We start from the raw sequence: 72,089 nt of genomic DNA on the forward strand, positions 1-72,089 counted from the left end.
GAGCTGAGTGTCTACCAAATGGATAATGCTTAAATAAAGAACCAGGAGAGTTACAGTAGAGGTCCTGTTGCCCTGAGACTGTCCTTCTCTCTTAGCAAATGCACTCATATTCCAAAATGTTCCCTGCGTTAGAAAGCTGTAGCAGCTAATATGGTGTCAGATGTTCATTGAAGCATTGCAGTTTCAAAGTTTTGCTGTCTCAGTTTTCCGTTGTTGCAACTTTGGATTTGTCCTGGTTTTAACTGAAACCATTACATTCTGCAAGCCTGCAGGTGTTTCATTTTGAGAAGAACTTACCCCTTTGCAGATTCAGATACCAAAATTCAAGTCTTCACAAACTTTCTATTGCTCACAGAAGTGAAGATATGCACAGTTACAGAGATACTTATTACCACAAAGTACTTTTTGTCCATCCAGTCACTATCATCTCTGTATGAACCTACTGCATTGTGGTGATAGAGGCATTCATTAAAAAAGGGATTGAAGCTGCCACACTTTGTAGCATTGCAATATTTATCTTTTCATGCCTGATGCTACAGGGCAATCCAAAGCCTTACCTGCAGGCTCACTGCAGTGTATGTGGAAGGCTAAACTCCTTGGGATGAGATTCTGCTCAGGGAACAGATGTAAAAATCCCTGGATTACTCCCATGTGAACCACGACAACAAAAGTATGTCTTAAATCCCATGCATCACATAGCTTCTTCATCTTCATCAGTGATCTCTGGCATCCCTCTACCCAAGGAGGATTCAGAACCTCATAACCTGGAGCAAGGTACTTAGCCTGCTCCTCCAAGCTGATAGTTTCAGGAACGCAGTGTCATATTCCCATGTGTACATAGGGCAGGGAGGGAAAGTCATGGGTCCCAGGCCTGTTTGAGGAGCAGTCCTCATTTCATGTTGAACAGTCACTGGATAAAATGCAGAAATTATTTTTGGCACCCGAGGAAGGCACAGCTCCCATCTGCCAGGGGACAGCAACAGTGTCTTCCTACACAAGAGAGTTGGTTCGCTTTCTTGCCCGATGTAACTTTAATATCTGTGCAGTAGCAGACTTTCAGCTAGAGTGGGGATTAAACTTTTCTCCCAGAATAGGTTGCAGTTTGTTTTAGTGAGACTTATTTATTTTTTAAATGAATAGCTTACCTGCTTATTCTGTTCACACTTCAGCAACGAGTTTGTCCTCCCCATCTAAAACTTCTGTCTTCCTTAATGTTGATAGCACTGTGAGAGCTCAGTATGGACTCAAACACCAGAACTCTAGGTTTCTTGTGACAATTCTGTAATTATAGATACACATTTTCAGTATCATTTTTTAAAATATGATTTGCATGACAGTACCTCTGGGGCTATCCCATGTGAGATGGTATGCTGGGGCCAGTAAAAAGAAAAGAATTAAAAAGAAACCACTGGTCTGATTTTGTTATTCACTTCCACATTTACTTCAATAAAACCTTAACAATTTGTAGCTCTTCTAGAGCTGCCATGTGATTGCCAGCTGAGTGACTGAAGAGTGTCAAGGAAAAAAATACCTTACTGTAGAACATACAGCAAGATTTCTGAGGGAATTGAGGGACCTTGGACAAAAGTGGGGGGACATCATATTTCAAGCTTACTGAAAAAATATAAACTGATACTTTAAAAACATGTTTATAGGAAGAAGCCATGTTATTAGATCATTGCAATTGTTTCCTCTTTTCATTTTAACTACTTTCTTGAGGGACAGAACAGTTGATTGTCATCATTGCTGGAAGCTCCAGTTCTCCCACTGGTTTGCTGTTTGGCTCTGCTGGCACATAATGACTTTGGGTGTTCTTTGCTGATAAATAATTGGGTTAGTTAACAGTCTCACTCAGTAGTGTTGTATTCTAACCAACTGTAAAACATCAAACAACCATATAAAAATCAGATCACTACATCAAAGAGATTACTGTAATAAATGTGTTTATCATGCACCCCAAACATTGTTTTACACTGAAGCAATATTTGAAGAAAGTTTTTTGAGGGAAAGGGCAGATTTTGTATGAGTATCAACTGAGCATTCAGATTTTTAAGATACCTCTGAGTGTTATGAATAGGAGTCTATGTATGCTTGTGGTTAAAATGAGTAATTACTCAGGAATAAACTGTTGATGAAGAGCTGTTGGAAGAGTGCTGACATGCCCTGAACTTGAAAAGACTCTTCAGTTCCAAGGGCTCTTGAAACTGCAGGGTGTCTGGGAGGTCTGTGGGAGCAAGTGATCAGTGAGCTGTAATGGCACTGTGAGCCAATGTGACCTTGTCACAAACCCTGGGAAATTACTAGGCTCTTAACTTCACCCCTAAGGGTGAATTTTACAAGAACAGATTATTGCTATCTGGATATGACTACACTTCTCTTCTGTATTTCTCCCCCACTTCCTTTAAAGTGAACCTCTGGCTCCACCAGCATGTACGCTGTTTTGTAAAGACTTTCTCCACCCTACCTTTGTGCAATTGTTGGCCTTTTTTTTGTTTGTGAGTTTCTCATGCTGTGCACACTGCTAATGCTGATATGTGAGTTTTATTGAGAGAGTTTCAAACCAAATTGAGTTAATTCTGTTGAGGGAAAAAAAAGGAAGACCCCCAAATCCTCCATGACAAAAATTCAACCTGTCAGAGGTGCCCAAACTGTCAGTTTCACTGTCTTGCTGCTATGTTTGAAATGGTAAAGTGTCTTCTGAAAGCTTTTTCTGAATAAACTTGTAAACATGAGAGTCTAAACTTACAGTGCTCAACATACTTTGCAGGAAGCACAAATGAAATGCCAGGTGCACAAATGTAGCACTGCATTGTGCTCTTGACACAGGTACATCTCACAGGTCCTGTCCTGTCTGTGCATGCTACCTTGACGGAAATAACTGGAAGCTCTGCTGTTGGTAGCACATAATTTCTCAGATATGGAGGTCAAAAATGTAATGATAGGACATGCCAATCCTATGGCTATGGCATGTCTAAGTAATCCTGTGGGTAAAGCTTGGAGTGGCAGACTTTCTGTTGCTTAAGAACACGTTTATTAACAAAATGGTAAGACTTTAACTAAGAAAGCTTAGTCTGCATCCTTCCTGTAAAATAACAGCTTTTGGGAATTGTTCTGTACAGGGGAGGGTACTATATCTTTCTGAGACTCTGGTACAAGCTAGCAGGATTGAAGTGATACGCTGTGAAGTTACCCATGCTGAGCAGGGCTCAGGGACTTGGCGTGAACCTGGCCTCTGCCAGAGGCTTGTCTCTGATTACTGAGTGACCCTGCAATACATCTCTGTCAAGGATGCTAACAAAGGAGGGGGGAGGAAAGAGTAGACAAAAAGAACATGAGTAACCATAGCTGTTCAAAGAGCCACGTGCAGCCATGCACTGCATGAGGCACCAAACGAGCTTGAGGCCCACTGTTAAATTCATGTCTGCCAAGGGTGTCTCACTGCTAATGAAGTAACTTGCAGGGTGCAGGCTTTAGGGACTGTTTGGGATTATTTGATGGTCCATTTGAAAGGTAAGTGGACTTGGTCCATTTTCCCAGTGACCTTGGTCAGAAGTGTAAGGGAGGCTTCTCCTTTACTGGAGATTTCTCTCCCAGTTGGCTTTGTTAGCTTGCTCTCTGTCCCAGAAGTCCTGTGGGAGAGCATGTCCTCAAAGTGTTAACCTGTCCCTCTTCTGTTTGTCTATTCATTCCTGAAGTCTCTTTGTCTTTATCATGTGGGAGGCAGGAAGCACAGCCAGGACTGTTTTGCTGGCTGGTGTTCAGCTCCCTACTGTGTTTCATCAATGAATGAAGCAGAATGATGGATTAGTGATGTGTTGCATCGATACCTTGCCAGCAGATCAATTGCTCTCACTCTGTGTTGCCATTTGGTAGAGAGCTAATTGCAAACTTTGACAAAGAGTGGCCTGGGGAATACAGCATCTGAAGTTACACAACAAGTGAGGACAGGTTCTGATTTAGCAAAATGATTAGCACTGAATAGATCCAGCTCTCCATTTAATAATTTGGGAACCAAACCTTCACCCCAGAACTGATTCTTACATTTGTATTTGAACACCTTAAATGTTGGGAAACTTTGGCTCTCAAATCCACACAACAGGGACTGTTTCTCTCTCATTTCCAGTCAGTTGCGATTTGGAAAATGCATGCAGGTTAGCCTGACAGTAATCCAAGTCATCATTTTGTGCTTATATTGGGATGAAATGTAGATCACAATTATTTATGAGGTTTATAGTTCCACATTTTGCTGTAAAATTCTAAGTGATTCATTTGTTGTGTAAGATCTCATGTGCAAGCAAAAATATCTTTTTCTGGCAAGACTTACAACCTAAACATGAGTTATCAACAGGACTTCTTCTACTGTAAGTGCTGAATGAGTTTTCTTTTCTTATTCTGCAGTGTGTTTTGTATAAGTGTACAATCAAACTTGAAGACCCATAGCTATTTAGTTCGTTTTGGTTGCGTCGGTCTTTCTGAGAAAAAAATGTTTTCCAATTACATAATTTGAACAATCAAAATAAGCATTTGGCACAACAGATATGTCATAGTAGATTTGTTACCTTCAAAGGCAGCCTGGCCTCCTTAAGATACATCCTCAAAGATGACCCAGAAAAGGGCTTAAATGTTTAATGATTGTTTCTTTCTGTCCTTGTTTCAGTCAGTCAATCAGTCACTGAGACACAACTTACATTCAACAGTACATGAAAGACAAATGATCTGAAAAGAAATGCATCTCTACCAAAGAAAAGGATGCAATCTCACATGTATCAGGTTGTCAGCAGCAATTCAAGGTCATTTTTGTGCTTACCGACACTGTCAGCTGAGTTATTTATTTATGTATTTATTTACAGATTTGCAGAATTTCTGACATCCACATGCATCCGTATTATTTCCCCTTTTTTTCAAGCTACAGGCCCAGGAGTTCTGGAGAAGAAATGATAGAATTTTCAGGTGTGCTGAAGAAACTGTAAATTCATAAGTCTCATATGAAAAAATTGTCCCTTACAGACAGAAAGTTGGGAAGGGAGAGGTTAGTTGCTTTCAATGTTTTGCAAACCATATATACCAAAAAGGCTTTCTAACTTGTTCTGATGACTTGAAAGAGTAGTGAATACCCAGGTCCCCTTGGGCCTCTATTCAATAACTAATCGCTTCCTTTGTGAGGAGATTGTGTCTTTTCCAGTCTTCAAATTATTTTTCTGGCTCTCTTTTGTACCTTTTCCAATATTTCAAAGTCCTATAAAATATAGCCAACAACACTGAAGTGCTTTAGTAATGTTTTACCAATGGTCTATGTAAGGTAAAATTGTGTAGATCCTGTTTTCAATTTAGCTTCTACTTAGGAGCTCCTGCTTTCTCTCTTAGCTCCTACTTTCTCACTTTTTTTGGTCAAATGGTAGTAGTAGCTAATTTGCCAATGTCTTTGGCCTTCAAGCTGAGGTTTTATTGCTCTTTCACCAGGTTCCCTACGTCCTTTTCATAAGTAACTTTCCAAGATGCAGCCACTCATTCTATGTATGTAGACTGCATTCATTGTTCTTAAGGACTGTAAGGAATTTTACTTTCAGCTATATATAATACATTTTAATGAATGAGCTTAATTAGCATTTGAGATTACACTAAGGGACTGTCTCAAATAAAGGGACAGTTGAAGAGGTTCTAAAATAAATCAAAATAATGAACACTAATTGCTTAAGGCAGATGGTATTCTCTCTAGAGTTCTAAAAGAACTCAGATATAAAATCACTGAACTGCTAACTGTGATATTTAAATAAGCCTTACAAGGCATACTCTGGTACCAGAGGGTTGAAAGATGGCTAACACGTCACCAATTTTAAAATCATTTTAGGAGTGATCCAAGGAACTACAGACTACATTGATAAAACTGATAAAATCACTCTAAAGAATGAAATTAATTAACACATTTATAACTCTGATATGGTGGGAAATAAACAACACTTGTTTTGTACAGAAAATCATATCTCATAATTCTATCAGAATTCTTTGAAGAAATCATTGATGATATGGATTGGTTGGCAAAAAAGGTAAGATTTATTTGGATTTTCAAAACACTTTTAGTATAGTTTCTCTCCAAAAGCCTTTAAGGAAACCATAGTGTTATGGAATGAGATCTTCTTTTGGGCCTATGATATTCATGCCAGGAATTAAATGATAGAAATAAACTGTGAGTTTTCAGAGTAGATGGAGCTTCTTAGTATAGTCCCTAAAAAGCTGTGATGAATCCTGTGCTGTTAAACACAGCCAAGAATAATTTGGGAACAGGGTGAACATGATGATGTGTGGTGATCCAAAGAGTTGCAGGGAAGTTCCATAATCAGTGACTGCACTATAAAATGGAAAATGAAATTAAATGCTGATAAATGAATGTAACGTGTTCAGGGAAACTGTCTTGGGAAGCTATACGTAACAAAAAATCTTTGCATTAACTAATATCACTTAGAAAAAAGTTATTTTGAGGCCACTGTGGATAGTTGAGAACTTCATCTACGTGTTGAATAACAAATAAAAGCAACCAAAACCCTGCATAGGATATTAATGTTCAGAAAAGAAATAATGAACAGCACAGAAAAAGTCCTGTAGAAATCCATCATACACACATTCCTTGAAAACTCCATATAGTTCCAGTTACCTCCCACTTCCCCAAAAATAGTAAAGAGAAATAAAAAGAACACAGAGAACAGTAGGAAAGGTAAATAAAGAATTACATATATATACTAACTGACTGTCAAGGAGAAGGCAAAGAGGAAATTGTCAGATGGCACTTTCAACACAAGAAAGGGAGATACTTGTCTAGATAGCACGTCATTAATCTGTGGAGTTTGGTGCTGCAGGATGCTGAGAATGTTGAAAGATTACATGCTTGTGGAAGCCACTTTTAGAGAAAACATAGAAAAAAGTCATAGAGTCATAGAATGGTTTGGGTTGGAAGGGACTTTAAAGACCATTTAGTTCCAACCCCTCTTCCATGGGCAGGGATGCCTTGCACAAGACCAGGTTGCTCAAAGCCCCATCCAACCTGGCCTCAAATCCTTGCAGGGACGGGGCATCCACAACCTCTCTGGACAACCTGTTCCAGTGTCTTACTGCCATCCTTACATCCTTACTTCTTCCTTACATGTAATCTAAATCTACCCTCCTTCAGTTTAAAGCCATTACCCCTTGTCCTATCACTACATGTCCTTGTAAAATGTCCCTCTCCAGCTTTCTTGCAGGCCCTATTTAGGTACTGGAGGGCTGCAATGAAGTCTACCTGGAGTATTCTCTTCTCCAGGTTAAACAACCCCAGCTCTCAGCCTGTTTCATAGGAGAGGTGCTCCAGCACTCTGATCATCTTTGTGGCCCTTCTCTGGGCCTGCTCAAACAGGTCCATGTCCTTCTTGTATTGGAGGCCCCAGAGCTGGATGCAGTACTCCAGGTGGGGTCTCACGAGAGTGGAGTGGAGGGGCAGAATCACCTCCATCGACCTGCTGGTCATAATTCTTTTGATGCGGCTCAGGATACGGTTGGCTCTCTGGGTTGTGAGAGCACATTGACAGCTCATTTTCAGTTTTTTGTCCACCAATACCCCTAAGTCCTTCTCCTCAGGCTGCTCTCAATTCATTCTCCACCCAGCCTGTATTTGTGCTTGGGATTGCCCAGACCCATGTGCAGGACCTTACACTTGGACTTGTTGAACTTCATCAGGTTCATGGGCCCACCTCTCAAGCCTGTCAAGGTCCCTCTGGATGGCATCCCTTCCCTCCAGCATGTTGACTGCACCACACAGCTTGGTGTCATCAGTAAACTTGCTGAGGTGCACTCAATCCCACTGTCCATTTCACTGACAAAGATGTTAAACAGCACCGGTCCCAATACCAGCCCCTGAGGAATGCCACTTTCACTGGTCTCCATTTGCACATTGAGTCGTTGACTGCAACTCTTTGAGTGCGACCATCTAGGCAATTCCTATCCACTGACTGGTCCATCCTTCGAATCCATGTCTTTCTAATTTAGAGACGAGGATGTTGTGTGGGACAGTGTCAAATGCTTTGCACAAGTCCAGGTAGATGACGTCAGCTGCTCTACCCTTATGCACCAATGCTATAATTCCATCGTAGAAGGCCACCAGATTTGTCAGGCACAATTTTCCCTTAGTGAAGCCATGTTGTCTGTCACTAATCACCTCCTTATTTTCCACGTGCCTTAGCGTAGTTTCCAGGAGGATCTGCTCCATGATCTTGCAGGGCACAGATGTAAGACTGACTGGCCTGTAGTTCCCCAGGTCTTCCTTTTTCTCCTTTTTAAAAATGGGGGTTATGTTTCTCCTTTTCCAATCAGTGGGAACTTCCCCAGACTGCCATGACTTCTCAAACATGATGGATAGTGGCTTAGCCACTCATCCACCAGTTCCCTCAGGACCTACAGGTGCATCTCATCAGGTCCCATGGACTTGTGCACCTTCGGGTTCCTTAGATGGTCTTGAACCTGATCTTCTCCTACAGTGGGCAGCGCTTCATTCTCCCAGTCCCTGCCTTTGTCTTCTGTGACCTGGGCAGTGTAGCTGGCACACTTGCCAGGGAAGACTGAGGCCAAAAAGTCATTGAGCACCTCAGCCTTCTCCATATCCTGGGTAACCATCAGGAGCTATTAATCATGAGGACAAACACCTCTGAATCAGCAGTTCCGTAAACTGGAATTGGGGAGTGCATTGCGTGAACCGTTACAGTACTTTTACCATGTTCTTATTGGATTTGGTAGGTATCCATTCTGGGTCACTGCATGAAACAGGATACAAGGCTAGACAGACTTTTGTCTCACGAAGGGCAGTTGTTCTTAAATTACATTTTTAATTAAAGTTGTCTGTATCATTCTGTATAGTGAACGCTCAGTTCAAATGCATATCTTTATCATAGTGCTTTTTGGGTGTTGCAGTTATGCATAGAGATCCCTCCCCAAGCAGTGTCTCTCTGGCATTATGAGGCATATGTGCATATATCAATGCTGTGTGCCCCAAGGAATTCAGTTGTCCCTGTTCTTCAGACAGCACTGGAAGAGCTGCTTCTCTGGTGCTTCACTCTGATGAGATGCAATGAACAGCTAGTGCACCTTGGTGAGCAGGAAGAGCTCTCCTTCTCTAATAGCCTGCTTTAACTGCTTCTTGCCTAGGGCAGTGGCATAGCTTATGTTATGATCAGAGGGCCAGCATAGGAGGGGAAAAAAGCCAGGATAATGATGTACCTATCAGAGAAGATAATTGGTAATGGCCCTCCAATATTACAGTTTGACTGACCCCTTTCATCAGCAGTAGGATCCCAGCTGTGGCATTTACACTGAAAAAACACAAGTCTTGATCTATCCTTTCAATTAAGTATTGCTAAATAATAACTGAAAGGAGTTGGATACATTTTAAGCTTATATGGGCACACAATTTATTTAGAAAACTACTGTGTTGCATTTGTAGCTTTTCCATACATTTTGATAGAGTTGGAAATAAACCCAGAGAAATTGGTCAGAAGTCTCTTAGAGTGCCTAGGGAATTTAATTATCTCTATTTCCATTTGTAAATTCTACTGCAGCTGTTTTCCAGACAGAAAATTAGCCATTGTCAGCTATGTGCATGGACAGTTTATTTTATATCTTCCATCTTTTCCAACTCCAAGAAAGCCTCAAGGAACAGAGCTTTTCTTTTACATTCACCTGCAAGGCATTATGGTGTTGCTTTTGAGACTGGAGTTGGATAAAACTGCAAAGCAAAGTTTGATAGTGCTTGTTGTTAAACTACTTCAGTTAAAAAAATAAATGTTGTAGACAGGTCTAGTGCTTAATTACAGCAATAAACCAGACCAGGGTGTGCAAGCCTAAGGCGTCTGTGTATGCTTTGGGTGTGTTGTGAGACAAAGGATTAATCTGGCCAAATTCTCTTTGTAATTCAGATTCTATGGGACAAGACTAACATTGCTCAATTAGTACTGAAATAGAAAGATAGATCCCTCCACTTACAAGGAGTTTCTTAGCATGGAATTTCTGCATTTGTATTTGAAGTTATCCCAAATGGGAGCCATATGAGTTGCTTCTAACATATTGGGTGTATTAGAAGCAAAGAAATGAAAAATCTCTTTAACAAACTTGCGGTACTGGTTTTGTGGGGGAATCTACAAATATCTTCATAAGTTAGCTCAGTGTGCTTCATAGTTAAGACCGCAGTGACTGAAATGAAGGTGAGGTAACTTTAAAAATGGAACTTCACACATGAAGAATCTCTAAACAGATCTCTCACTGATGTCTGAAAATATTTCCAGCCTGGTCAGGTGTTAGTTATCCTACACTGTACCTCTGCTTGTCAAGCCTGAGTATTGAAACTGAGATACTAAACAGATGGGTAGTTCCTGTCATTTTTTATTTGGGATAGTTCTGGCAGCAGTCTCCACATATTTTCTGCCAAGTCTTTCATCTACACCCTGAATTTCATGGATCTGATTGCAGATGCAAGTCTTATGGTCTGTGATTGTATTTCTATTAGATCCTATGACTCTGTTTGAAATGAACAGTGACCCCATTGTACAGACATTAATAAGAAGAAGTGACCAAAGCAAAAAACCAAAATTACATGCAAGGCCATAACCTCCATGTGAGATAAGGACACACCCACATTGTACAGTGCCAAACTCACATGTTAAGATCACATGCTGTGTTTTGTCTTAAATGAGTGGGATTTGTTCCTACAAGGAGTCCCTGTCTTCTGTTTTCTTCCTGAGCTCTGATAATGGGAACACTTCTAGGATTTTGGGCTATGGCATGGAGACAGAGAAACATGCTGGACTCCAGAAAAAAAGTGGAACAACTGTCTTTAATTGAGGAAATGGGGATGGAAGGATGTTTGGTTAGAAATTTAATTACTAGGCCTGTGTCAGGTATTCGAAGACACATAATCACCTGTCCATGCTCAGAACGATTTTCCTGTGGAACAGAAATGTATGCAGGGCTAGATGCTCATTTATGCAGGTTGAACCTGTAGGATTCTGTTTTCTGACTTTATTCCTTTGATGGCAATAGGATTTGCACTGTTATTATAGCTTCAAGATAGCATTCTAGCCTTTGGACACTTATTCTTCTATTCCAAGATATTTAATTGGGGGGTGGGGGTGTTAGGCTTCTCATCCTGTTTATTGCTTCCTTTAAAGCTTTCATGAAACTCTGATCTGTGGTGAGGAATGAGTGACATATTCAGTAGGAGAGAAATTGCAGAAATATTTACAGCAGGACACTGTATACAGGTCATACAATTCTGACTTAGATTCTCTGACTTAAGCATTTGTTCCCCTTCAAACCATATTAGGCCTTTTTGTAACAGTCATTGGGTAGTCTTGGGAAGCTCATGAATTCATCAAAGATGCAGATATGTTGAATGAGACCTTGAATAAGGTGTCATGCGTCATATATTAAGAACTACCTTGTGATCATACATGTGTAGTACAGTATCTGGCAAAAAAGAAGGGTCATTAAAATATGTTCATGAGAATTACACCATAATTTCACCTTTTGCTGATTTATAGCCTTCAGAATACAAGTTAATGCAATTCCCACCCTGAATACTTTTCAAGAATAAAGAACATGGGTAGCAAACATTGACTTTTTTTCTTCCTAATTATGATTCCATTTAATACATTCCTTGGAGAAATTCCTATCAGCTAATTTAGCTGCACATGCACACACAGTCCTGCTTGGGTAAGAAAGTGGCAAAACTAGAATCATTCCCCAAATATAATTTTGAGCTCTGCATAACTCAGTAACATCACCAGAACTTTTTCCAGAAACATTTTTCAAGACATTTTTCCTCATTGAGGAATATTTTTGTCTGCTAGAGTATTTCTTATTCTTAAAGTTCCTTGGCCAGTAATGAAAATGTATTATTGTATGGAAAGTGTTGGGTTTTTTTATTTCAGCTTTCTCAGATATAAAGCACATTTAGAGATAGTCTCTTTGCTGAAATCCTGAAGCAGAATGACAGCTCTGGGCAAAAACTAGCTCAGGGCAATTATGACCAGACAATTTCAGGAAGCAATGAGTAATTGGAGATAATTTTTTTTAATGGAAAAGCTGGCACAGCCTTTGGCTTGGTCTGCATTTAAATCTGATATCCTAACTGACACAGCAGAAATCCTCATACAGGCATAGATACCATCATTAAAGAAAATGTCCTTTTGCCATCAAAGATTTTCATTCAAGAAATGAGTAATTTATGCTAAGGACTGGAACGTCCTGCCAGTAGACTTAGGAGAGACCACCAGCATAATTGCATGTTGGGGCAAATTTGCATTAAAAAAGTTAGGAGAGGCTGATACAAGGAGCACATGTTTATAATACGCGATACCTAAAGCTGCTTCACGTGTTTCCTTTATTTTCCTATATGTAAAGTTTTGTCAGTGAGCAAAAAGAGGACTCTACAAAAATAGATGGTTCCTAAACCTACATATCTGAATGATATTTTCTTTAAAGTTTATCTGTTTGCATCTCTAGAAGGCATTGAGATCGGAGGCCACAGCATGTCATGTAGACAGCATGTTAAAACAGAAGGTACTTCAGGCTTCAAGGCAATTTACTGGCAGAAGAGGTAGTAAAACATGTCTCCTTTGACCTTTAGGTAACTGTGCTGATGCATTGAATGACAACGATTCTTAACAAAAAATATTTTTAAATAGAGACCTAAGCAGACATGTTTTGGCTTATCTGTGATCTGTTTTCAATTCTGCCTTAAAATGCCTATGCTGGAAAAGCAACAAAGCAAATAAACCCCAAACAAATCATCATAACAAGAAATCTCATGGAAATTTTGCTCTAGCTTTTTTTGTAATAATTAAAAGTATTGCCTTTGATTTCAGTGGGGAACAACATTTGCTCCTCTCTGACATAATCCATGGAGTGATATAGTAGACCTGGCAGAATGATGGAAGAAGAGTATTTGCCTCTGATCTCCTCTGTCCTTTTTCACTTTGTTCATGTCAAGCTGCTGGTTAAGCCACAAAACAGCCTGGTAGGATCTTGCTGTGGCTGTTTTAGACTAAACTATTAAGTGTAGCTTCCTTTTATCATGACATAATTTACGATAACTACTATCAAAACAACAGTGCTTCAGAACTGGTTGGGTGGGTCCTATTTTAACCTTCTCAAAACAAGGACATTTAGGAATAAGAGCACATTTGAACAGGAGGCATATGTTGGATATTGAGTCCTTTCCTTTTTTATCACCTAAGACATAGGTCTCTGTCTTGACACTAATGAAGGTTCTTGGACTGTGTCCTCTATTGGAAAATTGCTGCAAATTTTGTAGTAAGAAAATGGCTTGTTCTTCCCAGCAGGAACAAGGAATAAAAATCTTATTTATCAGGGAGATGAAAGTAGTGTCTCTGGAGTTATTATAGAATTTGAGGCATAGATAGGATTGCTAAGGAAATGTACTGATAGTTGTATGATGTTTGACAGCTTTTGGGTTTTCATTCTAAGTTCTGAATAATGCTACAGCTTAAAGGATGGAAGTCTGAGTCCCATTGGGTAGGCATCCTACAGAGTACAAGAACTTTCTGTCTCAGGAACTTAAAGTCTGTGTGAGGAGTTTACAGTGATGTCACTAACAGCTTTGGGAAAAAAAGATTAAATAGCAAATTCTGCTGCACTAAGCTGTATTTAATTTTTTATTTCCATTCCAATACTAGGGCAGATACACTCCAGGTTTACACCACTACTAAGTGAGCAGAATTTGGCCATCTGACTTGTTTTCTGTAATGAGATCTCACAGCTACCAAAATTTTCAACTGCCTATGTTGTCCAGTAAGCACGGAAGAATTATAAAGCCCAGCAGTGCTAACAAAACTAGAGAGTGCAGACAGCTCTACTTTGTTTCAGTTTCCTAAGTGAAGTCAAGTATTTTCTAACATTCGATGTTTCACCTCAACAAAGGTAATTTCTAGATATATTCATAGTCTTAATCCTCACATTTGAAAACTCACCTATTGGAGATCCCAGCACTTGTGTCAGCAAAGATGGGCACACATATTGGGACTATTTGCCAGGAAGTCCATAGGTCTGCATCTAGTTGTTGATGTGCAAAGTCAGGTATAGTGGGGCAGGGCTTTCTCTGTGGTGAACCCTCTACAAATCTAAATGTGAGACGTGGGACCAGAAGGTTGACAGAGCTTTTATGCTTTGTAAAAATAGATGACAATCAATACATGTTTGTGAAGGTCTTCTCAGACTGCAATTAGAAAACCAGCTAGATGGTTGCCACACAGAACATTTCCACTTTCTCTTAGAAATGTCAGCAATAAAAGAACTAATCACAGGTGTTTGCTTAGTCACAGACATAATGACATTTTTTGAAACATGCTCACTTAAAATCTGTTAATGGATTTCTTCATGCTTCATAAAAGGCATTTATGAATGCCATAAACTGAAAGCTTGTCACAGGCTGTATTTTCCACATTGTAAAAGTTCTTGAGTGCAGTGAACACACTGGCATATAGTAACTTTCATCTTTGGTGGGGCAGAGATTAGCTATTGCCTGGAATCAGCTCTCCAATCTGTGGCCAGATATCACAGTGACCATGCTGTCGAAGTACCCAAAGGGACAGTTGTCTAGCCTCAAAGCTGCAGGGCATAGCATGGCTCATATCCATAGGCCTAAAATCTCTTATGCTTCAAAATAAGGTTGCTACATTCAAACTGCCTTTTGAGAATGGTCCTTGGTCCTCCCATCTTTGGGAGACTGCTGTTTCGCATGAGCCAAAATCATGCCAGGAGCTGTGCTCCTAAAGTAATTATATGGGTATGCCTATGCAAGTACTTCCACTGTGGTCCTGTTTCACTAACAGGGACAAGGTCAGAAAGACAAAGACTGGGGAAAACAGTGAGGTGAGACTCACTGAAAAGCAGAAATATATGAGAGAGCAATGTACATCTGTGTTAGTCTTTGGGAGACTACAGTAAATGAAAAGAAACAGGCATTTCTAATGCATGATTCAGCTCTTCTTAAAGTATGTGTCTAAAATAGGTCAGATGAATCGTGCCCTTAAAATGCCAAAAGGCATCCTGCTTCATTGACTATAAAGGAAGTCTGCTAGCTTAGAGATAGGTATCTACATTGTTGACACCAAAAGTTAGGGAAGATGAGTACGCTGCCCGTGTTTGCAGATTCAGCACTAAAGCAGCATGTTTTGGACAAGCTCAGAGGTATGAAATATTCAAGGGCACTGTTAACATATGTTTCTCCTAAGGCCTGAGCTACACAAACACGTAACAAGACCAGAGTTCAATGTTTTTAATATACATAGTTATGCCAGTAAAGTCCATAGGATGACTACAGTTTTCCTTGTATAAAAATGCCTTATTTCAATATATGATTATTGGTTCCCTTCTTGGTCTAGAATAAAAGACATGAGCTCTTTATATTGAGATAATTGCATATATCCTGAACTGGTTATATTGCTTCAGCCATACTTGCCCAGCTGAAGGGTTATGATTCTTTAAAACAGAGAAGGGAACAGTGGTTTCCTCACACAGTTTGCACATTTCAGTATGTTGACGACATTTAAACACATTGTCAAAAACCATTTACAAATTAATAAGCTTCAGAAGCACTTAAAAACATCATACCAATGTGAAATAAAAAAGGTGATAGCACAACATTGTGCTTATACATGACTGTGTCATAATAATGGATGGGTGGGATTCAGCTCATCTTCAGAAATCTACAGTGTAGTCTTTGAGATCTCTGAGCTCTTATAGCAAATGAAGAAAAATAAATGCATGCAGAGAGTGATTCATCTCATTCTAAGAATGATGTCTAAAATAAGCAAGATTTATTGCATTTTACAAGTGCCTGTTTCTTTCCTCCCACTGCACAGGGAGTCCAGATGACTAGCTCTGATGTAGGTGGCTACAGTGTAGACATTTATAGTTGGGGAAATTAATCCTGTTCCACATTTCTCAAAGGCATAGCCAAAAATGGGTGACCAAATAAGGGATAGGATCCTGCCAGAGCTGTTCTTCACATAATCATGGAGTTCTTCCAAAGTAACATAAACCTTTTTCCTCTTGGCTTAGCAAACAAAAAAATGAGGTTTTGAAAAAAGGTCAGGCCAGGTTTGTCATATGTTAGTCCCCAGGGCTAAACAGAGGACAAAACTCAATGTATTTTAAATTAAACAGTTCATTAATGTTACATATGTATATTATGTTGGGGTGTGTGTGCTTATGTGTCAGAAGGAATGGTTAAGTAAAGAACTGGCTTTCCCACACTGATGTGTGAGAAGAGAATTGTGGAATGGCTTTTGTGCTCAGCTCTGTGGGCATTAAAGAGAAGAAAACTGTCTCCAGGAACCTTAGGGGAAAGGTTATGTCTAAAGCTGCCAGAACCGCTCTTTGCTGCTAAAACTTCAGCTGCTGGCAGAGGGTATTTACTGAGAATGGGTCTAGTGGCTCTCCTCTCTCTCTCTTCTTCACTATCCATGAGAAATTGTGTGTAACTCAGAGCAGGTTCCAAACTATTACAGCGGATACTCAGGGACCCCTGAATACCCCTTAACCCACAAGTGGCTAAGAGGGAGGCTTTTTAACAAGAGGGCAGACATGAAGACATTTTTAAAAAGATCTATTAATAATCATGCTTTCTTCACCAGCAACTTCAAGGAAGAGAAATGGCACTGCACGTCAACACTGACGTTATCGTTCACTTCTGTATCTGCTGGCACCCTTCTTAAATAATCACAATTTTCATCTAACTCCTACAGAACTTGATTTAGAAACAAAAATTCCCAAAGATGCACAGAAGAATGAAGCTGGTTAATAGCCACATGCTATAACACCCTGAACTGATGACATGTCTCTGTGTAGACATTTACTATTTGATATAATTCAAGGAGTTGGAATCAGCACAGTGCTAATATGGAAACGTTTGTGTTGGGGGAAGGTGGTACTTCAAGGTACTGCTGCCTCTCCCCCATTATATGATCCACACAGCACATCAGGCAGTACTGCAGTGCTGTACAACAGACCGGCCCTGACATAAATCCTCCAATTCAGGAAAATGTAACATACAAATAATGACTGGAGCAAATTCTTAAGCAGTATTTGATCACTCAAAATTTGTGTCAATACATAAACTCCTCCCCTCCCCTCCCCCTCCCCCTTCCCCCTCCCCCTTCCCCCTCCCCCTCCCCCTTCCCCCTCCCCCTTCCCCCTCCCCCTTCCCTTCCCTCCCCCTTCCCCCTCCCCCTTCCCTTCCCTTCCCTTCCCTTCCCTTCCCTTCCCTTCCCTTCCCTTCCCTTCCCTTCCCTTCCCTTCCCTTCCCTTCCCTTCCCTTCCCTTCCCTTCCCTTCCCTTCCCTTCCCTTCCCTTCCCTTCCCTTCCCTTCCCTTCCCTTCCCTTCCCTTCCCTTCCCTTCCCTTCCCTTCCCTTCCCTTCCCTTCCCTTCCCTTCCCTTCCCTTCCCTTCCCTTCCCTTCCCTTCCCTTCCCTTCCCTTCCCTTCCCTTCCCTTCCCTTCCCTTCCCTTCCCTTCCCTTCCCTTCCCTCTTCTCTCCTCTTTCCCTCTCTTTCTCTCCTAGTGCCTAGACTTAATTGCATCACCTTAAGGCTCCTTGAGCAGGCAAACTAATATTTGAGCTGGAGCTTGAGGCGTGTGCCATGCTTTCCATTTCTGACAAACATGTTTTTCTTTAGTAGAAGTGTCTCCTACCCTTGGTCTGGGTAATCTGACTGATAGTGTAGAAAGCTTTAGGATTCCATGCCAGTGGTCCTAGTTTTCTTTCATAGTATCGCTAACTTAGCATTTTGAGTTATCACCATTCTAAAGGGGAAGAAATATTTATTTATGTATTTATTTACTAAGTACTGTGCAGGCAGCTTATTACCAGAGTGATCTTAAAGCTGTTGCTTTGAGACACTTCTCTTCTTGGCCATATACTGCACTGCATACAGAGCTCATGTAATAATACAGAAGAGTCATGTCCTGGATGGCATACATGACTGAAAATTAATTTGTTAATTTATACAGCTATTTTACAACTCTTAATCCTTCAGAAATTTCTTTCACATTGACTGTGTGTGCTAAATCTTACAGATATCTGTTGAGCCTCAAAAGAATGATCCCCACCTTTTACATGCATTAGGTACCTCATATGGGAACCGAATTGTGATATTTTGTCTTCAGAAAAAGCTAAGTCAGCTGAGTGGTGAGCCTCAGATAAGTAACTGCAGCTTTTGGTAACTCAGTTTGCTAACCTGTAGAAAAAAGATTGTGATAGCTTGTAAAGAGATGACTTCTACAGCTGAAACGCCCCCTAAAAGGTCTGGTTTTCATGGTTAGGGCAAAGAGAGGGAACTTTGCTTCCGATTTCTAGTTGTCTGGTGTGTTAGGACTGCAGATGTGGACAGCCCCGTCAGATCCAAGAAGGGGAAGGGCTGCAGGGGCTATCAGGAACTCAGAAGCAGAGTCATCCGTGGGTCACCCACATCAGCAGGCTGTAGTGTGTCTGCCAGTGCATGTGTCCTAAGATCCAGGTCATCCCAGCTTGTCTAAGAAGTGATTTCCAAGGACACTGTAATGAATGAAGAAACTGAATGAGCTCTAAAGGGTTAAACTGCTGTCAGGTGGGAAAGCTCATTTCAATGTAGGAGATGATATATGCTATTAAATTTGAGTTATTTTAATGCCTTAAAAAACCTGCCTGCTGCCTGCTACATTTTATAGAACATAGGTTGCCCTTGCACAAGCACAGCCAGACAGGTTGATGGGATCTGAATCATGGCCCTGTCTCTTCCTTCTCCTCTTCTCCCCAATCTCCTTTCTTGCTCTAAAATACAGAGACCAGCTTTTGTGCTTAGCACTCTGGACAGTTGTGTAATGCACCAAGGATGCTCCAGATATACTCAGATAAGAGGCAGAGTCAGGGATCATGAAGACTACCCTTTTTGCTGAGTCACTAATGAAAACAGCATATGGGACTGGTGGCAACATAATAAAAACTTAAGCCACAGGAGAGAATCACAGATATTTGTTTTGGCCATAAAACTTCTCAATTTATTATTCTCACTAGATCTGCTTTCTCAAAACTTCATGGATAATTGAGGCCCCTGTATCATTCTAGTTCTCACCTTCCAAAAGAGCTTCCCTAAAATATATTAATAAAGTGGATGGATTGTTATAATGGTTTGAACCTTAGGTTCATAAGTTATTACTGGGAGACAATGTTACCTGGTTTTCCAGTCTAGTTAGATGTTAGAATTGGTTTTGGGTTTATCCTTATTTTTATCCTTCTGTCTCATTTTTTTTGTAGTGGATTCATTTTAAGATTTGGAAAACTGCAAAAACTATTTTGAAATTCAAATCAAAAGGATTCAGTTCAGTAGAGGAGAATTAAATTTTTGATTCTGGCATTGGCAAACACAAATTTCTGATTCAAGTGTTAAAATGTCACAGTGAAAACATCAATAGGCTGCGTTGTTCCAAAATACTATTCATATACCTCAGGAAAGGGTTTGAATGTAGATCAGGGCTTATTTCATGGAATTATGGACCAAACCTCTTGAGAAACACTGGTCTTACATTTGCTGCAAATTGCTTGTGATAAATTAGGAAGAGTGAGGTGTGTGTTGTTTCTGTCTGTGCCTCAAGTGGAGAGATGTAACAATACAATGTTACAATTGTAATTGTAATAGTTTACAATTTATTCCTTTGGAAATGCATATTTTTAATCTCTAAACTGTTCCTTATGTTCCATTTTCTCCATTTAACACATGTAGGTGAAACTGGCCACTTGTATGATGAAGATTTCTTATGGCTGGGCTTAAATTTCTGTTAATCTTTGTCCCTATGAGCAGTTCCAGGATATCGGTTTCTTCCACTGACAAACAAGTGTATTCTAAATATTCTTTCTTGGTTTATGTCCACAAGATTTCTTAGACATCCAGGTTTCCTCAACTTGCCACTGTGTGCAGATTTGCATATATTACTTGCCCCTGGCATGAAACTTAAAGAGAGGATTAGTATTGAACTTTTGTAGCAGGTCTTTAACTCTCTTCTTTGCATCTGTTCAGGATGAGAGGCTTAAATGCAACAGAGCAGAAGGATCAGGCCTCAGAAAAAGGATGTTAAGACTTGGTTTCTTTTTATGCCAACTAATACAGTTCAGGGACTAGAATAACAACTTTCTTTACTTTCCCATCGTCCCCACCCTCCCTCCCTTTTTATAGGAAATTAAACTATTCCTTGAAAAAGCAAAGGAAGTTGTGCAGATCCAGTTTATGTATAATCAGAAATAATAAGGATCTTGGAAATTCTGAAAGTCCTTGTCCTGTCAGTACTTTACACCACTTGTGTTACTTTTAACAACAGTTCTTGAAATAGATACAAGTAGTGATGAATTGAATCAAAACCTTTAACCATATATTTCCTTGCTGTTCATGCTCTCCCTACACGAGTCCTTTTAATAAGATTTTCTCAGTTGACATAATGCTGAAGAATCCCTCTCTCCCTCATTTTGGAAAAAAATGCAGCTTCTGACATCTCCTCTGTGAGGACTGGCTGAGACAGTTGGGGTTATTTAGCCTAGAGAAGAGAAGGCTCTGGAGAGACCCTATTGCAGCCTTCCAGTACCTAAATGGGACCTACAGGAAAGATGGGGAGGGACTCCTTATCAGGGAGTGTAGTCATAGGACGAGGGGTAATGGTTTTAAACTGAAAGAGGGTAGACTTACATTAGATATTAGGAAGAAACTATTTACAGTGAAGGTGGTGAGACACTGGAACAGGTTGTCCAGAGAGGTTGTGGATGCCCCATCTCTGGAGTGTTCAAGGCCAGGTTGGATGGGGCTTTGAGCAGCCTGGTCTAGTGTAAGGCATCCCTGCCCATGGCAGGGGGATTGGAACTAGATCACCTTCAAGTTGCCTTTCAGCCCAAACTATTCTATGATTCTATGATTCTATATGAAAACTTTTCAACCCCATTAGTACTTCAGAAAGCATTAGCTCGGCTCTAGGCTGGTTTTCAGTGTAATGCCTTTAGTTTAGCATAACCAGGTAATAATAGTGTAATTCATTCCTCCCGTGTTGGGCAACAGAGCGTGACTCCCTCTCACAACAACTGCTCCAGCCAATGAATGGGACCAGCTGTTGTCAGGTGATTGAGGTTTTTTTAGATATCTAAGATAATGTGGAAGCTAAAACAAAGCCTTGAAGGACCAGGAACACTAGAAGAAAAAAATATGTACAGCAGATAAAAAGGCTTTGGAATGTGATGAAAAAAGATTAAATTCAGCATGAATAAGGTTACACTACTAGGAGGTATCATTATTTTCCCACTCTCTTCTTTCTAACTGGCAGCCAGTTACAAGTGGTGTTCCTCAGAAGGCAATGTTGGAGCCAATGCTATTTAACATCCTCATCAGCAAGAGATAATGCGTCTGGATAATGGGACAGAGCAAACCCTCTGTGAGTTTGTACATGATACCAAAATTGGGGGAGCAATTGATAAATGTGAGTCCAGAGCTGCTATTTAGGGGAACATAGGCTGAAGAAATAGAGTGAAAGGAACTTCAGGAAGTTCAACAGAAAAAAATGCAAAGCCCTGCATCTGGGTGGAATATATGTACATGATTGTACTGGCCAGGGACTGACTCTCTGGGTAGCAGGTCTGTGGAAGAGAGGTGGGATCCTGGTACACAAGCTGAATGTGTATCAGCAATGAAGGCTAACAGTCACAGAATCATAGAATCATTTAGGTTGGAAAAGACCTTCAAGATTATCGAGTCTAACCATCAACCATGCCCACTAAAACATGTCCTGAAGTGCCTTGTCTACGCACTTTTTGAATATGTCCAGGGATGGTGACTCAATCACTTCCATGGGCAGCCTGTTCCAATACCTGAAAACCCTTTCAGTAAAGAAATTTTTCCTAATATCCAACCTAAACCTCCCCTGCCACAACTTGAGGCCATTTCCTCTCATCCTATCACTAGTTACTTGATAGAAGAGACCAGTACCCACCTCACTACAACCCCCTTTCAGGTAGTTGTGGAGAGCGATAAGGTCTCCCCTCAGCCTTCTCTTCTCTAAACTGAACGGCCCCAGCTCCCTCAGCCGCTCCTCATAAGACTTGTGTTCCAGGCCCCTCACCAGCTTGGCTGCCCTTCTCTGGACACGCTCCAGCACCTCAGTGTCTTTCCTGTAGTGAGGGGCCCAAAACTGAACACAGGACTTGAGGTGCGGCCTCACCAGTGCCCAGTACAGGGGAACAATCACCTCCCTGCTCCTGCTGGCCACACTATTTCTGATACAGGCTAGGATGCCGTTGGCCTTCTTGCCCACCTGGGCACACTGCTGGCTCATATTCAGCTGGCTGTTGACCAGCACCCCTAGGTCTTTCTCTGCCGGGCAGCTTTCCAGCCACTCTTCCCCAAGCCTGTAGTGCTGCATGGGGTTGTTGTGACAAAAGTGCAGGACCCGGCACTTGGTCTTGTTGAATCTCATGCAATTGGCCTTGACCCATCGATCCAGTCTGTCCAGATCCCTCTGTAGAGCCTTCCTACCCTCAAGAGATCAACCCTCCCTCCCAACTTGGTGTCGTCAGCAAACTTACTGAGGGTGCACTCGATCCCCTTGTCCAGGTCATTGATAAAGATGTTAAAGAGAACTGGCCCCAATACTGAGCCCTGGGGAAAACCACTTTTGACAGGCTGCCAACTGGATTTAATTTGATTCACCACAACCCTTTGGGATCAGCCATCCAGCCAGTTTTTCACCCAGCAAAGAGTACACCTGTCTAAGCCATGAGCCACAAGCTTCTCAAGGAGTATGCCATGAGAGACAGTGTCAAAGGCCTTACTAAAGTCCAGGTAGACAACATCCACAGCCTTTCCCTCATCAACTAGGCAGGTCCCCTGGTCATAGAATGAGATCAGGGTGGTCAAGCAGGACCTGTCTTTCATAAACCCATGCTACCATTGCTGACTGGTCCTGATCCCTTGGTTGTCCTGCACATGCCATGTGAGTGCACTCAACAAACTGTTCCATAATCTTCTTCAGTACCGAGGTCAAGTTGGCAAGCCTGTAGTTCCCCGGATCCTCCCTCCAACCCTTGTAAATAGTCACCCAGGACCTCCCCCATTGACCAGTATTGCTGATAAATGATGGAGAGTGGCTTGGCAAGATCCTTCACCAGCTCCCTCAGTACTCTTAGATAGATCCCATCTGGTCCCATAGATTTGTGAGTGTCCAGGTGATGTAGCAGGTCACTAACTATTTCCTCCTGGATTATGGGGTGTATATTCTGCTCTTCATCCTTGCCTTCCAGCTCAGGGGGCAGAGTACCCTGAGGATAACTGGTGTCTCTTTGAAAGACTGAGGCAAAGAAGGCATTAATTACCTCAGCCTTTTCTCATCTCTGGTGGCAATGTTCCCCTCTGTAGATATTCTCCTTGGTTCTCTTTGTTAACATATTTGTAACAACATTTTTTGTTGTCTCTTACAATAGTGGCCAGATTGAGATCTAGCTGAGCTTTTGCCTTTCTAATTTCCTCTCTGCATGACCTAACAAGATCCCTGTACTCCTCCTGATTTGCTTGCCCTTTCTTCCAGAGATGATGAACCCTCCTTTCTTTCTTGAGTCTTAGCAAAAGATCCCTGTTCAGCCAGGCTAGTCATATATATACTGGGCTGCATAAGCAAGAGTGCAGCGAGCAGGTTGGTGGAAAATATTATTTCCCTCTAATCTGCACATGTAAGTCTGTTTTTGAAAACGTGGACCCCTAGTACAGAACATGCAGACAAACTGAAGAGGTTCTGTCAGAGGACCAGCAGGATTGTTAGGAGGTTGTTATATATGACACAGGAGGAAGCTGGAGGAGCTGGGGTTGTTTAGCCTGGGGAAAAGAAAGGGCATCCATTGGCAATCTTCCACAACCTAAAAGCAGAGTAGAAGGAAGGCAGAGCCAGGCTCTTCTCAGACCCGCACAGCAAAAGAGCAGGAGGCTATAGTCATAACGTACATCAAGGGAAATTCCTGCTGGTTATAAAGGGAAAATAATTCTTCACAATGAGGGCAGTAAGACACTAGAGCATCATCTGACCCTGCAATTAGTCCTCCTTGGAGCAGGCATTTAGACTAGCTGATCTCCAGAGATCCCTGCCAGCCTAACTTTGTCAGTCAGTCTGTGATTTCTGTGGCTGCATGAAAGTACTACCCTCTTCCTCAGGCCACGAAGGAGTAGACTCAGCTTATTCTCCTGGAGTAGAAGTTAGCAGTGTTCCTTACAGAGCTCTGTCCCGGGGCATTGACTTCCCCTCACAACTTGGCTGCCTCCTTCGGTCCCCTCAGCCTTGTCCTCACTGAGTTTCCCCTTGCTGGTTGACCTCACTTCGCTCACGCATTGCATTCTACTTTTGCCCTGTTACCTCTCTTGTCTTTTGCCCCTTCCACATCTTTCTGGTTAGCTCAGCCATGGTCAGCTGAACCTTTTCACGTGCAAATACATAAAAGAGGAAAGGAGTCCACAGCAGTAGCATATCAGCTGCAAACTGGGATAGTTTGTGCTGTCTACTGATCCAGACCGTTCTACCTGCAGAGTCTTTACCTCGTATCATTTGTTGCTCTGATGGAGGCTGATATGTATAGGCTTGTACTACCTCAAGAAATACACTCAATCATGTCTGAGTAGGGTTCAGAAACAGAGAGCTCTTTGAAGAAAGGCTTCTCTGTGTGGCACTTTGTTAAATAGCCAGGAGTTATGCATACTCTGTCTCTGATTTATTCATGCTTTGTTTTCTTGCCTTTGTTTGCTTTTTTCTCCTTTCATTTCAATAGGATATTAACTATGTTCCTGTGTATTACATTTCCTTCCATAAAAAAAGATACTTTATATGGACAGATTCATTTTTAATAAGTTAATAATTAAAGAAACTCCTATAATAAGTCTTAAAGAACTAAAGGCCAAATTCCTTGTTGTCTTTAGTCTTTAGATTTCCATATTAAAATGCATGACTGAGATGTTCTATTATACTGACCTTTAAATGCTGGGTTTAAAAAAAAAAAATCTTTTCAGGCTTCTTACAACTGAACATAAGAATTTCAGGTTAGGGTGAAAGTGAACTGAAATACAGAAGAGCTCGCAACAACATGCAGCATTCAGAGCTGCGGAAGGACATCTGCACCCACATGCCTTAACTAATTGCTGCATGACTTAGAAATTATTCCTTCTAAGGCATGTTCAGACAAAAAATGGAAATATTTAGTCTGTGCCAGCTTTGTAAAATACTTGCTCCACAAAGGGACCCTACTGTGCTACGTTGTATAGTCCTTGTAAGGACTGAACTCCAGAGGATTCTTATACTGCGTTGCAAGAATTCTGTGCAGTAAGTATTTTTGGTGTTAATGTACAAGAAGCATCTCCAACACTGGGCCTTCTGTGGTAGACTTTCATGTCAGGCAAAATGTTGTTCAGTATATAGGGAAGGGACTGCCTTTAAAACTTGGCCATGTTCACTGTGGAGAGTTTCTAAAAGTAATGGTAGAAGCCCTAGTTCTGGAATTCTTTAGCATTATATTATTCAGATTCTTACTGTGGCAGTCTATTCATATGGGTCTAGTGACATCTTTAATGGCAAGGGTATTTAAGAACATGCACAGGCCTGGCAGATATGACACAGGGCTATTAGGAGACCAGCACCACTCCTGGCTAGTCTGCATTCCATAGGGCATCTAACATGCACAGTGCCCACTTTCACACATGTGTTGCAGCCCTAGAGACTGTACAAAAAGCAATAACAGTTTTAGAGCCATAGCACGGATGATCACACAAGACCGTTTGATTTCTAACACCTGTGTTTATTAGAATAAAGAAAAAGGTGACAGATTGGCTTGTAAAGAAGACTGCATATTATTCCATAGCAGACAGTACCCTAAAAATGCTAAGATTTTTAGAAAACTTGGTTTAGAGACAAGTAATGTATTTAACATATTTTCTTTGTGACTAGTCATGGCTACGAATGTGTTTGACATTTACTTTATACAAGGTCTAAAACTTCTTTGAGAGTTGTTTTAGAATATTCCAAATTCAGGCTGCTGTGACTGATTGTGCAGCTTTATCTCCATTGTGTTCTGTTGTTGAATATGGTAAATACCAATTTGAAATATGCTTTTTATGAACATATTGCCACTTAAATTTACTGTTCTAGTGAATATTCATGACAAGTAACTCATCTCATCCATGGCTACTGGAAAGTAAGCACAACAGGGATGCAAAAATAATGTCAATTATTTCATTTAATAGCTCAGATGAGTATTTGGAGGGATTTTTGCTTTTTTCTTGCGTGCATTCGTTATTTGTCTCACAAGCAAGCTATATGAATAAGTGGGGCCACTGTATATCTCCTTTAAAACTATTCTTAGAATACTAGAAAGATAAGGAAAAATCATGTTTTTAAATGTCATGAGGGTAATTCCAACAGCAGTAGGAAAACAGCAGCTCAGCTCTATATGAAAAACATACACATGCATTTCCGGAACTAAGCAGGTGTAGGAAAGAACATAATGCTGTCTTAAGTCCTAACCTTTGAGTATTTTTGAGAGCAAAGCCTCATGTATTACTAGCTAGGCTTATATTTTTATTCATTGCTATGCCTTTACTGGTGACCCAAACTTACTGCTGATTCTCCAACACTGAAATTATCCCAGTGGGTTGGCCTAATTCTGCAGTGATATTCTAGATCTTAAGCAGTTAGTTTGGTTCATCATAAAGAAAGGGGGTAATTTGCACTTCCATGTGATAAGACAGAAATTAGTCTTTTATGTCTTAACTATTTGTGTGCAGCCTGCAGCTGCTGACAACAATCTCCATTTCAAAACCCAGAACCAATAATGCAGGCTAAATCTGATTCCAAAGCCATTGTGTTTGTATTTTAATTAACATTACATTTAGCAGAATAAATTATTGTCTCCTAGAAGCTGAACAGTTCCTCTCCTCAGAATGTAGCCTGTAGTATTAAGCAGTAGCAAACTTAATTGAGAAAGGAAGTAGCATTTGCACTAGCCAAATAGTTTGTCAGTTACATCATAGCAATTACAGTCTACATCCCGCCATATTACATGTCATTCAAAAAGGCCAGACCACATCTCAGCCTTTGATATCTGGAAATACGTATATATTTTTACAGGAAGAATATTTTTTTATAGTCCCTATTGCATTAAGTAAAGAACAAGATGAAACACATGAAATAATAAAAAGGAGATTAGAATCTTTCTGATCTCTCTTTACACTGAAAGAAAGGATGAGCTAGTACATGAAGCACAGTCTTTTATAAGAAAAAATGAGATGAAAAATAAATAAAGTCCCTTCAGGAAAAAAAAAAAGAATAGTTTAACCCTATCAGAAAATAAGTCACTGCAAATAAAATAACCTTTACATTGAAATTTTAAGGGAGGATATTGCTATTATATAAGGTTTTCAACAGAAGTCAATAAATACCAGAAGGACTTCTCTTTCTTGCAATGATAGTCGAGTTCTCAGTAGAGGTATGTGCACTTTGCTGTTCTCATTCCATGAAGCTGTCCAGCTGTGGAAGTGAATGGTGTCGGCTTCTCCTGCTCCACCGATATAATGAGATCTGCCCTGGAAGAGCAAATCAAAGATACTTCCCTGAGTGTGGCTTATGCTGTGTCCCTGTCACCCCTAAATGGGAGAGCTTTTATAGTCTAGCTCATCCCCAAGAGTTACAAGTATACAGCTGAAAAAAAGGAGGGGAAACCACATAATCTGGCGGACTGAATATGTGATATACATCTGTAGACCTGTCAGTCTCAATACCTAGAATGACAGGCACTGGTTGTTTCTCAGTGTAACATAGTTCTGCCACTTTTTCTATCTCTGCCTTTCAAGTCTGTATACTTCAATCCTGGATGTCTAGGAAGAAGGGTGTAATTCAGCTGCACTGATTATGACATTGAAGTGTACAAGTGTCACTGATAATTTACCTGATAGCAACAAGTTCTACTTTCTGTGCTACCAACACTTAGAAAGAATTAAGGCACAGGTCTCCTAGCATAAAAGTCTTCTAACAACTCCTTACATTTCTGCGTCTAGAATATCCATTTTAGGTTTATTATAGTCTCCTAAACACTTGTGCTGGTTTTGGCTGGGATAGAGTAAATTTTCTTCATAGTAACTAGTATGGGGCTATACTTTGGATTTGTGCTGAAAACATTATTGGTAATCCAGGGATGTTTTCATTACTACTGAGCAGTGCTTACGCAGAGTCAAGGCCTTTTTTGCTTCTCACCCCACTGCACCAGCGAGAAGGCTGCGGGTGCACAAGAAGCTGGGAGGGGACACAGCCAGGACAGCTGAACTCAGCTGACCACAGGGGTATTCCATGCCATATGGCGTCATGCTCAGTATATAAAGCTGGGGGAAGAAGTTTGGAGTGATGGCGTGTGTCTTCCCAAGTAACCATTACACTTGATGGAGCCCTGCTTTCCCAGAGATGCCTGAACACCTGCCTGCTGATGGGAAGTGGTGAATGAATTCCTTGTTTTGCTTTGCTTGCACACATGGCTTTTGCTTTACCTGTTAAACTGTCTTTAGCTCAGCCCACCAGTTTTCCCACTTTTACTCTTTTGATTCTCTCCCTTATCCCACCAGAGAGGAGTGACCGAGCAGCTGTGTGGTGCTTAGTTGCCGGCTGGGGTTAAACCACAACAACAGCTGAAAACCAGTGTGAGCTCTTTATGAAATGATGTATAATATTCCAAAGGAAAGTGGAGCTTACTTAAAAATGCTTCATCCACTAGAACATTTCTTTTGCTAATTCTGCAAAGTAAACACAAAACTATACTCAAACTAATCCATTTACAAAGAAATGGTAATGGAAAAGAATACAAGTAGAATTACATCAGTGCTGAAAGTGGAAATGGAAACTCAATTGAAAAAATATAATCTAGCTGAATCATAAAAGACAAAAAGTTGCATAATGGGATTGCTTAAACAAAATGGGATTCTTGGCATAATGCCTTGTGATACCATAATTAAGACTTCACTTGAAACATAAGAAAATAGTCAACAATGTCTTGTGATAATATTCTATAGGGCCATTAAGCTTGCCTTTCAGTCTTCAGACCAAATTTAGAACTCTAATTTGCTGGAAGTAATGATCCCAGAAAACAGTGATGGATGGGAGTGTTATGGTTTGGGCCAGCTCAGGGACCAAAGATACAACTGTCTCTGCATCTGCGGGGTTTCTGTACTAAATGCATTGGGAAATAATATAGTAAGAAAGGCAGAAAAGCAAGAATGTGACTGTTTTGGAGCAGCCAAGATTTCAAAATGGCTGTCTCATTCCTTCAAGATACACTGTATTCTATGAATGTTTCAGGAAAATGGTGTAGACTCCACAAGTTGCTCTTTTTTCTAGCAGTGGAGAATAACTGCAGGTGGGCTTTCCCTCCAGAGTGAGGGAAAATGCTGCCTAAATGCCAATGTCTTCATTTTTTAATTTTCTGCATGAGAAAGACTTCAGTCATTCAGCAGTATGGCATTTAACCTTTTTATCCCGTCCAGTACTTATTTCAACCATGTATTGAAGAAGATTGACTCAGATACCCTCTGGCATTTAGGATTATTGATCCAGGTCTGGATTCCTACACCTGGGGTTGGTAAGCCCAGGCATTTCAAAATGCTACAGACAAACTAAAAAAAGAGTGTAAAAAACTGAGAGGCTACATCTACAACGGCTACATCTACAACGGGTTAAATGGAATGCCTCAAAATACGTTATTTTGGAAACCTTAGTGGAATAGCAGATCCAGCTCTAAGAAATGCTGACTACCAGAGTTTACATGGCATGATATGTCCATGCATTGGAATTCAAAATGATTTGCACGTTTCGGACAACTGTCAGACAGAGGGACTGTTGGGCTGATATGAGCTTCTGGAGTGCACAAGGTTTGTTCCTCAAAACCAGCAGCTAGCAGCTGGTAATCATTTAATTTTAAAGTAAACGTAAAAATAACATGGCCCTTGTTTAAATTTGTGAACCAAAAAAGTGCATGTTGTTCCATCTTAACGATGGTGTTCCTCAAAAGGAAAATCTCTTACAGTTTTCTCCTGAGATTTTATTGAAATTAGATATTTTTTTGATTGTTACACAGAACAGCAAAAAGGCTTACTAATCAGTCTTTTTCCTAGGGATGTCATAACCTCGAAGACTACACTTAAAGCTTTTCTTTTAAGGACTTTGGTTAAAGGTAACATTAGAGAATCATAAATCACTATGAACTACCCTTTAGCTGTAGAACATACTGAGGATTTCTCTTCCATTTCTTGAGTATTGTCCATATTTCACTGCTTTCTTGATGAATTTTCTTTCAACTCAGAATGGCCTTCTATTTTAAAAGAAAAAAGCTTTCTTTGTGGTCTTTTTTGGGGGGAGTAAATATTATTCCTGCAGTATCTTTTTTTAATATTACTTTTAATAACTTTCTATTTTTTTAAAGAGCAGCAAAGATGCATTTATGCCTGATGTTTCAAAAGCTTTCCTAAGAGTTTTGCTTTGCCACATAATACCAAAAAGAGAAGGATACTAGCCTTCATGTTCATTACACTTTGAAGTAATGTCATATTACCTTTTGTTGTCTTCCCTTTCCCCTTTGTTCTTTTGATTGATTGAAGTTAACTTTCTCCTTACCATGATGCCTTGTATGCCAAAACCAGATAAATGAATAGAAATCAAATTTGATCACATTGAAACTTATGAAAAATCTGTCCGTGAAAATGGCTGAAACTTTCACAGAAATTGGGTGTGTTGCAAAAAGGTAGGGAGGAGAATATTAAAAATTTACTGACCAAATAATAAGATAGAATGCACTATAAGACCAATGGGAAAAAGAAGGTCATTCAAAATACAGTTCTTAAAGAGGCCAAAGAGAATTTGATAGACTGTATGGTGCTGAGCCAGACATATTTTTGATAGAAACACATGACAGTGTAGCAGCAGTCATGGTAAAGAGCCCAGTTAAAAGAAAATACAGTTTGTTCTTCTGTTGCTCTTCTTGGAACAGTTCCACTTTATATAAAATACTGAATATTCATTGAACCAGACAAAAGTAGTGAGAGGAGGAACTGTACCACCCAGAAGTTAAGAGTACTCATTTGGGAAGAATGAGGTTCAAATCTCTGCTCAAAAAACTGTTCAATTATTTATACAAACAGAACTCCACAGGATAACTTCAGTCACAACTTGTCAGATCAGCTTACAAGTTAGAGCAGTCAGTCACTGGGAAGACAGGGAACCAGAGAGTCCTGCCCCTAAACGATGCATACCAAGGGCTTAAAACTGGCTGGTTTGCATCCTAACTCAGATCCCTAATCATTAGGCTTCTCTGAATTACTTTGTACCTCTTATTCCTTTTTTTCAGTAGAGATTTTCATATGCATCTTTCATATTATTTTCAAATATCTTGGTTTTATCCTGATGTGGAATGGGAAAATAAAAGTGTCTAAACATTTTTGCAGCAAAGAAACAAATGAATTTTCCTAAGCTAGCTATTTGAGTGTGGTTTGGAGTGTGCTTCTTTCTTCCCCCCCACCTCCCTTTTGTCAGGAAATTCACTGGCCATGAGAAACTTTTCCAATGCATCATAAATCATAATGTTGAATAGGCATCTTTGGACAAAATATATCTATGTATTCCTAACCCATTTCAGGTTGAAGGCTGATGACACACGACCTAAATTCTTAGGTAGGCTGTTGCTTTTCAACATAATAGTAGTATGTAGGGGTTGATCACCTGAAAAAAAAAAAGAAGAAAAAAAAAATAAAAGAAAAAACCAAGAACAGCCTTCTGCAATCAGTGAAGTACTCCAAACTAAACCCTAGCTTAATTTCTGTTAAAACAACCTTGTCTCTTGCTGGTTAATATAGAGAAGATTACAGGTTTTAATGTCAAAGAGAAGTCAACAGATCACCCTTTGTATTTGCTATTGTACTAACTCTGTCTGTTAATACTGGGAAGATATTAAACAAATGAGACATGTCCTAACCAGAGGTAAGCAAAAGGGTGCTCTTCAGAACAGGTGGCTGTTGCTGCGTAGGAGTGTGACTCGAGCATGGAGTGAGGGAGTGTGTCTTTGGAAGAATGGATTAAATAGAACACATACCAATAATGAGTGTGTTTTTTCCATTTACAGTCAATCCATCCTAATGGTTACCAGCACAATGAATACCAAATGACTTCATATGTTTTTAGGGGAAGTTGCTTCTTAAGCCACATCCTTCCTTATTGTTCTTCCCCTAAGAAGTTCCATTAGGAAGGGAATGTCAGGGCAGTAGAAAATGATTGAAGAGCACATATGATATTACAAATACATTAAATAGTTTTGACTTTCTGTACTTCAAATATGACACAGAAAAATTACCTGATTTCAGGTAACTTTTGAAACTTATTGTAAAGCATTCTGATCATTGTTAGTTGTGATCCTTTCCTCCACAGTCTCTGAAGTGTTTCTGAATCCCATCCGTATTACCTTGCTGAATCCAGACTTAAACACTGTAACCCAAGTTTTGTAGCATGGAGGATGTTGGTAAAGGTAACCCTAAGACTTTTATAGAGGAGTATCACTTTTAGAACTACTGAAAACCAGTAGAAAAATTAAAGTTTGAGATAAAGGAGTAAAACCAGTGTGAACTGAAAGTTTTGCATCATGTATTTGAATCCAGTGTTTGGACATCCAGCTTTACTGTACCAGTTGCCACACACAATATTGAATGCCATCCAAAATCTTTTATGTGACACTAGTTATATTTTTTTGTAGTGTCAAAATAGAAAAGGTTTGTTCATAAATACAAATAATTCCAAAGAGGCTTTCACTAATATCAGCTGCCTTTTGTGGACAGGAAGCATTCCATAGCTACCTTTTTTCTTACCGAATATGTGCACCCGGAGTATCTATATGTGTGAGGAATGGAGCAGAAAATATAACATGTCTCATTATTTGTTTTGTATATATTCCCTTTGCATATTCTTATTTCTAATACATTTGTGGAATTTTTTATTTTTATTTTTTTGTGTGTCCTTCCAGTTGAAAGTTAGACTACCTGTAGTTTTTATTTTCACATCATACAGTTGGGCTCTGATGGCTACCTTCAACAATGTGCCTTCCAATTTTAAGTCCTTTCTTATTTTTAAATAATTAAAATGCTCCTGATAGGCCTTATGGGGCTTGTAAGTCTCTTATCCATAAGGCACTCTCAATACATACCCTATTTTTTTCTTTTTTGGAGGGTCACAGTTTGTTGCTGTGCTTTGAGCACCTCTTCTTAATTTACAGCTAGTGCTCCTTGAATCCTTGGGCTGTCAAGAAATACTACCTATCAGTTTCCAGAGTTTACTAAAGTCTGCTTTTCTGTAGGACACTATCCCTCTTTTGATGTTTCCATTTCCGGGAATAACACCTAATTTCTCATTAAACTCACGCAAATTATGATCCACCTTCAGACACTTACTCAATACTTCTTTCTTCTTTAATACTTTTCCTTCATTTTATCCAATTATCTCTAAGCAAGTTTGTCTAAGAGGATATTTCAGTGGCTGGGACTTAGATTGATGTAGCATTACGTTTACTACACCTCTCCTACAGTTAACTAGAGATTGAACCCTACCATGACATTACTATTTCTTCACACTTTTTTTTCACCCTTTGAACTGTTCTTGATGCTGTAAGTACATATACTGAAAAAGTAAATTCTTGAATTTTCCCTTCTGTTCTTTGCAAATAATTTATATTCTTATACCAGCACTTCTATTGCAGTTTGTCCTACCACATTTCTTTGATGTCAGTGCTGCCATGGCTTTGGCTGCATGCTCAGTTTCTCATTGCTTCTCTTTATTTCCTATACTCCTGACATACATAGAGACATCAGAATGTAATCCAATAAGTCTTATCCCTGTCTCCCATATGGTCTTCTTTCTGCTTTCTCTTTTCCCCTAGAAGCTAAGTATCTGACTAGGCTATTACTATATTTTGCTTTCTTGTAGTCTTTTATCACCTGCCTCTTTCTAATTTTAAAACCTTCCTTTCTAAGACTGAGAATCTGTGCCTGGTCATTTCTCTCCTTCTCTTTAGGAGCTGGACCCAACTTTTTCCTATGGTCCTTCTTTCCTGGGGTGTTCTTTGTCGAAGAGGCTAAAGCTTTCCAGTTGACCCTTGTGCAAAACAGCACTTGTCTCCAAAATGTGTCTGTACCTGACTGACCTTTATTCATGTGTTTATTTCTAACTTTTTTACTCCAACTGAGCCTCCAGCATACTGAGTTCACTTCTGACCTGCTATTGGTCACCTCTAGCATATTGTTAGTGCTCACATAGAAAGCACAGGTAGCACTAAGAGAGTTGGATTGACTTAGAGTGACACTCCCTGCTCTCAAAGAGGCAAAACCTCTCTCTGAATTATAGGCCTAATCAGCAGGCAGGTTGCTTTACCACTCACCAGGGAACTTCTAGCCTGCTCCACCCTTTGTTTCTGCTCTGGGAATTGTGGCTGTAACTTCCCAGCTGCAGCTACATGTCATTCCTCCATCTTGATTGTCATGGTTTGCTGTTTTTTAGAATAGCACTAAATGGTTCTTGAATCCAATGACAAAAGGACTTGGATAGGAAATGAGCCATTGCTTGCTGACTGGGACAGACACTACCTGTCTTCCTCTGCTGAGAAGCAAGTGTTTTTCTCCTGAGGTTGATGTAGATATACACCAGAACATGAGTTCCCAAATCTGTCTTCCTATGCATTTGGGCTGTGGGAGAAAAAGAGGAAATAAAAATATTCTAATGACATCATCTAAACTTCTGTACTATATTGGCTGGTTGGCTTCCTTTTTCTAATATGGGGACACAAAGTTTAAAAAGCTTCTCCAGTCCTTATAGCTTCGAGAGTCCAAAATTAACCTTTCCAATGCTTGGTTTCATTCTCCAATTGCTACATAGAAAAATAATAATGTTCTAACTTTTGTAGTTTACCAAGGACAGAGGCATTAAGACAGTCTGTACATGACAAAAATGCATATTTTGCAGAGGAAACTGTATATGGAAGATGACCAGGAGATGCTAACTTTGTTTAGAAAGTCTCAAAAATAAGAGAACAAAACATATATCAATGACATATATACAAAATATATAAAAATGGAGGGCAGAAAGATTTGTAAAGACAGACTATCTGTAATTCAGGCAAGGCCACGCCTTCCAGGTGATCTGCCTGGATGCAGAAGCCTATGAAAACCAAACAAGCAGCAGGAGCTTCCTGTAAGGAGATCAAGCCACTAGCAGAGCAGGGATTTGGGATGTAGAACTCAGAGGGGAAATTCGTCTCTCTGGACCTGTGTTGTGGAGAACTGCCAGGGGGTCCAGCTGGGACCAAGATTTTTGCCTTGAAATGGCCACTATTAGAAGATGTTTCATGAGTTGGTGCTTCATTTCAGGTGTATTTTTAGAATTCTGTGAAGCTACCTTATAATTGGAGATGTACATGCACATGTGTATTGGCTTTGTGTGGCGAGGTTTTGGTAGCAGGGGGGCTACAGGGGTGGCTTCTGTAAGAAGCTGCTAGAAGCTTCCCCCATGTCTGGCAGAGCCAATGCCAGCCGGCACCAAGATGGACCTGCTGCTGGCCAAGGCCAAGACCATCAGCAACAGTGGTAGCACCTCTGTGACAACAGATTTAAGAAGGGAAAAAATCCCTGCACCACAGCAATGGCAGCTAGAGAGAGGAGTGAGAATATGTAAGAGAAACAACACTGCAGACCCCCACGCCAGTGCAGAAGGAGGGGGAAGAGATGCTCCAGGTGCCGGAGCAGAGATTCCCCTGCAGCCCGTGGGGAAGACCCTGGTGAGGCAGGCTGTCCCCCTGCAGCCCAGGGAGGTCCACAGTGGAGCAGATATCCACCTGCAGCCCATGGAGGACCCCACGCCGGAGCAGGTGGGTGCCTCAAGGAGGCTGTGACCCCGTGGGAAGCCCATGCTGGAGCAGGGTCCTGGAAGGACCTGTGGATCCGTAGAGAGAGGGGCCCATGCTGGAGCAGGTTTTCTGGCAGGACTTGTGACCCCATGGGGGACCCACGCTGGAGCAGTGTGTGCCTGAGGGACTGCACCCCATGGAAAGGACCCACGCTGGAGCAGTTCATGGAGAGCTGCAGCCTGTGGGAAGGATTCGTGTTGGAGCAGTTCATGGAGAATGTTTTCTGTGGGAGGGACCCAACACTGGAGCAGGGGAAGAGTGATGAGTCCTCCCCCTGAGGAGGAAGGAGTGGCAGAGACAACGTGTGATGAACTGACCACAACCCCCATTCCCTGTCCCCCTGTGCCACTGTGGTTGAGTCCAAGAAGAAGGGAGAGATGGGGGGAAGGTGTTTTTAAGATTGTTTCTCATTATCCTACTCTGATTTGATTGGTAATAATCTATTTTCCCCAAGTTGAGTCTATTTCGCCTGTGATGGTAGTTGGTGAGTGATCCCTCTCTGTCCTTATCTTGACCCATGAGCCTTTTGTTAGACTTTTTTTCCTCTGTCCAGCTAAAGAGGGGAGTGGTAGAGTGGCTTTGGCGGGCACGTGGTGTCCAGTCAGGGTCAACCCACCTCAACATGCTACTATATTCCCAGATAAAAAAAGAATGATCATATGATGCCCTTAAGCTGCAAGTGAAAAATTTTAAAAACACAATTAAAACTATGTTTATAGAAGGTTATTATTTTAGTGTATATTTTAATATGGTTGTGGAATCATCAGATCAGGAGTTTCTTTAGATTCATGCCTTTTGACTATCTCTAAAGTAGTTATGCAATAGAATGTTGATATCCTTAACTTGCTTAGAACTTCAATTAATAAATTAATCATTTAGAGCCCTTATATACTAAAACTGTAACACAGAGATGATGCATTGTATTCCTGGTACAGTTCAGAAATCAGATTCTGTCCTACATTCACAAAGAAGCAGGTGACACACCTGTTTAAGTATGCTATGTTACACTGAATATCTACACATCACTTGAGCTAAATCCAGCTAAAGTCCCCATGGCACTATGGTAGCAATACTCTAAACTTATTTATTTATTCTGTGACTTAACTATGCACAATATATGATCATTTTATTCTAGCTGAAAATAGTTTAGTTCACAGTTACTTTTCCATTAGTTTGATATAAGTCTTTAAGTAAAATAAGAGTAGACATAAATCTATTTTCACAAAGTCTCATTGTTTCACAGAAGAACAAATGATTTGAAGGTACCGTGTAGATTTTTACTGCATATAACTATTTGTTTTCTGAAAAATGTGCACTGCTTTAGCACTATATAACTTCTATCAATTTTTCCAACATGCCTCTCCCAGACTTTCTTTTTCTTCAGTGAATCAAGATGCACGTTTCCATCATATATTCCAAAGAAACAGAATGTCATTTTAAGATAGTGTGCTGCTACACATAGCATGAAGTGGTATTTTTTATAGTTTGGTCAAAGATTTGAAATAGAACTTGGTCATTCTTTAAATATTCATTTTCTGGAGAGACTGTTGTGCCTGAGGAAATCGTAAACAAGAATAGAAGTGTGCTTTATTGGTCTCCACAGGTTTCAATGTAAGATTTTCAGAGCATTTTGCATATGTTAATGACTTGAGTTTCACACCACTCCATGGGGAAAAGACAGCATTATCCTCACTTAACAGCGCAGGAAATGAAGGAACATGTGTGAGTTATTTAAAGGTATTAGGTGTCAATCTGCATGATGAAGTGCTGAGATACTTAAGAAAAAAATCTGGCTCACTGAAGCTTGATGATTTAGTTAAGCACATGCAGGAAATCTGTGGCCTCGCTAGGAACCTGGAATCCCTAATCCCCAGGGCTCTAGTCATAATCCTCCTTCTAGCACTATCAGTACAGTATGCAGCTGCTGTGGGTAGGGAACCCCTGTTTTTTTTAGTGTCTATGTCCAATGAAGCAAGGGTTGAAAAGAAAGTTCAGATTGAACAACAGATTCTTACCGTAGCCGTGCCATGGGTATTGGCATTGGTGGAAATAACGTCCTTTTTCTTCTACTGACACGATGAGAATCTTGTTTTTATCTGTGGTTTCTTTTTAAGGAAAATGGGTAAAACCTGTCTTTCATAAGGGAAGAAGTAAAAAAGACAGACCAATTCTATTTGCATTTTTAACTCCCTTTTATGAAATGCTGTGACTTCACTTTTTATGGGCCTGCAAAGGCTAGCAGATTCAAGTCCAACAGCTGATTTAAACTTTTCTAAACCTATTCTTCAGAACAGAAAAATCAAATGCTTTAATCTTTTCAGGGGGGAGGGATAAGAAGACAAAGTAGTTAGATGAAAAAAAAACCACTTTAAGCAATTACAGAGATTTATGTAATATAATAACGACAAAGTAAACTCACTTAAATATTTATCAGACCAACCTGGAAGCCAAACTATGTAAGATTAAAGGTTTATGCAAGTCTTTACTAAAAAATTGAAATAAATCCTCTCATTTACTTATGATGATACATAATAATAAAAGAAAAAAATATATCAAAATGCAATTTCTTCTTTATGCCATTATGCTTTGCAACTCACTGACTCAGCATGGTGAAGTTTAGGCAGGGCTATCCACACTTGGTTCTGCTGACTAAGTATTCAGCCCATAAGTTTCTGCTGAAAAGTGGATTTCTAACCACACAGTTTGCTAGCTGGAGCTGCTAGCCCACACCAAAACCGTGATGAAATCCAAAGGCTCTCACTGTCTTTTGCAGCTGCAAATCCATCCAGCTAAACACTCCCAAATCATGGACCCTTTTCATGAGGTGTCACGTGTAAGAAGGCTGAGATTTTGGGGACATGGTGATGTTTAGGTTTATTCTACTCAACTGCCCAGTGTTTGGAGTGCTCTGATAGATATAAAAGGCTAAGCTTTGAATCTTTACCATGTCTGATATGAAGCAGGGACTTAAATCTAGGTTTCCACATACAATAATCTGCAGATTGTTGTCTATTCTTGAGAGGGTCTTTTTTAATCTTGTATTTAGAGCTGTTCTGCTTTATAAATAACTAAATATTCAGTGAAGCAGAGACTGGAATCTTCTGTTCCCACCTCAGTGCCCTAACCACTGAGCCTGAAAGTCCTTGTCTCCTTCTTTTTGGCTCAATGAATATTTAATTATTATCCCAAGTGGAGAAATGCCAACAGATTAAGATGGCTTTTCTACAATACCCAATAGTCTGGTGGGTGGGACACACTCCTGGGATGTTTCTTGCCTGTTCCACTCAGTGGCTTGGAAAACATATTTCTGACCTGCCAAAGTATTACCTGGTGGTGGAGTAAGTCCCTCCATGTCTTTATTTTTCTTAAGTTTGAACATTTGACTTGTGGGAGGAGTCTCACTGGAGTCAAAACAAAGCACATCTGTAAATGTTTTGTGTTGAGGTCTCAATTGATGTTTTAATTAGTAATGTAGAAATTGAAGTTGATATTATTAAATTCCAGATTACATGACAGTTGCCTTATAAATAAACAAGGACACCTACAACATAAAACATCTTTATAGGCACAATAGGTGAAGCTGAAGGCTGATACTGTAGAAAGGAGACGGGAACTATAGCTGGCAAATTAATGTGGCCCATAGGTGTTTAAGAGAAAAGATGATGTTGAAAATCAATAGCTTTGAAAAGCACAGGCAAATAATGAGGGACAGCAAGGTAAATGGAAATATTTGAGATTACAGGAAGGTCTCCAGGGTTGCATTTAACCTTTGTGGATTGTTTCAGTCCTGTCCCTTTTTCCCCACTGAAATTTTGGGGGGTTTGGCAAGACAATGTATTAAGTTTCTACTTTCAAATGCAGAATGAAGCAGATAGCTGACACTATCCTGGATTAGTGAAGTCTAGGTACTTTCTAACGTTATCAGACTGTGTATATATCAGCATTTTTACTTGACAGTAAAATGCAATAGAAACCTATCATTAAGTGTCATTATGCAGATAGAAACGGAGCTGTTGCTGAATTAGATTTCCTGTTAATATCATCTAAATTCAAGACCTGGCAAGGAAAAATACTTTTTGAATGGATTGAAAAGACCTAGGAAATACTAAAAGAATGAAAATTATTAATTATCTGACAACTTTTTTTAATCAATATGTCTGACTTTTATAACCACAACAAACTGTTGGCATGCTTAATTCAGATAAGCCAACATGAATAAATTATCAACCTTCTCAGATCTGCACTTGTCCAAATGATTTTACCATGCCTGGTCTTGCCTTTATCATTGAAATGTCCTTTGCTGCTCTTTTATTTCAGTTCTCATTATTTATTTTCAGCTACTTGTAGCTAACTATTTTTAGGTTTTGCTTATTTCTAGTCACCTAGGCAATAATGTACACTGGCTGCATCTGTGCCTGTACCTGAGATCTGAGGTTACCAGAAAGCTATTTAATCAAAAGCGCTAGCATTGAAGAAGAAAACCACATAAAAAATGCTTGTGTTGACATTTAGACATTCACCCAAGCCAAATCAGAGCTCAGTGGAGGTGGTGGTGAGTGTAACAGCAGCCACCCTGATGGATTTACAGGCAGAGTGATCTTAACAGTACATTGCTGGGCACAAAAGTTCTCAATACTTCTCAAAAATTTACATTTGGAAGGAATGTGCCAGCTGTATTAAGAGTTAGATAAGTTTCATAAGCAGGAAAATCTGGTTGGTTTGTACTAGATTATTCTGCTAAAACCCCAGCAAACCAGAACTGCACTCAGGTCTTCCTGCCTTCTTACCACAGGCAAAGAACACTGCACGAAGCGCAATGTACCTGATTTGTGGTTCTGTCCTGTAACTTCCCCATGCAAGGGATTCTGCACAAGTAATGCAAAGTCCAGCTGACTCGTGTCAGCACAGAAATGAATACTGAAAGGAACCTGTCTTTCTTCTCTACAACATGTCCTTAAAGGAATGAGAAAAACAATAAAAGCAGGTATTAACATTAATTGTAACTGAAAACTAGTAAAGCAAGATATACTGCACAGGGAGACGACAAGATGAAAGCTTTGTTTGCCCAAGATAAATTTGTTTTCCGGGTGCCTGTGTTTCCTTTTAGTCTGTGTTACCTCTCTCAAAGGTGAGGGAGGAAATAAGAACTCCAAACACAGGAAAATTATGTGGGAAAATTGTCCATTTTGTTTTGCACTTACTTTTATGGTTTCTGTTCCCAAACAGAAATTCTAAGAAGCATGCAGTATTTCAAAGACAATAGGAATATGCTGCTGTATTACAGCACGGGGAAAAGAAATGAAAAGGGAACAAATAATTCAAAGCAAAATGTTAACAGTCTTGCATTATGGGGTATGATAATGAAAACATGGTTTGCAACAACTTGCCTATGTGTATTAAATCTCCTACTGCATATCCTCCAGGATACTGTCAACAGCTGAAGTAGAAAAGTAGTCACTGCTGTTTAGTGCAAACACACTCAGCTGATGCTCAGATCTGCATTCATTGTTCAGAAATTGTAATGTAGGTACAGGTACAGAACTACACAGTAACTGTGGTAAATGTTTTTGTCCTATCTCCCGCTACAATTATATTCAAAACCAGTTCAACTGCACTTATAAATGTGCAATGTTAAATTTTCTAAGGTAGACAGGGCCTGCTGCTTCCTGACATCTATGTGTGAAAAATAACTTCCTTGTCTACCATACATCTGCTGTGACTGATCATTCCATTTAGAACCAGTTCTATCTTTTATGAAGTAGGATGCAGGATATCAACCTAAACACATAAAAATGCTTTGCTTCCAACATCTGTTTTTTTTGCATAGGATCCATTAGGTGGATTAGTTAGTTAGAATTTACCAACATATTGTAACAGAAAATGTTTTCTTTTGACACTTTCAATTAAAGACCTGCTCACACTGAAGTATAAACTTGTCTATGGTGGAAAATATCAGCTTGGATGACTCAGACTTTTCCCTTCCTATAGCAAATAAAATATATGGCATTTAAATACTTGAATTGCCTTAGGGTTTAAGTCTTATGCTTACTGAAGTTTTCCAAATTAAAGTGTAGTGTAATCCATTTTATTTTGTGGCATTATAATAAGCTGGATTCCTGGTTATTTTAGGGAGTACACAAGTCTTGACAATCAGAAATAATGATTGTTTGACATCAGAACATTTCATTTATCTACACTTAAATCTCACAGGATTTGTGAATTTATTTTTATATATATGTCTCTCCTATCAGTAAAGTCAAAGTAGAAAAGACTGGGTATCCTGAGCCTGAGACTTTGAAATTAATCCTTCTCCTTTTTTTATTACCACTGCCTAATCCACCTTGCAAGGTAGCTTAATGCTAGAGTAAGCTGTTAGCAAGACAACACTGTATTTTAATGTCACTATGATAAAGTGAACTTTCATTTCAGGATTTCTATGAAAATCTGCCCTTGTCTACTTCCCAGGCAACCCTAGTGAATACTATATGTGAATAGTTATGATAATGCAGCACTTGGCTCTTTGGCTGTAAGAGATAGGTTTGGAATCGCAGTTAACTATGAAATGGACCTTTTGTCCAGAAAGACGAACTTCACACTTGAACTGCTGACAGATCACAAGCTTCCTACCTCCCAAACACTTCATAACAAATTGAAGATATTGTACAAGCCCGCTGTGCAAAATTGCTGGCATGCATTTGTGTATCCTGCGCCACCACTGAGAAATAGCCTGACCTCAAAACTGCAGATGTCAAAAAAGCCAACTGTTAACTTTAAGACGTGTGCTTTACATGCCAGGGTTGGAGCAGTGTCTGTGGCTGTGGGCACTATTTATTAAAATTCCTCTGTGAAAGCAGAGGTAAAGGGATTTCCTTTCTCCTAAAGAATCTGGTGCTTTGATGAATACTGTTATACCATCCATGTCAACAGCAGCTCATTCTGACAGATCAGCTGAATAAGAAATTTTTTTACTTTAATTTTCACTTTATGTCTAATGTCAGGGTCTTGAAACACCTGCAATGAAACTACCTGCAGCCTCCCAGCAAATATATTTTTCCCTTTTCTTTGTTTATCTAAAACATGAGATCAAATGCTGATAGGGAATATGCTAGTTTATTTCAACATGCCTCTTTAAAAGGAAAAGTCTACAGTTGCTGAGGATCTATTCCCCATTATGACCCTTTCTGTTCCTATCAAAGGTGACGGGAGGTCTAACCAAAAAGCATGGGATTTGGCTCTAGATTGGTAGTGTTACTGCCATCAGGCTGCCTCTCTGGTCCTGTGTGATAGACCTGTGTGATCTGAATAATATGTGACGGTTTAACATTATGATCCTTCTGCCAAACGCAGTGGTCTGGGCAGGGGGCACTGCTTTCGCAAAGCATACTTACAAGCAGAAACCCAGCATTACAGGTCCTGCTTCTTCAGCATTGTTCATAGTTTTAGTCACGCATGAAGGTTAGAGGGGAATGAATGGAGCAGCTCCCCAGGCTCCATGGGGAAGCTCCTGGGAACTTCTTAGTCCATCTGAAATCAAATCACTGTTTGTAAGTAATGTAAGACTTAAACAGATCTGAGTAGTAATAAAACGTGTAAATATATATTCCTTACATGGTCAAGTGTTTTAGAGTTTATATACAAACCTTTTAAGGAATTCAAAACACTCTGAACCTTAAGTCTCTACCTCTTTCAGTCAGGTATTAAATTCCTAGATCACTCCCTTAATTTATCTATCATATTTCTTTGCCATTCTTCTTGTTTCTATAGTGTTGCTTGAAGTCCTATACCTTTTATAAGATTTAAGTTCCAGTGCCAGTATCTGATCTGTAGTTTCTTGGAAAAAAATTTGCTTCATCAAATTGCACTTTACTCTTTTCATCTTCTCCTACCTCATCAGAAAAGTTAGAGAAAATGGGCCCAACAGAAGATTGCCGCTATTGTTCCCTTGTTTTGTTCAGGGATTGCTGGTCTTTAACTGCTGCTTCTAGTTGTGGGTGAATGTACTTATTACGCGCCTTCCTTATTTTATGCAATCTGCATGACACACTACTCAGTAAAAAGGCAGTAATATACATATAGGTTTCTAAGTCAAACATAGATGTGTTCCTTTATGGCATAAAATACCAAATAAATTACATTTTGTTTTCAATACTTGAGTAGCGTTTTCCTAGCCTTGTATGAAAACCCTAGCTGCCCATGGCATTTGTAGTTGAGCTTACCTAACAGAATTCATTTTAAGACCTTGATGTCCAGTACAGCTGTAGAACAAAGTCCTTGCATCTCTTCACTGCTTGTCTAAGCAATTTGGGTATTGCATGTTGATTATGTCTGGGCATGTATAGTACTGACCAGAGTCATAGGTTGAGAATTGTGATTTTTTTGTATGATTTGCTATGCTAATGTCAGCAGTTTTAAAGAAAGGTGCGGAAGGGTGTATGCATATTAAAGCAGTCATACATGTATATATAATTAAGATAATAAATTAGAAAAAATATCAAAGATTTAAAAATAAATTTAAAAGCTGTACCTGGAAGTGTATCACTGATTCTATGTAGTAGGATCATTTCCTAAACAGGAATTTGTTTAATATTATTTTGATGTAAATAGTTTATATATGTCAATCATGTTTTGCCATGTTTAAAGTATGAAATCAAATTTTTTTTCCCTCCCTAGTAAATACTATAGATTATCTTCATCCTGGACTTCTGTAGTTTGTTGGGCAGCCTATCTGGGGTACATTAAATTTTTAAGTCCTTTTTAAAAATTGCAATATCTGCTAAAGATTCATGGGTTTATTGCCATGCAGTGGAAACATTCATTCATACATTAAAATAAATGGTAAGACTAATATGATGTTTGAAGGTGTTACACTATGTTAAATACTAAATGGTGTTTCAAAACGTAGTTGCTGACTGGATTTAAGACTTTTTTTCTTGACGCTCATGACACAGATAAAAATGCTACAACCATGCTAAAGTCTGGTCTTTGCACTGTTTGTCTTTGCTTAATTAAAAGTAGTTTTAGAATAGATTCAGATAAACTGGTGCGGATTTGTGCTTGGGTGCTCTTTTTCACAGATTCTATGGATTCTACCTGATTAGAAATGTGTTAAAATAAGAAAAATTAATGCAAAACAGCTATAAATCCACACAAGGAAAACTATGAAAGTAGTACAGTTAAACAGTTTTCCATGTATAGAAATGTTAAGTGAATGGAGCATACTGACCTTTTGTAGCCAATTTGTGCAAGCATGAAGGCAAAGCGCTGAGAACCAGGCTGACTATGCACCATGTTGTTTTCCTGCTTCTGTGAGTGAATGTTTCATGTCAATGTATATATGTGTGTGTATGTTATACACACATAGAATACATACTACTTTATTCCTGCGTGAGAAAGCTAGATCACTTCATCAGGAAGGAAAAATGTATCTTATTAAAGGCTAATTTAAATAAAGCACCTTAGGGTTTTGAAAACCTCATTATAAAATGAAAAATAAGTAGTAAACTTTGGAAAGAGGCACAAATGCTTTAAGTCTTGTCTTAGGAAAATATTCTGAAACTTCTCAGAAATATTTTACAGTTCCGTGGATGAAATATGCCCAGACAAGCTCTAAATTGTTTTCTCCTACAGTAAATAAAGAATAGCCAGGAAACATTGCAAAATAAAATCTCAGATCTGTATTGCTTAGAAAAATCAGGCTATTTAGCATAGTGGGATTTAATTTTAAGTAGAAGCTGTTAAGAAGATTATTTTCTCAGTAGTGCTGTCATAGATGCATAATGAAAGCTTCTGTTGGATAAAGGGAGCAAAAAATATATTTGACCAGCCACTGCAGCTTGTTTAGTTCTAGCACTTGCTTTCAGATTGCCAGGTATTGAAACTGTATGGGTGAAACCAGGTGAACAGAACCTTTATATTTTACTGGATTGGTGATGATGCACTACTGCTTTTGTCTTGCAGCTTAGATTTTCTGTATATGCTTAATCTTTTCCTGGGCTTACGCTGATAGGGAGAGGGAGCATCCAAACTGAAAAAATGTTTTAATTGCCTTAGTTTAAGGCAGTGAAGGCCTGGTGCCAAAAGAATAAGAGGAAAAGAAGGACGACCTTTATGAATTGTGTCATAGCATCAAATACCTGCAGAAGGAAATGGAAAACTAAAGGGAAACTTTGCATTTAAAATTTTCACACTCATTCTTATTAAATCAGAAAGTGGGTCTTACAATTCTCTTTCCTCTCTACATCACACCTATTTGTGACATTGTTTTCCAGTGCAAAACTATTAGTTGTCTTCTTCTAATAGCAATAGATTATATTCTAATCTGGTTTCTAATCTGATTTCTGAGGAAAACATGACCACAGCCTTTGCCTATGCAAATAAGTTTTGATTGTGTTGACAAAACTTCAGCCAGAGGTTAACTATATGGATGGAAATTGCATTAATTAGGCAATTAGATGAAGCTGGAGACTCTCCCCTCCATACCCTCTACACCCACATTTTTGAAAAAGAGAGGCTTCAGGCTTTGCTGGATACTGGAGGACTCACCTGTGCTAAATACATCAATCCCCCCCAAATCTTCTTATTTTCTTATTTTTCTCTAATCTTATTTTGAAGAGACAAAAACTAGTAGTGTTGTGGATGAATATAGAATTGTATAGGTAGCTTACTTGCTATGTTTGTTCAGAGCTTTGTATCACAAATTTATTGGTTACTGTTTGCATTATCAGTAACCAAATGCATCAGTGAAAAATTATCCTTTGAAAAAAAGGAGCTTTGGATCAGTCTTGTAAGAGAGTCTTAAATTTCCTGTTGTTTACATAATGACTCAAAATATCAACCTGCATGTTTTGAAGTTAATGTGTACTGGTGTATATGGTTAACTCTGGCATTTGTTTTGTTAAGAATTCTTAAAATTTTGCTTGACTGTGACACTGAGGGAAGTCATGGCATGTAGTGTTTCTACTGATGATCCTATAGCAAATAAAATTTTATTTATGTGACCTCGCACTTTGGTGTTTGGTTCATCCTGTACACCACTTTGATTTGTTTTTTGGGTTGTTTCATTTTTTTAACCAAGATTTTCACTTTATAAGAATACATACGTTCAAGTTGTTTGATACACAAACATATTTTATTATGAGTTGTTTGCTTCTAGTTCAAAAAACAATTGGCCTGAAGAGAAATCAAATAATTACAAATATCACTGAAGATGTTCATATGCTCAAAGTGAAAGTTAATGATGCCTGATCACTGTTTTATGAAAGTTTTTTTCAGAATATTAAGTGGAGAAAATCTGCTCAAGAAACTTGCATGTTTCTGTTGAATCAGAAGCTGGTTTTAATATTTTGGGGATACATTTTTTGTTTGTTGTATGACTGCTGACTCCGAGATATCTTCATGAAGTTGTCCTGGCTTTACAATTATGATCACCTTTGGGTAAGACATCCTCCCTTTCCATCCCAAACAGCTTCATGTTTATGGTATCCAGGGGGGCATGCTGGGGTAACTGGCTTTAGCTGTCCAAACTATATTTCTTATGGATGTTGCAATCACTGGCTTTAGCTGTCCAAACTATATTTCTTATGGATGTTGCTGTCTTCATAAGTACATTGACAAAACTGATGTTGCATGATCTTCTCAGTCTTAGTTCATTCTAGTGTATTACTGGAAGATAAAGTTAATGACCATATAAATTAAGTGTGAAACTGTAACATGTCCTGTCTGAGGCCTGTGTACACCTCCTGCTGCATGGGACTGCTTCAGGACTGAACAAAGTGGCTAAAGTCAGTAAAATCTTAGATTGCCCAAGCCACATCTGCTACAAACAGAGTTGAAATTCTCTGTGTTGCAGCCACCACTTTGTCTGACACAGGTGACCAAGCTGGGAACTTCTACAGTGTAAAAAAATTACTCTTAAAGATTAAAGACAGCTTCTTAAGCACAGATTTGAGACATGGCCAGCACAGAAGAGGTCCTGCACTCACCAATATGTGGGTTATATCTGTTGCCAAATTAAAAGTCACCATAGGCTGTGTTATTCCATTCTGAGCCCTGCTCAAAACTGAGAGGCTAGGTATGTGTGCTTGACTGGCATGTGCTTTTATGGGGGATTAATGCAGACTTCTGTAGTTCCAGTTATGAAAATGAAATACCCATGGCACTCTTACCAGTTCAAAGCCCCATGGGCTCAGTCTTCCACCTGAGTTCATCTCTTTATAAGAAGAATCCCTGTAAAGGTGCATGATACCATCTTTCAGTGTGAGAAGACAGTCCAGTCACACCACAGAGAGAGCTAGTGCAGATACTGAAATCAGTTTATCAAGACCAGTGCTGTGCCACACCAAGGGTGATTAGTGCCTTGTGCCAGACACACTTCTTCACAGCAACTTGAACTTCTTCAATCTCTCACATGAAAATCGTAACAACCACTGGGTCAGGAATTGCTGGCCACCAAATCTTGTTGCAGTTTATGCCCTGAGATCATGTCTGCAATGTACTGCATCAAAACTTTTCATCCTGACACCTGTATATAAATGGAGGAATCCTGCCTGTCTGATTTTACTCTCTGCTAAGGAACAGTATATTCTGTTTTCCTTCTCAGAACTATTTCATGTTCTTTAGTTCCTCCTTCAGTTTTATGCTTTTGTATTGGTTTTCATTGGGTTTTTGTTGGGTTGGTTTTGTTTGGGTTTTCTTGTGGTTTTGGTTGTTGGTTTCTTGGTTTTTTTTTCCCAGCCAATAATGCAGGCTGTAAGGATAAAGCTGAGAGGCTGGGTCCAGCTCAAGGATTCCCCTGGATGAGTCAGATGCTCTCAATTTATAAAATTGGGCTACATGGATGAGAGGAACATAGTGCAGCTTTGAGTTAATGGCCATGATCTTTGCATTAGTGCCTCTCCTAACCGTTGCTAGCTGTACAAAAGTCTTGTTTACCAGTGAGTCCTGTTCCTTCTTTATTTTATTTTCCATGAGAATCTCACATTACCTCAGTTTTTCTGTATCTTTAACACAAGCCTTGCAAGAAAACAAGTGCTATTTTCTCAAGTTCTGGCTTCTGCAATCAAGAGGCTGTTTTCTGTCTCAGACTCACTTTTTTTTTTTGCCCCATGAGAAAATAGATTTGCCAAAAAATACCCAAAATAGAAATAAAATAACTCTGTGATATCTGGAGATTGCTTACAGCATGAGCTCATTCTTCTACCTGTTTCTTCTCATTCTTTTTATGTTTTTCTTCTTTAATTTCTCACCTTTCCTTACTGAGGATGAGGCACTGCTGGGTGAGTATACTGAGGACATGGCAGAGAAATGCTACTTGGCTTTTTCAGTGTGTGCCACTGAGATCCTCAGGACTGCTGTACTCATCTATGGCCTTAACTGCTTCTTGCAGCCCCAGTGAATGCGTACCATTTGTCTATGGCTACAAATGAGTGTGAGGCATGCATCCTGCATGCACAAATTATAACTAAGATGTAGATGTGTATTCTGTGAGCAGATGTGCTCCTAGTATAGGAAGCTGCTCTCAGGATAATGGGAGATGGAAGCCCATCCCCATCATTAAACAGCCAGTCTTGGCTGAACCATCGCACCACTCTTTTGACAAATGACAGGTAGAACATGTAATGGGAGTTCCCCACATGGTGTTTTTATTTCCTGTATCCAGGATTAGCTCCAAAATATTGAAAGACTGGAATGCTTGTTATAGTTATTTACATGCCCATGCTCAGATATTTTGCAGTCTGGTCCTGTTCAAGGTTAATAGTCAGGGCTAGCTAGTGGAATTCTTCTGCATGCCTGGAAGTGAGGTCAATGGCTTTTTTTTTTGGTTTTTTTGCTTTTTTTTTTTATTTGCTAGAACTGTGCACAGCAGCAGACAGTTATATAACTAAAAACATGCTATGCAAATATATTAGCAGTAAATCCTGTGCAAGTTAAAATGAGCACAATAGGGTCTAGAATGCAAAGCTAATTTCTCTGAAATTTATTGTCAACCCTGTTTTAAAGTCAAGATGAATGACATATTGCTGGAATAAGCACTATGTCTTGCCTGCTCTGTAATTAGTTATGTAAGTTCTCTACTATGGAAATGCAATAAGATGTTTGTCTACTTGGACGGATACATGCTACCAGTACCACTGGCCCAACTCCCACTGACTGTGTGGTTCGGACAGCATTTGAAATGCACCGTGTTTGGTCTCAGGCAAATATGCAACCTATTCCCCTCTGTTTCTCCTCAGACTCTGGGCTCATTAACTATTTACACAAGCCTCCAAATTTGCATGTAAATTCAATAGTCACTGTGGAAAATCACAGTTGAGTCACCCTGAATATATTTGTACTTGGGGACAAATGTTTTTGAAATCCCCAGCAAACTAATAGGCTAAAACTCTGTACTGATACCATAGCTACCATGCTCTTGGAAGTGCAAAGGAGCAGGAATATCTGCCTGAGAAAATGAGCATGAAATGCTTTTCCAGGTATTATTTATAGCTGAAAAAAAAAACCCCAGGGAAAAAAATTAAGAAAACTAAATAACAGGGTTTTAAACACTTTTAATTAATTTCAAAAATGATATTTTTAAGCAGTGTCCTGAAGAAATTCTTATCTTGGTACTTCCTGTGAGGTTCCCTTATTTCTTGTGCAGCCAAGCTGTAAGCAAACTAACTTGTTTATGTCTCTATCCCAGATGAAGCTGTGGTCAAGTGATATTACACTCTGATTTTCTAACTGGCCCCTAAAGTTTTCCTTGTATGCTGTGGCCCTGGTATGAGAGGTGCTTCTGGTATTTAAGGTGTGCAAACACAATCCTTAGGTAGGGTTTTGATCTCCTTTGTCTCTAAAACAGACAAGCTCAGTAAGGAGACTGAGTTGGACACAGCTGAATTGTCATTCTTGAACAGGAGTAGCAGCAAAATTTCTTATCATCTGCATCTCAAAGAAAAGAATATGGTACTATCTACCCCTACACAGCTTTTACAGGGCTGACTGAAAGTGACTTAATAGGTTTGGATTATATTTAAAAATCCTGAAAATCTAGATTGAGGGAAGGCACTAGACACACTTCTAACTGTACTGCTTGCACTGAAAACTCTAGTTCTAACAATAAAGTTCAGATACACATTTCTTTTACCATCTAATTCCCTTTAAGTATGGCTTTGGTAAAGCAAGTCATTGGAGCCCCAGATTTCTGATCTGAAAACTTTCTCTGAGGTTAATAATTTGTATATCAAATTTCAGTCTAATGCACTTGTAACACCTGAAAACAAGGATATCTTTTGTATATAGCAGCAGAACTTCACTTACAGCTGAGCAGTTTAAGAACATCTTTCACAGTATGATGATATTAGTTTTTTCCTGAATAATTTTGCAAATTCGGATTTTGCTGTTGGACATAGCAGCTGAAAAGAGATTAAATAGGTGGTCTTTAAAATGTTCCTGTTCTCTGACTACTGATATGCTAATCTATGATGAAAGAGTAACCACATGGGAGAATAAAAAGGATCAAGAGTGGAAATTTTCATTTAGTGAATTTTCTTTTCAACTAAGTGTTCTGCACAGGTACATATGGAAGTGAGGCGTTTATGTACTCCTCATCCACATTTCCCTCTTTGGATGAAATATGTGAATATACCAAGGAGAAAAACTTGCCCTGAAGAATTTATCTAGATAGACAAGATAACTAAAGTCCATACACTATAGATAAAGGGTAAAACCACAAAGATTTTGTATGGAAACTAAATAGATGTGTTAGCATTGACTGTGCTCAAGCCAATATGTCCTATTCTCAGCAGTTTTTTGAACACTTTTATCTTCAGAAATCATTCTTTAGATGGAAGATTTGGTTTAAGTACTAGGAGAAGTGTAATAATGACAGTATAAGATAGACTGGGAAATCTCCACCTCTGTAAGTGTTTACAAATACTGGTCAGAGCTAATACAGGTTTCACATCATTATCATGATATTGAATGGTATTTCAAAGTGCCTTTGGCCAATAGGCTACATTCAGGGAGCATCCAAATGATTCAGTACCAAGTAAGACTGTGATCTGAGAGAAAGCAATGTGCAGCTTGAATAAAGATAGCCAAAGAAGAGGTGACGGGAAAGATTCATTATCTTACAGTAACAGATACTTGGATAAACCCACACAGAAGTTAGAAATTAATGAAGAGGGAATGATGAACCAGGGAACTGAAATTTTTTTGTGGCTGTGAGGGATAGTACTTCTGGAGATGAGTGGAGGAACCACAGATGGGATAGCAAACCAGGCATTAAGGCAGTGTGCTATGAGAGAGCAGCCAAAAACCTGAGACCTCTCTGGTTCTGCTGATAAGCATTCACACAAAGCAGTTGCAGAAAACAATCGCAGGCATTGCAGTGGGACACCAGTGCCTCCACAATAACAACAGCAATCCATTAAACTGATCATAGCTGATTTGGGATACATATTACCAAGGTCAGAAGAAGACCATGGTGAGAGTGGGTGTGGGGGAAGCCTGAGCAATCATGGCATAGAAGGGTCTAAGGAAACAAATTGTACTGATAATTAGGAGAATGAAGATGAATTCAAAGAACAAAAGCTGAATTTAGGTGGGAACAAGTACCCCTTCAACAGCAGTGGCACAAGCAAGAATTTGGAGATGAGTTTAAACGCCATTATATTTGAAGTGATATGAAGAGTAGCAGGTTACAAGGAGTTAGCTGCAAGCTGGCTTTACACTTCAGTGATTTCTGTATCAACAAATGCCTGCAAAATAGCTGCAGTAGTTCTTACAAGGATGTGTGATGACCTGAGTGGAATGCAGGTAAAGGGACAAAAGTTTCAAGTGAGGAAGGCTTGGAGAAATACCCACAAGGCAGCCTGCATAATGTGCTGTTAACCTGGATGATATGGGCCCTGAAAGATACACCAGCAGGGGCAATGAGCAGACCTTGGCTGGGGGCACTCTTCTGATAAAAAGTCAGTCTCTCAGGGATTAGAAATTAACCAAATAGAGGGAATGGTGGATAAAGCTTTGCTTTCTGCAAGGCATAGTGTGTTGCAGTTTAATCAAGGAGGCTAATCCAGATGAGCTGTTTATACCGTAGATCTGCCTCAGGTTATTAAACAGCATGAGGTACACAGAGTGCTTACTGAAAAGGAAAGCTATAGGAATTAATTAATGTGTGCTTATATAGTGCTTCGGACATACTGTAAATGCTTTCTAATGAAGAAAGTTGTGAAGTAACCCAACAGAGGACTCTAGATCAGAGGCTGAGAGATTCAAACCCTTGATCTAAATTTAGGCATAGCAGAAAAAAAATGAAAGCAAGAGTATTCAGCAATTATCTGAAGCAGTAACAGGGTTAAGAAATCATAGGAAAAAAAACTCAGATCTAGGAAATACAAATATTGTTCAGTAAAAACAATGGGTACCTTTTAGCTCTTTCTCTTTTAGTTTCTTCTCTTTTAGATTTGGAATACCGAAATAGGCACCCTAAATAAGTCTGTGACTAAACTCATTAAAACTCTAGTAACTAATAAAGGGTAAAATGTAAGGTCCAGATCAGTGGATGTGCTTCCTCTTCCTTGGACTCCTGTGAGAGATGAGCTTCTGTGGTTTTTCACCCACCACTCTGTTTGTTTGTTTGTTTTCTCCATGTCCTTCTACTGCAAACACTGAGACAGAATTTGTCTTTCCCTGGCAGAAAAGGACAGTTTTCCTTTGCATCTAAAGATCTCCTTGGCATTTAAGCAGGCTCAAATGGGGATATAAGACATGGTGCCATCACTGTGAAAGTTACCCCGTTATGGTTTCCATCTTGCCTGCTAGGTTCCTTGCTCCTTTAGCTAAGAAAAATCTCTTCTTCTATAGCATTTTACAGATAAGATCTTCTGCAGTAATGAGGCTAACTGGCATTCCTAACTCTGTGTAAGGCAGTCCAACATGTGGTTTAGATTTTAGGTCAGTCTTCTTACACTAGAGGAGAACAAGGAGTATAAGAATATGGTTATTCAAATATCAGTCAAAAATGCATGAAGAAAGTTACTGTTGGTAAAAACAAGCCTGTGGATCCTGGAATCTTTAAAGCAGCCTATGTGATTTAACATGTCTGGTTACACTGAATTTTAACTAGATTCATATGTCCCGCTCACTTGAACATCTGTGAGAGATCCCAGCCTAAACTACTCACAATTTGAATTTAATGAATCTGGAACCTTCTACATTTCCTTACCAATCTTCTGCTACTTACTTCTCTGTCTCTATAACGGTGTGCGCTGAGACCTTGATTCCATATAATGAAAGTTGTGTGCTTGGGCCTGCATGTAGTCACTGGTGTTGCAGGACACGAGACAGTCTGCCTGTGTAGACTGCAACTGAGAGTCTGGATTTTAAATGTGTTGGACTGGCACGTATGCACAGTGTCTTTCATTCAAAAGGTGCTTGGTAGATGATCTAGCAGCAAAGAAGGCTTTGGAGCTGGGTTTGGCTTTCTAAGAATGCCAGACTTGGTGTAAGTAGATGGCACAAGTGAGTTTGTATGGCAAGGCTATGCCAAACTAGGGCAGGCAGCGGTAAATCCTCTGTGCTGACAGTCGCCTGTCTTCCCTTCCAATGGAGCATACACTCTGCTGTACATTCCAATTCAATAACAGATTTACTGGCTTCAAGTTCATTCAGTAAAAGAATATAAAACAATTCTGATGCTTTGAAAGTGAAATGTTTATGAACTGACAGTCTGCCCCTAGTTGATTGCAACGCAGTTCAGTGCAGGGGTGACATTTTGACAGGGGTGCCAAAGAGCTCAAAGCAGCCCTGCTGAAAGGCAAATACATTCTCAGAGACAGCTGGCAGACAATATATATTAACAGAAAACTTAATGAATACTTTAACCTATACAATCCCAAAAAAGAAATAGGGAAGAGATGGAATAATGGACACATTTTCTGGCGAAGACAACTGAGCACAACTAAAGCAATTCAATTAGGGTAGTTTTGGAGTCCTCTGCTGTTTTTTAGGAAAGCTGTCTCTAGGCTCACAGTATTTTGACAACCAGAGTTGAAAGTTTGTTGAATCTTTTAGTTTAAGATTCACTCAATTCATGCAAAGCATAAGAGGGGAAGGAGTAGGAAGAAGCCAGCCTCAAGGATGGGGCAGAAGCTGTCCCACAGTTCCTAAACTGTGACACACTCAGGCTTGACTTTGGTGCCGGACAGTGTAACCAGGAGCTGGGGTTTATGAGGGGGATAGGGCAGGAAATGAGAGATAAACTTTAGCCACAGTTAACTCAGGTCAGGGAAAGTCTCAGGACAGCTAAATAATCTGTAACCTGACCAAGCACCGAGGGATGTCTGGGAACATCCAATGTTATGAGGCGTGTTTAGCTTCCTGAAATGGTTATGTTATCCCTGTGCTGCTCTGACGCCTGTTCCGTACAGTTGGGGTAAGCAGACAAACAGTAAGCAAGTATGAGCAACAATTAAAAAACTGGTAGCTAAATTACCTGTATCATAGAAGAAACTGTCTTTACAGTCAAAAATACTGAGATTTTTGCTTTTATTTCTTAGACCACAGAGCTGTGCTTTTCTTTATCACAATAATAAAAATAATTTCACTTTTGACATTGACTGCCATCCAGGTTAAAATAGGCACTGTGCAGATGCAAAGACAGATGCAGCCCCAGACTAGGAATGGTATGTGTCTGTGTCTCATCCAGTGAAAAGCCTGTAATTCATGTCAAAAGGGATGGTTTATTGGGACAAAAGAAGACACAAGATCCCAGTGTGGCTGAGTTTAAGTGGGATTCTTTTAATGAATATGATAATTACTACAGCCTGAAACACTTAATGGTTTTGAGTTGTAGGCAACTAAGTGTGGAGAAGAAAATTGCTTTCTTCTATCAGCTATGTCAGAAAAAGTATCACTGCAAAACCCTAAATATCCAGAGGGCTCTATGGGCTCCATTATTCTTTTTCTCAGAGGGGTGGGTATAAGTGACTCAGCAATTCCCTTGTGAAAGGAAAAAAGTAGTTATGTTAAAGTGACTACCTGTTGATCTCAGACACTTGGTATCTAACTTGTAAACATCTGGAGATGAGCTGGTTAATCAGAAATGGTCAGAAGCACAGAAAACGTTCAGCTGAAAGGTGAATAAGGTTTTATTTCCAACTTTATTGGAAAGTGAGGTGTGTTGATAGCAAAAGCTGTCATTGGTGCTCTCTGAAGTTATGTGCAGTCTCTTGCAAAATCAATATGCAGTCAGCCTTTGTGATTCTACCGCTTGCTTTGGCTGCAGATGGGAAAGTTCCAGTGTGATAATACAGAACAAAGTTCACTTTCTGGATTGTTTGTTTTTAAGTAATATGTTGAAAACATTGCAAGGTGAAAGATGGTACAGGACTTTCCAGACAACCATTTCCCTTTTGGAGACAGCTTCCATTTTATTTTGTTCATGGTTGTACCTGGAGGAACAGCTGGACTTTAAAGAGCTGCAGGGCTGAGAGCTGAATACCTGCCGTTCTGCTATTTTTTTGTACCAGTCTGGAAGAAAAATGAATGTTGAACATATGCATAGTTTAACAGGACATATATGAAAGTCCATCTATTCTCCTAACTTGTCTTTGCAAGTGGCTGCCAGCTGGTGCCAAGCAATATATAATAACAGGGAAACTACATGACAGTTCTTATCCAGGACAGCCTTCTAGGCTTAATCAGTTGGTGGCCAAGGATTCCTTAGCCAACAGGAGCATCATCCATAGGAGTGAAGGCTACCAGGCGTCATTTTTCTTCCTTGAACTTACCCAATTGCTTTCTAAACCCATGTAAATGTCTGGTGCCTACAAGGTCCTATGCCTAGAGGCTCTCCATTGCTTAACTGTTTTACTGACAAAGAATCTCTTGTTTATTTTGAGTCAACCACCTTGCATTTTCATTTGATACAGATGTGTTTTGTACAGAAGAAGATAAGGAACAGTCATGCTCTGTTCACCTTCTGCCTTCTACTCATAAGTTTACAGATTTCTATTATAACCCCTTGTTGACAACCCTTCCTATATCCACTATCTCTTTTCTAGGCTAAAGAATCTAGTCTCCCTAATTATTCCCCATCTGAAGCTGTTAGAGCTTTTCTAGTTGGCCTTGTTGCTCTTCTCTGTTTTTTTTTGTTGGGTTTTTTTCCCGATCTTATACGACCAGAACTGCTTTCTTGTCAAGTTTTTGGCACATAATGGATTTATAATGTGGCACATTATTCTATCTCTTTCCTAGTAATTCTTGAACCTTGATTCTTCTCTTTTGATGGAGCATTAAGTAGATATTTTCATAGAACAGCTTATCATCACCAAAGATCTTGTTTTTGACTGGAAGCAAATAAAGTATTTGGAAGTTGAGTTGGGAAGCCTGATTCGCTAATGTGAAACAGAGTAAAACTCAGCAATTTTGGCCATTCTGGAGAAGGGGAGAGGAAAAATAACTGGACAAGTTAACTCTTCTCCCCATCCGTGGTTACTGCTGGAGCCAGAGGTGGGCAGGGTGATTCTCCTGCCTTGGGTTTTGGTATGGCAGCAAAGCTATAACTTTTTTCCTGCCAGGTGAGTTTGGGGGCAGACAGGCTCTTGGAAGCAATCAGCTGGCACAGATTCAGCAGGAGCAGGGTGGACTAGCTTTATACACTACCTGCTGCCTCGATGCACTTTTGAGCTATTTTATTTTGAATGCTTTCTGAGCTCCTGTGTACAGCAGGTTATGACGGAAATTTCCCATTATATTCTATTGCAAAATGCCATTTTTGCAAAACACATAAATATCCAAAGAAGAATTAAGTATCTGGAAAATACAGTGTTTTTCCTGGAAGACAGAAAAGCTGAACCCTTGCTGCCCACCTAGAATATTCACATCAGTTTTATTTTCAATCTACTGGAAACTAAACCTGAATGGATGGTCTATACAAGCTATTGGGAAGAAAAAAAATTATCTGCTTGACTTTGTCTCTGCTTTGGAACAAAAGAATCATAATGCTATTTTAATTTAAATATATATGTATTTAATTTAATGTCTTTCTCCTTCTGTATATGTGTCTACCCCTGCTGGCTCCTTACCACTACAACTTCTGAGTATTACCTATTTAGATTTTGAGTACTTGTAATGGATTCTTTTTTTTTTTTTTTTTTTTTTTTGGTCCATTATCTTCCCCCAAAGACCTATCAATTCAGATGATCTCCCAATGATATTGTTATTAAGTAGCATTATATTGAAAGATATTAATGGCTGTGATTATTGGAGGTTTTGATCCGAAGATTCCCACAGGCTGTGGTATACCCATTGCTTATTTCCTCCAGTTTGCAAGAAGCCAGTGAAAGCTCTTTGGAAATGGTGAGGGGCTTGCTTATGGAAATGTCATGGGAACTTTCATGGTGAATAGCATGAAGCTTACAAAAGCAAAGACTAAAAGATTATCTTTTCAGCCTGTGTGTATTTGAAATAGAAAAGCTTAGGTGAAAATCTGTGTGCCTGACCCTTGCAAGGTTCTTATCAGCTTCATTTTCTCTCTACAGAAAATGAAGGAACTTAAACAGATTCTTGCAGAAAACAACTGAAGATTGGGAGAGCTGGTCGACAGCAGGCTCAATAGGAATCAGCAGTGTGCCCTGGCAGGCAAGAGGGCAAACCACATCCTGGGGTTCATCAAACACAGCATCACCAGCTGGTCAAAAGAGGTGATTTTCCTGCTGTATTTAGCACTGGTGCAGCCTCACCTTGAGTATTATGTGCAGTTCTGGGCCCCACAGTTTAAGAAAAAGGTTAAGTCCTTGAATGCATCCAGAGGAGGGCAACAAAGCTGGTGAAAAGGCTGGAAGACATGTCCTATGAGGAGAAGCTAAGGACTTTGGGCTTGTCTAGTTTGGAGAGAAGGAGGCTGAGAGGTGACCTCATCGCTCTCTACAGCTTCCCGAGGAGGGCAGGTGGAGAGGAAGGTGCTGAGCTCTTCTCCCTGCTACCCAGTCGCAGGACACATGGGAATGAGTCAAAGCTGCGCCAAGGGAGGTTCAGACTGGACATTAGGAAACATTTCTTTACCAAGAGGGTGGTCAAACACTGCAACAGGCTTCCTAGAGAGGTGGTCAATGCCTCATGCCTGTGAGTGTTTAAAAGAAGTTTGGACAATGCCCTTGACCATATGCTTTAGCTTTTGGTCAACCCTGAAGAGGTCAGCCAGTTGGACTAGATGATCATTGTAGGTCCCTTCCAGCTGAAATATTTTCTCTTCTTTCTCTTCTCTTCTCTTCTCTTCTCTTCTCTTCTCTTCTCTTCTCTTCTCTTCTCTTCTCTTCTCTTCTCTTCTCTTCTCTTCTCTTCCTCTTCCTCTTCTCTTCTCTTCTCTTCTCTTCTCTTCTCTTCTCTTCTCTTCTCTTCTCTTCTCTTCTCTCTTCTCTTTCTCTTCTCTTCTCTTCTCTTCTCTTCTCTTCTCTTCTCTTCTCTTCTCTTCCTCTTCTCTTCTCTGCTCTCTTCTCTTTCTCTTCTCTTCTCTTCTCTTCTCTTCTCTTCTCTTCTCTTCTCTTCTCTTCTCTCTTCTCTTTCTCTTCTCTTCTCTTCTCTTCTCTTCTCTTCTCTTCTCTTCTCTTCTCTTCTCTTCTCTTCTCTTCTCTTCTCTTCTCTTCTCTTCTCTTCTCTTCTCTTCTCTTCTCTTCTCTTCTTCCTGTGTCTTTTGTTTCACTTTTTCCTAAACAGGTTTTTAAATATTTGGACACACAACCTATGTCTGGAAATCCATCCATGATTATGATACAAGTTTTATGAAGAGGGTTTACATAACATCATCTGGCAAAAAAACACATTCAGCTGTTCAAACCAGACTTAGAAGACAACTTCCCCAGTAGTCCCAGGCAGTGGTCTAGTGCTGGGATTGGAAGATCCATTTCAATGACACAGGCTTCTGATCTGACCTGAAGGAGACCTATCTAAGCATATTCCCACTAAAGCATTTAGGCTGTAGCATTCTAACACTAAGCCAACACTTAAATTTGAGTATATGGATCTGAATACTGTACATGTTCTGAGTCTTAGCATTTTTATATTAAATCCCCACCTGTGACATGGGATTGCACCATATTTCTCAATGTTGCAGATACTGTTAAAGGAAAATATATATTAGACCAAGAAGGTAGCATGTATTGTGATAATTTTGTCTCTTTTTTTTGGTGGTATTTTTCTCTTTTTCAGTTTAAAAATTAAATTTAATTTAATTAAAGTGGTTTTTTAATTATTTGGGGACTAGTTTGAATCTTGATTCTATTTTGTCTAAGTGAGTTTCTCTTGGGGAGATGAAATGAATTTGGTTTTATCTTGGCATCTCCACATGTAAATGTTGTGTTAATGCCTTGTATTTCAATAATGGAAGTGACAATGTCTCACTTAAAGACATTCAGGCAGCCTGAATTTAGGTAGAAGGCTTTGAACTGCCCGAATGGCTGGTGAAGGGAGAGAGGTCAAACTTCAACTCGTTCCATGAGTGATTCACTAGATGCCTTTCATTATCTATGTAGACAACCCTGAAAATCACCTGAACCACTTAAGTCTCATGTCTAATGTAAGAGGGTGAAAATATCCTTCACTGAAGGATACAGCCATACTCTGAAGGATTAAAAAGTCAGGCTTGTTTATGCACAAATGGCTCAAGGACTGAACGGTGGAGGTCTGTGGGCTGGAGTGGATCCCATCAGTCCTGGAGTATTCTGAGCATGGAGCATGGCAGCTTAGTGCATATGTGCTCCTTCATGCTTTCACCCTGATCTCCTGCTGCTTCTGGTGGTACAAGCTTTTTTTTTTTTTTTTTTCTGTTGTGGTAGAAATTGCTTTGCAGCTACCACAAAGAAAAGATAGCCAAGGTTGTAGTTAAATAAAGAAGCTCTATTCTTGTCAGCACTGGCATTCTTCTCCATAGTCATCTAACCCAGGTGTACTACTGCAGAGGAGTGCATAATTGCCCCACATTGCTTGTCTGTTAGAGAAGATGAGAAAGGAAAATAATAATAACATCATTACATACCTGAGGGATCTCAGCTACCTCATTCTTGAGCCCTGGAGGGAGAGTTCACTGCTGACTAGTCCTTGAATTCAGTTGCAGCTCAATGTGGTGGAAGACCATTCATCTTCAGTGTTAAATAACTATGCCTTCCAATACAGGATTATAAGTTTCAGAATAGGTGAAGTTTCGTTGTAACAAATACTAATAAAAGCGTGTGTAGGGTGTTTTATTTGTTTTTCATAGTAGTTCCCATTTTTCCTTCTTGTCTTCTGGAATGAGCTAAGAAATCAATATATACAGCTATTAATCTTCTGTATGTGATGTTTCTGCATATCCAGAAAAATCTTTGGAAGTCCTGGATGGAAGGCTTTCAGTACTGTTCCTATGCCAGAGGCATGTTGTTGTTATTTTAGTGGGCAGATCCTTTCTATGCTTTTTTTGTGTGTGAATGTTTTATTACGTATAGCAAAGCAATATGCCATTCTGGGCACTACACTAGAAAAGCAACAATGGAAACAATAACTATCACCAGGCGTAACTATAGGCAGCCTCTGGAAAAAGAATGAAAGAAAATAGTAACAACATAGTCAAACAGGATAGAAATATGACTAATGAATGCAAAAGCTCCACCAGCAGCAGAGCACATGGGATTTTCATTGCTATTTTAATTCAACAGTATTGTTCTTTAGCTGCTGCTCAAATCTAGTAAAAACTTTTGGAAGTGAAAAAGTATTTGCTTAAGGTAGTTATGAGTGGAAAGCCTGCTGGAATGATTCCAGTAGTGCAAGTTTGACAGCCAGAGCTTAACCTTTCTGTGCCACAACCAAGCTACACTTTGTTAAAATGGTGGCAGCAATTCCCTTTCATACCCTCCAATCCTCGGTCTAACCTTGGTCAAAGACTCTAGCACTCTTTCGAGCAGCCTAAAGAGAGTTGCAAGAAGCAGATATCTCTAAGAGCAGATGTTTAACTATGTTCCATTTGCCTCAGATGCTCTCCTTCCATCAATATGAAATGTTCAAACAGAAAAGGCATTGCTTTCATGTCTGTTGATTACCTGAGTTTTGCCTTACATAAGTAAAATTGTTAAGAAGCTCAATAAACCAGATGAACGCTGCTTTGTTTTGCAAAGCAGTTACAGTTACACTGAAGAAATTGGACCTTTGAGACAGTGAGCTCTTAAAGGTAAATGGAGTGAGCACTGTGAAGCAGTAAAAATGGGGGCAAGCTGTGTTCATGGACCTGTTCTGTCCTCCAAAATATCATTTGTGGGAACAGTCTCCCCTTTTCTGTCCTGTAATGGTAAAACAAGGAGAGGAGTTACCTTGTGTGCACCGTTGGATGTGACAATACACACTTTCATGCCTCAAGAGCCTCTAAGCTGCCTGCCTGCGTTAGCAGTAAAACTGATCTCATGAGGTAGCAGCTAGGGAATGTTTGCTATTTGTATGATAGCATTATCTAGTATCATAGCATGCAATCAATCCATAAATATGCTTCTCCTCTGCCTTTCAAAAGCTGCTTGGTTACTCATTTACATTTGGGATCATTGTAGTTCATATTGTCATGGGTTTGGAGATAATTGTGCAACAGTTAAAAGGTCTTAGCTGTGTCAATGATAGAAAACAATGCTTCTGTTTTTTCTTAATCTTCCAGGTAACAGGTACACTTATCCAATCTTTACTTGTCCAAACGTGGAAACCAAGAGCAGAGTTTTCCCAGTAAGTCACTATAGGACCAGGTGATTGCTATTGTTTCTTGGGAATATTGTTGTGCTCTGTGGAAGTCCTGACTGATTGCTGACATCGTCCTCCTGAGCAGGGGCTAGTAATTGAAGGAAAAAAGCTTCCAGACAGCATGAAGTGTGTACTGCCTAAAAGTGGGTATTACATAAAAGCTAACTGCAAAGGAATATGATTTCTGAAAAATCACGTAGAAAGTCTGTTAATGTTAATTTCCCAGAGGGGAATACATCAGATGGCATATTAATTGCCATATTTTTTCTTCTTTCTCTTTATCACTTGTGCTAGTCCCCACTGTTTCCAACACAGCATCAATGTTTTAGTCAATTTACAGTGCTGCTTATTGCCAATGTTAACCAGCTTTAGCCCATCTAGTAGAGCATAAATTTACAAGCTGACTTAATCTGTAAATCCTGGTATTACGTTTTTACTTCAAAAAGTATATAAGCATTCCCTCACTGTAACCATATTTATTTGTAGGTATGATACCTGTAATCCTTATTCCTCTGCCATTCTTTATCTACCTCAAGAGATTTCTTCCTGAGATATTAGTCACCTTTGTATGGATGGATTTTCTCTTGAACATACACACTGCAGATGCAAAAACCAGCCAGCCCATATGGTTGTATTTCAGAAAATGTGATTTCATTTAATCCAAAGCCATGCCACAGACGGTTTCAACAATATGCATGGTGCTCAGAAATGTTCTTTGGCACAATTTAATTTATTAACACAGATGTAGCCTAAGATGATGCACTGCCTTTAGTTCATGAGTTTGGATTTGCTTTTCTGCTTTGATCCTTTTAGAGGAAGCAAGTTTCTTCTCCCTCCCCCTCCCACTCCCTTCCGTGGGAAGATTTAGCTCACACAATTCACCAATCTTTCAATCCCTGACAATATTCCATGTGGACTTCTGCATCTCTGCCTTGATTCCAGGTTCCTTGACTGGAGATAGCACAGCAGACACATTCATCTCCATGTATAAGGGCTCCTGCAGAGCTAACAGGTGGTACCATGTACTGCCCAGTGTCTGGGCTGAATTTGAGCAGTGGCTGACCATGCTCATGCTTAGATGAGCTATCTAATACTGCACATTTTGATGAAAATCACTTCATGTTGATAGGCATTAAAAGCTTTTTTTTTTTTTTTTTAATGTATTTTGTAGCACTGAAGCACTCTGCTGTTAAGAAATACTGGAAAGTATTGAAAGATCCTCCGGGAGTTACAGAATGTTGTGAATGGGAGGGTGGGATTTGGATGCTGTGAAAGGCATTTTCAGAAGTTTGTCCTTTTTTTTGCAGGCAGTGTAAACAATCTTTTAATTGTTTACTCGTTGCCTATTCTTCAGGCAACGTAACATCCTCTGCATGCATCCATTAGTCATCAAGCATGGGCTGTCCTAAAACTTAGCCATCTGGATTTCTTGTAGAAGATAAGAAAGAGTAGTGTGGGAGCTAGGGAAAACAGGAAGATCCCATGTAGAGAATAGAAAAAGCAATTGGATCATACTGCCTCTTACAAAGCAAGCAAAAATATTTTATAACTAATCCTTGACTATGTCATCTCTGAAAGCTTCAAAGAACCGCTGTTGTTTTTTCTTTTTCGAATGTTGTCACTCTGAGAGAAGAAGGTTGGTTTGTTAGCTGAGAGGATGAATAAACATTGATGATAACTGCTTTTAATTCTAACAGCTTTAAATGCAACAAATCTCAAAACCCGACATTTTTCTTAATGATTAAGATTGTAATTTTTATACATAAGCAAAGAAAAGTAACTTTATGGATAAATCTTAACAGAAATTATGTTTCAGCTAGCTAATATTTTATAATAAATGTTTGATAAGTTCCTAAGTATGTATGCCACAATTTTCCTCTCCTTCTACTTTACTTGCTGAGCTAATCTGTTTTGGTTTTGTCAGCCACTGTTTATCAAGCACTCTGCTTTTTCAATAAATCTCAAATGAGATAAAAATGTGTTTAGTGTTGTTGACATCAGACCCCTGAAACCAGCTGCAGAGTTGCTATTGTTTGGTTTCAATGCTCACTAAAATGAATTTCCTTTCTGTTGAATCTGAGGGATATGATGAGTGACAGGCCATCTTTTTTTTTCTTAATCACAGAGATCTGTGTGTTCCTCTAGATGCCCTGATAAGCAGTGCGTATGTGTGTGAAAGGAAGGGAAACAGGAATTCCTTTCGGAAGGGTGACAACCTTAGTAAGACTAAAATGAGTTCAAGGCAGATGTTCCTGGCAGAAATCAACTGAAAACTTGCACCTAAAAACTTGCACAGCTGCCAACAAAGAGGCTTACATTTATTTTGGCTCTTTTTCCAAACATTGATCTTGTTTAAGAAAAAAAAAAATCAAACAAAAGCTCTATAAAGAGTTAGTTTTGTGCCAAGTATATAGCACACTGACATGCTGCACCATGAAAAACAGGACTTGGAAACATAATTCCAACAAAATGTCATCCCAGCAGCCATGTTGCTATTCTTCAGTTTAATATGTGAATGTTTCCATCTTAGAGAACACCCCAGGGACAAACTGTTGCATTTAATTAAGCATTTGTTCGTATTGTAATCAAAGTAGTGGAAGTGAGATAGAGAGCATTCATCAGGGGGGAAAAAAAAAAAAAAAAAAGCTGTGTTTGATGGTACATTTACAACTTGAGTATGGAGCCTTTTCTCTTTCAGACATCCCAGAAGCATGTCACAGACTCCACTGATGCCCTTGCCCTCCTAACCAGTACGTTGTTCTTGGCGCAAGCTTCCTCCTGTGATCCTGTTCAGCACCAGGCTCTCTCAATATTTCCCCCGTCCTCAATTTGTCCTGTGCTCCTGTCACACAGAACTTTGCTGCTCCCTTATTTTAAGACCTTGGGTGACAATAATTTAGAACAATTTCTAATGACCCAAAGCTAAGAGGCAGTAGTAATGGATAAATGAGTTTCACAAAATGAGAAGTGACGTATCTTGATATTTCATGTCTGTCATGGTTTAACCCCAGGCAGCAACTAAGCACCACGCAGCCGCTTACTCACTTCCCCCTCCACCCAGTGGGATGGGGGAGAAAATCGGGAAAAGAAGTAAAACTCATAGATTGAGATAAGAATGGTTTAAAAGAACAGAAAAGAAGAAACTAATAATGATAATGATAACACTAATAAAATGACAGCAGTAATAATAAAAGGATTGGAATATACAAATGATGCATAGTGCAGTTGCTCACCACCCACTGATTGACGCCCAATTAGTCCCCGCGTGGCGATCCCCCACCCCCACTCCCCCCAGTTTATATACAAGACATGACATCCCATGGTATGGAATAACCCTTTGGTCAGTTTGGGTCAGCTGCCCTGGCTGTGTCCCCTCCCAACTTCTTGTGCCCCTCCAGCTTTCTTGCTGGTTGGGCATCAGAAGCTGAAAAATCCTTGACTTTAGACTAAACACTACTTGGCAACAACTGAGAACATCAGTGTGTTATCAACATTCTTCTCATACCCAACTCAAAAACATAGCACTGTACCAGCTACTAGGAAGACAGTTAACTGTCCCAGATGAAACCAGGACATAGATGAGACCCTCTTTGTGGGCTGCTGCATGTCAAGAGAAACACCACTGAAGTTAATAGGGCTCTCTGGAAATCCAGTAGTTTAAGTGACCAAAGAGTTTAACATGAAGTTCTAAGAAAAATTGGATTTGGGGAATGCTAGATCAGATGATCCTGCAATTAGGAGAAGCTAACCTTTGTGATAGCAGGGTTGAAGAAATACTATGATGGAACAGAAGTGTCTAATTATTCAAGTTCCAAGTGCTCTTGAAAGATGAAGCCAGTGGGGGGAAGTGAAGTCTTGTGGCACGCTAGGAAGGTCACTAAATACGAGCTCTGGTATATCCAAGTGGAAAGTGAGGCTGGAGTCCAAGGCGATATCCTGTCTACTGCCTCTAGTTAAAAATGGAACTGTTATGCTGAGAGTCTGGGATTATAACATGCTGAAAAAAGTAACTAAAGTAACTGAAATTTGAATCCTGACATGATTTTTCAAACTTTAAAAAGTACCACCAAAAGGCAATGGGTAATAAAAAATAACGTTAAATCTATGACTCTCTGAAAGGAGAAAGGGCTGAAGTAGTTTCAATGGAATTAAATCCACTTACTCCCTGGCGTCAAATGGCAGAAGAAAGCCATTTTCTTATTTTCACTGTTTCTTAGCTGTTCCTTCCTCCCCCTCCTCCCAGTGGATGACTTCATTCAAGCCTATTATATGGTCTTAGCATGCTTCCCTAAAAGTGACTACCAGCATGACTTCTCTAAATGGTCAAATCACTGTCTCGCTCTTTCTAACATCATCTTCTGGAGGCTTAACAACAGAACAATAATGATCAGTCTTCTGTGAGATATGTTTCTCCTATGGCACTCCCCTTCTACTCACTGAAATAGCCAAGAGCACTGAGACGTATGTGGTAGGAAGCTGGGTATTTTAAGAATTGAAGCAAGGAGATGTGCTTCCCGCCTTGAGACTCTCCATAATGTTTTGCTAACTAGGCAGCTCTATGCTGGGAATTCTGTACTGATGTGAAGGTAGCCCTAAGCAGGCAGATTTAGGCTGACATCTGCAATGCAGTGCTCAACTACTAAGAAGTCTGGTAGAGTAATACTTCCTTCTCAATTCCAGAGGTCGCTATAGTGTGTTTTCTGGAAGAGCAAATTCCCACCTGTTGCCCTCTCTTCCCCAAGGAAGCCACTTAATCAGATCTGACTGGACCATTGCAGGGCAGCAGTGCTTAATACACACTAAGAATCTTCTAGAGTCTTTCTCTTTGGCTTGAAATGTGCTTGAAACTATGTATATTTGAACAATTTGTCATCTGAGCTTGAACAGCAAATTATATCTCTAGAGTTAATATACTTGTTTGTCATCCTAACAGTTCATCTTCATTGGTGACAGGACTGATTTAGTTCAGTTGTTGAATAATGTTTGAATATTTTTGACCCTTTTCATCTCTAATTCTTGTTTTTCCCTTTTCCACTGTACCTCTTGCTCTTCTGAGTCTTCTGCCTTTACTCACCCTTTAACCCAGAACTTCCTTTTCCTCAGACATCCTGCTGCTCTCTATTCCAACCCAGGGAACAAAGTATTTTGATGCAGAATGTATTGAATACCAGGATTGCTTTATACAAATTATAGATAATTTGTTTGTAGAGTAATGAATCTTCTGCCTGTTTTTTTTCCTTTGTATCCTGTGTTTTCTGTGTAGAATGTTTTATGAAATGGTTTATTCCCAGATGATTAAATAGCATTGCTTTATCTTCAGGTCTGAGAAAGACTAATTACAGAATTATGTGAGGACCCATTTTCCATAGATTCCTTCTTTGAGCCAGAAGACTTTTTCTAGGAGGCATATGATACATTCACCATTCAGAACCACTTTGAATAGCAGTCTGTTAAGAACTTGATATCTGGATCTTGATTCTTTCAAATTTAGACATATAAGCAACAAAAGTAGATTTATAGTTACATAAAATGCAAAAAACCAAGGAAGTAGTTTTTGCAAAATTGCAAATGTTACAGTTGCATGAACACAACTTCCAGCATGCAGACCTATGCTGAAATTGCAGTCTTTGGAATACAGCCCAAAGGATAGCCTGTTTGTGACCCTTCTTCATAGTGGCAACAGATCTGCAGGTCTAATACAAGCCAGTATTGCATTAATTGATATGGGTTTTGATCAACTTCTCAGTGACTGAATCATCTTCCTTAAAAGCTTTGTCTGATGTGGGAGACCAGCTGCTCTTCCCTGGCAGTGGGTGAAGTGCTGTATTACTATTAATTCACCATTCCAGTGGCTACCATCAACTTTGAGAGTGGAATCAAGAGTCAGATGCACTGAACTGGTGTATTCTGGCTCTTTTTTAATGATTTGTTTAGTATTTGTTTAGCCATTTATGTGAAGGGCATGAGACACTGGAGTATCAATTGCCTGCGCTGTACATATTTATATCAGGGCAGGTTATGCAGACTTTTTATAGCCAATGGAGAGAAGTTTGTACTTAAATAATCTAATACCTCTTGTCTCTGATTTGGGATGAGATCACTGATGGGCTAGGATTGCCTGCACTCTCCATGGATTATTGACACCCATTAGTAGAACAACTAACTAGGATACGGACAACTTAAGATAGTCAGATGAATCCCATGTTAGGCCACCTCTTTTCTGCATAAGGATAAATGTTGAAATCTTCACCAACTTCTTAAGCTAAGTATCTACTGAAATCAAGGCATTATTACTTTAGATGTGGACTCTGGAGCCTGGGGGAGAAATATGAAGGAAGGACAAATTGGCTGCGTCTGCCCATCCCAGCCTGTAAACTGGGATGCTTTTTAGAGATTGGAGGGAAAGAAAGAATGTACCAGCTATTTGGGATTCATTAACATTGGTGTAATAATAGCAGTTGTATCCATATGATCAAGACCCATGTGGTCGAGGGACAACGACTGGGGAAAATGGTAGTTGGTTATGGGACAGTAACTGGGGAAGATGATATTTGTAAGCTATTGTTATGCTGGACAACCAGCAGTGTGTGTGGAAGGGTTGTCACATTGTGATAGTAGGGGAAAGTGTGCAAGTCCCTGAAATGTGGAGATCGCTGCCAGATTCAACTTATTTGCTGTCCATTCCCCGTGGAGGAAATCCTAGGTCATTTCTGCATGTTTATTAAATGGGTGGGTGGGCGGATGGATGGGAGGGGACAATTTATTATGACATATAAGCATCCACATGGAGAAGAAGTTTGCCAAGTTCCTGCAGAGGCCAAAGTGACCAGGAAACAGGCTGCAAGAGTGACGTAGGGGAAACTTGGTGGGGTTGCACAAGCAGAACCCTTAGTGAGGAACAGCAAAATGTCAAAGTTAGCAAGCAGGAGGCTCTTTTGTGTGCCAGGGTGGAGCTTTTTTTCCCCTTCAGCAAATTCACAGTGATAATGATAGTAGACAATAAGATTTACCTCTGCATCTCCTAAAGACAACAAAAGCGTATTTGCTGGTTTACAATTGGTTATCCTGTTTTAAGAAATACAGCCTGTTTACTCTTTCTCATCGAGAGTCTGGAAGCCAGATGCTGCAGATTAATCTTCCTTTGCTATCATGGAGTGCAATCTGTTAGGATTTTACGTTAAAATGCATTAAATTGAGTGAAGACAGTAACCAGACCTCACCAACCTTATGTCAACAGTCAACGTCCTAATGGGGCAGATGTGGCAGGGGGCCATGGCCGTGGACCAAGGTGGCATGACTCGGCAATGTCCCTGGCAAAAGCTTTGGGTATTGTAGATTTGAAGGGAACACCAGCAGTACACTGCGTGCCCCCAGCTTGGAGAGAACATGGCACCTCCTCCCTTCTGCTGTGCTGTTTGGTGTGGAGTAGGCCCTGCAGCCAAAGAGTGAACAAAGCTAGAGTTTCATGAATGCTGCATTTGTGTAAAAATTGTCATTTATTAAGTAACACTGGAACTAATCCAAAATCTTTAAGATTTCCTCAAACTGTTTTGGACGCTTTTGTCTTGCTGTAAAGTCTCTTTCAAAACTTGCAATGTTTTGGCTCTGAGCAGAACTTCTTTTACTGTGCTCCTTTAGCTTTTAAAAAGTGTAAAATCTTCCAGTTAGCTAATGCTCATGGAATCCAACACAGGACTGTGTTTCTGGATGTACTGGTACACAGTTTTATTACCTACTTCAGAGGGTGGCACATATGATATAGTAGAGGGAATTAGCAGGATCTGCTTAAATCGATAGCATCCAGGCCTTCATTACAATGCCGAAATCTGTCTTGCTTAAGTTCCTTCCTATTCTTTGGTAAAAGGGTAAGGAATCCTGGTGCTTTCACACTGTTAAAAACAATTCTGGGACATGAGAGATGGAAAAGCAGTTTAACGTGCCTTTAGGAATTCTCATAAACATTTGGTGCAGGGGGGAATAATGCAATTCTAAATTTCCAAGGAGTCCAGTTCTTAATGCAGAAATTTAAAAGGTTTTCTCTTTCTACCTACATTATCCTTTTCTCTTAAACTGGAATTTCTCCAGGAATGGCTCCACTGAGCAAGGAGTTTCTTTTCTTTTTTTTTTTAAAATCCATTCCTTTTCCAAAATAGATTCACATTCTTACGAAAATAAATTTTGTAAAAAATCTTTTTTATGTTTGTCTTTTCCCATTACTATATTTTCTTTCTTTTCAGATTCTTGAAGTTTAATATGTGCAACCATGTTTAAAAGAATTGTTATCTTTCAGCATGGAAACCAATGTTTAAAAAAATCCAGATACCAAAAGTTGTCCCTACCTGCTTCATGTCTGGTTCATTCTTTTATCTGAAGTATATGGGAAAGCCAGCTGGGTCTGACTGTAGCTACGAACTACAATATTGTACTACAATATCTTCAGCTTTGCTGGCCCTGTAAGGGATGATATAAATGCTGTAATGTGTCATGCAAACATATTTCTGTGCTGCTGATGTTCAGGTTGGAGGGAAGAATAAACTGGTGAGGGTTTTGCATTCTATTTTGTTGGTTAAGTCAGTAAGTTTGTATGTACATACATTTTTATATATATTCCTGTTGACAAAAAGGGAACTCTGAATCACCCGCTCTGTCCTTCTGTCACATGTACTGTATTTATTTTGCATGCCATAGTCTACATTCAAGTGTTACTTCCATTTGGTTAATGATGTAACACTTCTAGAACTGCATACATTTTGATATGCAGATATGAAAGGCAGTGAGACCATCACAGCATTTTGCAATACCTTAAGCTGGAATGGACTTTTAGAGGTCATCTGGTCCAATGTGCTGCTCAAAGCAGGAGTAATTTCAAAGCTAGATCAGGTTGCAGAGGCCTTTTTTTGTTGAGTTTTAAAAATCACCAGGAATGGAGATCTTACAAACTTTCAGGGCAACCTGCACTAGTGTTTAACCACTCTCTCTGGGGAGAAATTTTTCCATATGTCTAATATGAATCTACCTTGCTGCCACTTGTCTATCTCCTCTTTTTGATTGATCTATATGAAGGGACAGTCACCCTTGCTGTAAAGTTGTGCTGTATTTCTTATTTATTTTTTTTCCTCTTTAGCTTCTGTTCACTGGTGCTGGTTTTACCACTTAGATGTGTCTCAGATACTTTAATAGAAAAAAAAAGGCTCTTTTCTAGCCACAAGACTTCCTTCATGAAGGCAGACATTGTGAAAAGTCAGCTGCGGTCACTGTATGGTAGAGGAAATGGACTGAGCTCTTCAAAGCTCTATCTAGATGTACGGGTCTTC

This window comes from Accipiter gentilis, chromosome Z, assembly GCF_929443795.1.
Source record: "Accipiter gentilis chromosome Z, bAccGen1.1, whole genome shotgun sequence".
Taxonomy (NCBI): domain Eukaryota; kingdom Metazoa; phylum Chordata; class Aves; order Accipitriformes; family Accipitridae; genus Astur; species Astur gentilis.